The sequence below is a fragment of the Schistocerca nitens genome, chromosome 6, assembly GCF_023898315.1.
Source record: "Schistocerca nitens isolate TAMUIC-IGC-003100 chromosome 6, iqSchNite1.1, whole genome shotgun sequence".
NCBI classification, from domain to species: Eukaryota; Metazoa; Arthropoda; class Insecta; order Orthoptera; family Acrididae; genus Schistocerca; species Schistocerca nitens.
Window position 1 is genome coordinate 666,423,492 of NC_064619.1, and position 72,089 is coordinate 666,495,580.

Genomic DNA, 72,089 nt, shown 5'->3' on the forward strand with positions numbered 1-72,089 from the left:
ACCACAGTCACATCTACAAGCTTACTCTGGCTAGTTCACCAGAAGCGATACGCCATTATTTGTTGACCTTAAGACTTTCACAGTACTCCTTCCGGGAGCTCCTCGAGTTTGCCGTTGGAATTCGCCTGTTGACGAGGCATTTGGCTACCTTAAGAGAGTCATAGTTACTCCTGCCACTTGCTCCTCGTTTTACCACAGTCGCATCTACAAGCTTACTCTGGCCAGTTCACCAGAAGCGATACGCCATTATTTGTTGTCCTTAAGACTTTCACAGTACTCCTGCCGGGAGCTCCTCGAGTTTGCCGTTGGAATTCTCCTGTTGACGAGGCATTTGGCTACCTTAAGAGAGTCATAGTTACTCCTGCCACTTGCTCCCCATTTTACCACAGTCACATCTACAGAGCTTACTCTGGCTAGTTCACCAGAAGCGATACGCCATTATTTGTTGACCTTAAGACTTTCACAGTACTCCTGCTGGGAGCTCCTCGAGTTTGCCGTTGGAATTCGCCTGTTGACGAGGCATTTGGCTACCTTAAGAGAGTCATAGTTACTCCTGCCACTTGCTCCTCGTTTTACCACAGTCGCATCTACAAGCTTACTCTGGCCAGTTCACCAGAAGCGATACGCCATTATTTGTTGACCTTAAGACTTTCACAGTACTCCTGCCGGGAGCTCCTCGAGTTTGCCGTTGGAATTCGCCTGTTGACGAGGCATTTGGCTACCTTAAGAGAGTCATAGTTACTCCTGCCACTTGCTCCTCGTTTTACCACAGTCGCATCTACAAGCTTACTCTGGCTAGTTCACCAGAAGCGATACGCCATTATTTGTTGATCTTAAGACTTTCACAGTACACCTGCCGGGAGCTCCTCGAGTTTGCCGTTGGAATTCGCCTGTTGACGAGGCATTTGGCTACGTTAAGAGAGTCATAGTTACTCCTGCCACTTGCTCCTCGTTTTACCACAGTCGCATCTACAAGCTTACTCTGGCTAGTTCACCAGAAGCGATACGCCATTATTTGTTGATCTTAAGACTTTCACAGTACTCCTTCCGGGAGCTCCTCGAGTTTGCCGTTGGAATTCGCCTGTTGACGAGGCATTTGGCTACCTTAAGAGAGTCATAGTTACTCCTGCCACTTGCTCCTCGTTTTACCACAGTCGCATCTACAAGCTTACTCTGGCTAGTTCACCAGAAGCGATACGCCATTATTTGTTGATCTTAAGACTTTCACAGTACTCCTTCCGGGAGCTCCTCGGGTTTGCCGATGTAATTCGCCTTTTGACGAGTCATTTGGCTACCTTAAGAGAGTCATAGTTACTCCTGCCAGTTGCACCCCGTTTCACACAGTCACATCTACAAGCTTACTCTAGCCAGTTCACCAGGAGCGATACGCCATTATTTGTTGACCTTAAGGCTTTCACAGTACTCCTTCCGGGAGCTCCTCGAGTTTGCCGTTGGAATTCGCCTGTTGACGAGGCATTTGGCTACCTTAAGAGAGTCATAGTTACTCCTGCCACTTGCTCCTCGTTTTACCACAGTGGCATCTACAAGCTTACTCTGGCCAGTTCACCAGAAGCGATACGCCATTATTTGTTGTCCTTAAGACTTTCACAGTACTCCTGCCGGGAGCTCCTCGAGTTTGCCGTTGGAATTCTCCTGTTGACGAGGCATTTGGCTACCTTAAGAGAGTCATAGTTACTCCTGCCACTTGCTCCCCATTTTACCACAGTCACATCTACAAGCTTACTCTGGCTAGTTCACCAGAAGCGATACGCCATTATTTGTTGACCTTAAGACTTTCACAGTACTCCTTCCGGGAGCTCCTCGAGTTTGCCGTTGGAATTCGCCTGTTGACGAGGCATTTGGCTACCTTAAGAGAGTCATAGTTACTCCTGCCACTTGCTCCTCGTTTTACCACAGTCGCATCTACAAGCTTACTCTGGCCAGTTCACCAGAAGCGATACGCCATTATTTGTTGTCCTTAAGACTTTCACAGTACTCCTGCCGGGAGCTCCTCGAGTTTGCCGTTGGAATTCTCCTGTTGACGAGGCATTTGGCTACCTTAAGAGAGTCATAGTTACTCCTGCCACTTGCTCCCCATTTTACCACAGTCACATCTACAAGCTTACTCTGGCTAGTTCACCAGAAGCGATACGCCATTATTTGTTGACCTTAAGACTTTCACAGTACTCCTGCTGGGAGCTCCTCGAGTTTGCCGTTGGAATTCGCCTGTTGACGAGGCATTTGGCTACCTTAAGAGAGTCATAGTTACTCCTGCCACTTGCTCCTCGTTTTACCACAGTCGCATCTACAAGCTTACTCTGGCCAGTTCACCAGAAGCGATACGCCATTATTTGTTGACCTTAAGACTTTCACAGTACTCCTGCCGGGAGCTCCTCGAGTTTGCCGTTGGAATTCGCCTGTTGACGAGGCATTTGGCTACCTTAAGAGAGTCATAGTTACTCCTGCCACTTGCTCCTCGTTTTACCACAGTCGCATCTACAAGCTTACTCTGGCTAGTTCACCAGAAGCGATACGCCATTATTTGTTGATCTTAAGACTTTCACAGTACACCTGCCGGGAGCTCCTCGAGTTTGCCGTTGGAATTCGCCTGTTGACGAGGCATTTGGCTACGTTAAGAGAGTCATAGTTACTCCTGCCACTTGCTCCTCGTTTTACCACAGTCGCATCTACAAGCTTACTCTGGCTAGTTCACCAGAAGCGATACGCCATTATTTGTTGATCTTAAGACTTTCACAGTACTCCTTCCGGGAGCTCCTCGAGTTTGCCGTTGGAATTCGCCTGTTGACGAGGCATTTGGCTACCTTAAGAGAGTCATAGTTACTCCTGCCACTTGCTCCTCGTTTTACCACAGTCGCATCTACAAGCTTACTCTGGCTAGTTCACCAGAAGCGATACGCCATTATTTGTTGATCTTAAGACTTTCACAGTACTCCTTCCGGGAGCTCCTCGGGTTTGCCGATGTAATTCGCCTTTTGACGAGTCATTTGGCTACCTTAAGAGAGTCATAGTTACTCCTGCCAGTTGCACCCCGTTTCACACAGTCACATCTACAAGCTTACTCTAGCCAGTTCACCAGGAGCGATACGCCATTATTTGTTGACCTTAAGGCTTTCACAGTACTCCTTCCGGGAGCTCCTCGAGTTTGCCGTTGGAATTCGCCTGTTGACGAGGCATTTGGCTACCTTAAGAGAGTCATAGTTACTCCTGCCACTTGCTCCTCGTTTTACCACAGTCGCATCTACAAGCTTACTCTGGCCAGTTCACCAGAAGCGATACGCCATTATTTGTTGTCCTTAAGACTTTCACAGTACTCCTGCCGGGAGCTCCTCGAGTTTGCCGTTGGAATTCTCCTGTTGACGAGGCATTTGGCTACCTTAAGAGAGTCATAGTTACTCCTGCCACTTGCTCCCCATTTTACCACAGTCACATCTACAAGCTTACTCTGGCTAGTTCACCAGAAGCGATACGCCATTATTTGTTGACCTTAAGACTTTCACAGTACTCCTTCCGGGAGCTCCTCGAGTTTGCCGTTGGAATTCGCCTGTTGACGAGGCATTTGGCTACCTTAAGAGAGTCATAGTTACTCCTGCCACTTGCTCCTCGTTTTACCACAGTCGCATCTACAAGCTTACTCTGGCCAGTTCACCAGAAGCGATACGCCATTATTTGTTGTCCTTAAGACTTTCACAGTACTCCTGCCGGGAGCTCCTCGAGTTTGCCGTTGGAATTCTCCTGTTGACGAGGCATTTGGCTACCTTAAGAGAGTCATAGTTACTCCTGCCACTTGCTCCCCATTTTACCACAGTCACATCTACAAGCTTACTCTGGCTAGTTCACCAGAAGCGATACGCCATTATTTGTTGACCTTAAGACTTTCACAGTACTCCTGCTGGGAGCTCCTCGAGTTTGCCGTTGGAATTCGCCTGTTGACGAGGCATTTGGCTACCTTAAGAGAGTCATAGTTACTCCTGCCACTTGCTCCTCGTTTTACCACAGTCGCATCTACAAGCTTACTCTGGCTAGTTCACCAGAAGCGATACGCCATTATTTGTTGACCTTAAGACTTTCACAGTACTCCTGCTGGGAGCTCCTCGAGTTTGCCGTTGGAATTCGCCTGTTGACGAGGCATTTGGCTACCTTAAGAGAGTCATAGTAACTCCTGCCACTTGCTCCTCGTTTTACCACAGTCGCATCTACAAGCTTACTCTGGCTAGTTCACCAGAAGCGATACGCCATTATTTGTTGTCCTTAAGACTTTCACAGTACTCCTGCCGGGAGCTCCTCGAGTTTGCCGTTGGAATTCGCCTGTTGACGAGGCATTTGGCTACCTTAAGAGAGTCATAGTTACTCCTGCCACTTGCTCCTCGTTTTACCACAGTCGCATCTACAAGCTTACTCTGGCCAGTTCACCAGAAGCGATACGCCATTATTTGTTGACCTTAAGACTTTCACAGTACTCCTGCCGGGAGCTCCTCGAGTTTGCCGTTGGAATTCGCCTGTTGACGAGGCATTTGGCTACCTTAAGAGAGTCATAGTTACTCCTGCCACTTGCTCCTCGTTTTACCACAGTCGCATCTACAAGCTTACTCTGGCTAGTTCACCAGAAGCGATACGCCATTATTTGTTGATCTTAAGACTTTCACAGTACTCCTGCCGGGAGCTCCTCGAGTTTGCCGTTGGAATTCGCCTGTTGACGAGGCATTTGGCTACGTTAAGAGAGTCATAGTTACTCCTGCCACTTGCTCCTCGTTTTACCACAGTCGCATCTACAAGCTTACTCTGGCTAGTTCACCAGAAGCGATACGCCATTATTTGTTGATCTTAAGACTTTCACAGTACTCCTTCCGGGAGCTCCTCGAGTTTGCCGTTGGAATTCGCCTGTTGACGAGGCATTTGGCTACCTTAAGAGAGTCATAGTTACTCCTGCCACTTGCTCCTCGTTTTACCACAGTCGCATCTACAAGCTTACTCTGGCTAGTTCACCAGAAGCGATACGCCATTATTTGTTGACCTTAAGACTTTCACAGTACTCCTGCCGGGAGCTCCTCGAGTTTGCCGTTGGAATTCTCCTGTTGACGAGGCATTTGGCTACCTTAAGAGAGTCATAGTTACTCCTGCCACTTGCTCCCCATTTTACCACAGTCACATCTACAAGCTTACTCTGGCTAGTTCACCAGAAGCGATACGCCATTATTTGTTGTCCTTAAGACTTTCACAGTACTCCTGCCGGGAGCTCCTCGAGTTTGCCGTTGGAATTCTCCTGTTGACGAGGCATTTGGCTACCTTAAGAGAGTCATAGTTACTCCTGCCACTTGCTCCCCATTTTACCACAGTCACATCTACAAGCTTACTCTGGCTAGTTCACCAGAAGCGATACGCCATTATTTGTTGACCTTAAGACTTTCACAGTACTCCTGCTGGGAGCTCCTCGAGTTTGCCGTTGGAATTCGCCTGTTGACGAGGCATTTGGCTACCTTAAGAGAGTCATAGTTACTCCTGCCACTTGCTCCTCGTTTTACCACAGTCGCATCTACAAGCTTACTCTGGCTAGTTCACCAGAAGCGATACGCCATTATTTGTTGACCTTAAGACTTTCACAGTACTCCTGCTGGGAGCTCCTCGAGTTTGCCGTTGGAATTCGCCTGTTGACGAGGCATTTGGCTACCTTAAGAGAGTCATAGTAACTCCTGCCACTTGCTCCTCGTTTTACCACAGTCGCATCTACAAGCTTACTCTGGCTAGTTCACCAGAAGCGATACGCCATTATTTGTTGTCCTTAAGACTTTCACAGTACTCCTGCCGGGAGCTCCTCGAGTTTGCCGTTGGAATTCGCCTGTTGACGAGGCATTTGGCTACCTTAAGAGAGTCATAGTTACTCCTGCCACTTGCTCCTCGTTTTACCACAGTCGCATCTACAAGCTTACTCTGGCCAGTTCACCAGAAGCGATACGCCATTATTTGTTGACCTTAAGACTTTCACAGTACTCCTGCCGGGAGCTCCTCGAGTTTGCCGTTGGAATTCGCCTGTTGACGAGGCATTTGGCTACCTTAAGAGAGTCATAGTTACTCCTGCCACTTGCTCCTCGTTTTACCACAGTCGCATCTACAAGCTTACTCTGGCTAGTTCACCAGAAGCGATACGCCATTATTTGTTGACCTTAAGACTTTCACAGTACTCCTTCCGGGAGCTCCTCGACTTTGCCGTTGGAATTCGCCTGTTGACGAGGCATTTGGCTACCTTAAGAGAGTCATAGTTACTCCTGCCACTTGCTCCTCGTTTTACCACAGTCGCATCTACAAGCTTACTCTGGCCAGTTCACCAGAAGCGATACGCCATTATTTGTTGTCCTTAAGACTTTCACAGTACTCCTGCCGGGAGCTCCTCGAGTTTGCCGTTGGAATTCTCCTGTTGACGAGGCATTTGGCTACCTTAAGAGAGTCATAGTTACTCCTGCCACTTGCTCCCCATTTTACCACAGTCACATCTACAAGCTTACTCTGGCTAGTTCACCAGAAGCGATACGCCATTATTTGTTGACCTTAAGACTTTCACAGTACTCCTTCCGGGAGCTCCTCGAGTTTGCCGTTGGAATTCGCCTGTTGACGAGGCATTTGGCTACCTTAAGAGAGTCATAGTTACTCCTGCCACTTGCTCCTCGTTTTACCACAGTCGCATCTACAAGCTTACTCTGGCCAGTTCACCAGAAGCGATACGCCATTATTTGTTGTCCTTAAGACTTTCACAGTACTCCTGCCGGGAGCTCCTCGAGTTTGCCGTTGGAATTCTCCTGTTGACGAGGCATTTGGCTACCTTAAGAGAGTCATAGTTACTCCTGCCACTTGCTCCCCATTTTACCACAGTCACATCTACAAGCTTACTCTGGCTAGTTCACCAGAAGCGATACGCCATTATTTGTTGACCTTAAGACTTTCACAGTACTCCTGCTGGGAGCTCCTCGAGTTTGCCGTTGGAATTCGCCTGTTGACGAGGCATTTGGCTACCTTAAGAGAGTCATAGTTACTCCTGCCACTTGCTCCTCGTTTTACCACAGTCGCATCTACAAGCTTACTCTGGCTAGTTCACCAGAAGCGATACGCCATTATTTGTTGACCTTAAGACTTTCACAGTACTCCTGCTGGGAGCTCCTCGAGTTTGCCGTTGGAATTCGCCTGTTGACGAGGCATTTGGCTACCTTAAGAGAGTCATAGTAACTCCTGCCACTTGCTCCTCGTTTTACCACAGTCGCATCTACAAGATTACTCTGGCCAGTTCACCAGAAGCGATACGCCATTATTTGTTGACCTTAAGACTTTCACAGTACTCCTGCCGGGAGCTCCTCGAGTTTGCCGTTGGAATTCGCCTGTTGACGAGGCATTTGGCTACCTTAAGAGAGTCATAGTTACTCCTGCCACTTGCTCCTCGTTTTACCACAGTCGCATCTACAAGCTTACTCTGGCTAGTTCACCAGAAGCGATACGCCATTATTTGTTGTCCTTAAGACTTTCACAGTACTCCTGCCGGGAGCTCCTCGAGTTTGCCGTTGGAATTCTCCTGTTGACGAGGCATTTGGCTACCTTAAGAGAGTCATAGTTACTCCTGCCACTTGCTCCCCATTTTACCACAGTCACATCTACAAGCTTACTCTGGCTAGTTCACCAGAAGCGATACGCCATTATTTGTTGACCTTAAGACTTTCACAGTACTCCTGCTGGGAGCTCCTCGAGTTTGCCGTTGGAATTCGCCTGTTGACGAGGCATTTGGCTACCTTAAGAGAGTCATAGTTACTCCTGCCACTTGCTCCTCGTTTTACCACAGTCGCATCTACAAGCTTACTTTGGCTAGTTCACCAGAAGCGATACGCCATTATTTGTTGTCCTTAAGACTTTCACAGTACTCCTGCCGGGAGCTCCTCGAGTTTGCCGTTGGAATTCGCCTGTTGACGAGGCATTTGGCTACCTTAAGAGAGTCATAGTTACTCCTGCCACTTGCTCCTCGTTTTACCACAGTCGCATCTACAAGCTTACTCTGGCCAGTTCACCAGAAGCGATACGCCATTATTTGTTGACCTTAAGACTTTCACAGTACTCCTGCCGGGAGCTCCTCGAGTTTGCCGTTGGAATTCGCCTGTTGACGAGGCATTTGGCTACCTTAAGAGAGTCATAGTTACTCCTGCCACTTGCTCCTCGTTTTACCACAGTCGCATCTACAAGCTTACTCTGGCTAGTTCACCAGAAGCGATACGCCATTATTTGTTGATCTTAAGACTTTCACAGTACTCCTGCCGGGAGCTCCTCGAGTTTGCCGTTGGAATTCGCCTGTTGACGAGGCATTTGGCTACGTTAAGAGAGTCATAGTTACTCCTGCCACTTGCTCCTCGTTTTACCACAGTCGCATCTACAAGCTTACTCTGGCTAGTTCACCAGAAGCGATACGCCATTATTTGTTGATCTTAAGACTTTCACAGTACTCCTTCCGGGAGCTCCTCGAGTTTGCCGTTTGAATTCGCCTGTTGACGAGGCATTTGGCTACCTTAAGAGAGTCATAGTTACTCCTGCCACTTGCTCCTCGTTTTACCACAGTCGCATCTACAAGCTTACTCTGGCTAGTTCACCAGAAGCGATACGCCATTATTTGTTGATCTTAAGACTTTCACAGTACTCCTTCCGGGAGCTCCTCGGGTTTGCCGATGTAATTCGCCTTTTGACGAGTCATTTGGCTACCTTAAGAGAGTGATAGTTACTCCTGCCAGTTGCACCCCGTTTCACACAGTCACATCTACAAGCTTACTCTAGCCAGTTCACCAAGAGCGATACGCCATTATTTGTTGACCTTAAGGCTTTCACAGTACTCCTTCCGGGAGCTCCTCGAGTTTGCCGTTGGAATTCGCCTGTTGACGAGGCATTTGGCTACCTTAAGAGAGTCATAGTTACTCCTGCCACTTGCTCCTCGTTTTACCACAGTGGCATCTACAAGCTTACTCTGGCCAGTTCACCAGAAGCGATACGCCATTATTTGTTGTCCTTAAGACTTTCACAGTACTCCTGCCGGGAGCTCCTCGAGTTTGCCGTTGGAATTCTCCTGTTGACGAGGCATTTGGCTACCTTAAGAGAGTCATAGTTACTCCTGCCACTTGCTCCCCATTTTACCACAGTCACATCTACAAGCTTACTCTGGCTAGTTCACCAGAAGCGATACGCCATTATTTGTTGTCCTTAAGACTTTCACAGTACTCCTGCCGGGAGCTCCTCGAGTTTGCCGTTGGAATTCTCCTGTTGACGAGGCATTTGGCTACCTTAAGAGAGTCATAGTTACTCCTGCCACTTGCTCCCCATTTTACCACAGTCACATCTACAAGCTTACTCTGGCTAGTTCACCAGAAGCGATACGCCATTATTTGTTGACCTTAAGACTTTCACAGTACTCCTTCCGGGAGCTCCTCGAGTTTGCCGTTGGAATTCGCCTGTTGACGAGGCATTTGGCTACCTTAAGAGAGTCATAGTTACTCCTGCCACTTGCTCCTCGTTTTACCACAGTCGCATCTACAAGCTTACTCTGGCCAGTTCACCAGAAGCGATACGCCATTATTTGTTGTCCTTAAGACTTTCACAGTACTCCTGCCGGGAGCTCCTCGAGTTTGCCGTTGGAATTCTCCTGTTGACGAGGCATTTGGCTACCTTAAGAGAGTCATAGTTACTCCTGCCACTTGCTCCCCATTTTACCACAGTCACATCTACAAGCTTACTCTGGCTAGTTCACCAGAAGCGATACGCCATTATTTGTTGACCTTAAGACTTTCACAGTACTCCTGCTGGGAGCTCCTCGAGTTTGCCGTTGGAATTCGCCTGTTGACGAGGCATTTGGCTACCTTAAGAGAGTCATAGTTACTCCTGCCACTTGCTCCTCGTTTTACCACAGTCGCATCTACAAGCTTACTCTGGCCAGTTCACCAGAAGCGATACGCCATTATTTGTTGACCTTAAGACTTTCACAGTACTCCTGCCGGGAGCTCCTCGAGTTTGCCGTTGGAATTCGCCTGTTGACGAGGCATTTGGCTACCTTAAGAGAGTCATAGTTACTCCTGCCACTTGCTCCTCGTTTTACCACAGTCGCATCTACAAGCTTACTCTGGCTAGTTCACCAGAAGCGATACGCCATTATTTGTTGATCTTAAGACTTTCACAGTACACCTGCCGGGAGCTCCTCGAGTTTGCCGTTGGAATTCGCCTGTTGACGAGGCATTTGGCTACGTTAAGAGAGTCATAGTTACTCCTGCCACTTGCTCCTCGTTTTACCACAGTCGCATCTACAAGCTTACTCTGGCTAGTTCACCAGAAGCGATACGCCATTATTTGTTGATCTTAAGACTTTCACAGTACTCCTTCCGGGAGCTCCTCGAGTTTGCCGTTGGAATTCGCCTGTTGACGAGGCATTTGGCTACCTTAAGAGAGTCATAGTTACTCCTGCCACTTGCTCCTCGTTTTACCACAGTCGCATCTACAAGCTTACTCTGGCTAGTTCACCAGAAGCGATACGCCATTATTTGTTGATCTTAAGACTTTCACAGTACTCCTTCCGGGAGCTCCTCGGGTTTGCCGATGTAATTCGCCTTTTGACGAGTCATTTGGCTACCTTAAGAGAGTCATAGTTACTCCTGCCAGTTGCACCCCGTTTCACACAGTCACATCTACAAGCTTACTCTAGCCAGTTCACCAGGAGCGATACGCCATTATTTGTTGACCTTAAGGCTTTCACAGTACTCCTTCCGGGAGCTCCTCGAGTTTGCCGTTGGAATTCGCCTGTTGACGAGGCATTTGGCTACCTTAAGAGAGTCATAGTTACTCCTGCCACTTGCTCCTCGTTTTACCACAGTCGCATCTACAAGCTTACTCTGGCCAGTTCACCAGAAGCGATACGCCATTATTTGTTGTCCTTAAGACTTTCACAGTACTCCTGCCGGGAGCTCCTCGAGTTTGCCGTTGGAATTCTCCTGTTGACGAGGCATTTGGCTACCTTAAGAGAGTCATAGTTACTCCTGCCACTTGCTCCCCATTTTACCACAGTCACATCTACAAGCTTACTCTGGCTAGTTCACCAGAAGCGATACGCCATTATTTGTTGACCTTAAGACTTTCACAGTACTCCTTCCGGGAGCTCCTCGAGTTTGCCGTTGGAATTCGCCTGTTGACGAGGCATTTGGCTACCTTAAGAGAGTCATAGTTACTCCTGCCACTTGCTCCTCGTTTTACCACAGTCGCATCTACAAGCTTACTCTGGCCAGTTCACCAGAAGCGATACGCCATTATTTGTTGTCCTTAAGACTTTCACAGTACTCCTGCCGGGAGCTCCTCGAGTTTGCCGTTGGAATTCTCCTGTTGACGAGGCATTTGGCTACCTTAAGAGAGTCATAGTTACTCCTGCCACTTGCTCCCCATTTTACCACAGTCACATCTACAAGCTTACTCTGGCTAGTTCACCAGAAGCGATACGCCATTATTTGTTGACCTTAAGACTTTCACAGTACTCCTGCTGGGAGCTCCTCGAGTTTGCCGTTGGAATTCGCCTGTTGACGAGGCATTTGGCTACCTTAAGAGAGTCATAGTTACTCCTGCCACTTGCTCCTCGTTTTACCACAGTCGCATCTACAAGCTTACTCTGGCTAGTTCACCAGAAGCGATACGCCATTATTTGTTGACCTTAAGACTTTCACAGTACTCCTGCTGGGAGCTCCTCGAGTTTGCCGTTGGAATTCGCCTGTTGACGAGGCATTTGGCTACCTTAAGAGAGTCATAGTAACTCCTGCCACTTGCTCCTCGTTTTACCACAGTCGCATCTACAAGCTTACTCTGGCTAGTTCACCAGAAGCGATACGCCATTATTTGTTGTCCTTAAGACTTTCACAGTACTCCTGCCGGGAGCTCCTCGAGTTTGCCGTTGGAATTCGCCTGTTGACGAGGCATTTGGCTACCTTAAGAGAGTCATAGTTACTCCTGCCACTTGCTCCTCGTTTTACCACAGTCGCATCTACAAGTTTACTCTGGCCAGTTCACCAGAAGCGATACGCCATTATTTGTTGACCTTAAGACTTTCACAGTACTCCTGCCGGGAGCTCCTCGAGTTTGCCGTTGGAATTCGCCTGTTGACGAGGCATTTGGCTACCTTAAGAGAGTCATAGTTACTCCTGCCACTTGCTCCTCGTTTTACCACAGTCGCATCTACAAGCTTACTCTGGCTAGTTCACCAGAAGCGATACGCCATTATTTGTTGATCTTAAGACTTTCACAGTACTCCTGCCGGGAGCTCCTCGAGTTTGCCGTTGGAATTCGCCTGTTGACGAGGCATTTGGCTACGTTAAGAGAGTCATAGTTACTCCTGCCACTTGCTCCTCGTTTTACCACAGTCGCATCTACAAGCTTACTCTGGCTAGTTCACCAGAAGCGATACGCCATTATTTGTTGATCTTAAGACTTTCACAGTACTCCTTCCGGGAGCTCCTCGAGTTTGCCGTTGGAATTCGCCTGTTGACGAGGCATTTGGCTACCTTAAGAGAGTCATAGTTACTCCTGCCACTTGCTCCTCGTTTTACCACAGTCGCATCTACAAGCTTACTCTGGCTAGTTCACCAGAAGCGATACGCCATTATTTGTTGACCTTAAGACTTTCACAGTACTCCTGCCGGGAGCTCCTCGAGTTTGCCGTTGGAATTCTCCTGTTGACGAGGCATTTGGCTACCTTAAGAGAGTCATAGTTACTCCTGCCACTTGCTCCCCATTTTACCACAGTCACATCTACAAGCTTACTCTGGCTAGTTCACCAGAAGCGATACGCCATTATTTGTTGTCCTTAAGACTTTCACAGTACTCCTGCCGGGAGCTCCTCGAGTTTGCCGTTGGAATTCTCCTGTTGACGAGGCATTTGGCTACCTTAAGAGAGTCATAGTTACTCCTGCCACTTGCTCCCCATTTTACCACAGTCACATCTACAAGCTTACTCTGGCTAGTTCACCAGAAGCGATACGCCATTATTTGTTGACCTTAAGACTTTCACAGTACTCCTGCTGGGAGCTCCTCGAGTTTGCCGTTGGAATTCGCCTGTTGACGAGGCATTTGGCTACCTTAAGAGAGTCATAGTTACTCCTGCCACTTGCTCCTCGTTTTACCACAGTCGCATCTACAAGCTTACTCTGGCTAGTTCACCAGAAGCGATACGCCATTATTTGTTGTCCTTAAGACTTTCACAGTACTCCTGCCGGGAGCTCCTCGAGTTTGCCGTTGGAATTCTCCTGTTGACGAGGCATTTGGCTACCTTAAGAGAGTCATAGTTACTCCTGCCACTTGCTCCCCATTTTACCACAGTCACATCTACAAGCTTACTCTGGCTAGTTCACCAGAAGCGATACGCCATTATTTGTTGACCTTAAGACTTTCACAGTACTCCTGCTGGGAGCTCCTCGAGTTTGCCGTTGGAATTCGCCTGTTGACGAGGCATTTGGCTACCTTAAGAGAGTCATAGTTACTCCTGCCACTTGCTCCTCGTTTTACCACAGTCGCATCTACAAGCTTACTCTGGCTAGTTCACCAGAAGCGATACGCCATTATTTGTTGATCTTAAGACTTTCACAGTACTCCTGCCGGGAGCTCCTCGAGTTTGCCGTTGGAATTCGCCTGTTGACGAGGCATTTGGCTACGTTAAGAGAGTCATAGTTACTCCTGCCACTTGCTCCTCGTTTTACCACAGTCGCATCTACAAGCTTACTCTGGCTAGTTCACCAGAAGCGATACGCCATTATTTGTTGATCTTAAGACTTTCACAGTACTCCTTCCGGGAGCTCCTCGAGTTTGCCGTTGGAATTCGCCTGTTGACGAGGCATTTGGCTACCTTAAGAGAGTCATAGTTACTCCTGCCACTTGCTCCTCGTTTTACCACAGTCGCATCTACAAGCTTACTCTGGCTAGTTCACCAGAAGCGATACGCCATTATTTGTTGACCTTAAGACTTTCACAGTACTCCTGCCGGGAGCTCCTCGAGTTTGCCGTTGAAATTCTCCTGTTGACGAGGCATTTGGCTACCTTAAGAGAGTCATAGTTACTCCTGCCACTTGCTCCCCATTTTACCACAGTCACATCTACAAGCTTACTCTGGCTAGTTCACCAGAAGCGATACGCCATTATTTGTTGTCCTTAAGACTTTCACAGTACTCCTGCCGGGAGCTCCTCGAGTTTGCCGTTGGAATTCTCCTGTTGACGAGGCATTTGGCTACCTTAAGAGAGTCATAGTTACTCCTGCCACTTGCTCCCCATTTTACCACAGTCACATCTACAAGCTTACTCTGGCTAGTTCACCAGAAGCGATACGCCATTATTTGTTGACCTTAAGACTTTCACAGTACTCCTGCTGGGAGCTCCTCGAGTTTGCCGTTGGAATTCGCCTGTTGACGAGGCATTTGGCTACCTTAAGAGAGTCATAGTTACTCCTGCCACTTGCTCCTCGTTTTACCACAGTCGCATCTACAAGCTTACTCTGGCTAGTTCACCAGAAGCGATACGCCATTATTTGTTGACCTTAAGACTTTCACAGTACTCCTGCTGGGAGCTCCTCGAGTTTGCCGTTGGAATTCGCCTGTTGACGAGGCATCTGGCTACCTTAAGAGAGTCATAGTAACTCCTGCCACTTGCTCCTCGTTTTACCACAGTCGCATCTACAAGCTTACTCTGGCTAGTTCACCAGAAGCGATACGCCATTATTTGTTGTCCTTAAGACTTTCACAGTACTCCTGCCGGGAGCTCCTCGAGTTTGCCGTTGGAATTCGCCTGTTGACGAGGCATTTGGCTACCTTAAGAGAGTCATAGTTACTCCTGCCACTTGCTCCTCGTTTTACCACAGTCGCATCTACAAGCTTACTCTGGCCAGTTCACCAGAAGCGATACGCCATTATTTGTTGACCTTAAGACTTTCACAGTACTCCTGCCGGGAGCTCCTCGAGTTTGCCGTTGGAATTCGCCTGTTGACGAGGCATTTGGCTACCTTAAGAGAGTCATAGTTACTCCTGCCACTTGCTCCTCGTTTTACCACAGTCGCATCTACAAGCTTACTCTGGCTAGTTCACCAGAAGCGATACGCCATTATTTGTTGATCTTAAGACTTTCACAGTACTCCTGCCGGGAGCTCCTCGAGTTTGCCGTTGGAATTCGCCTGTTGACGAGGCATTTGGCTACGTTAAGAGAGTCATAGTTACTCCTGCCACTTGCTCCTCGTTTTACCACAGTCGCATCTACAAGCTTACTCTGGCTAGTTCACCAGAAGCGATACGCCATTATTTGTTGATCTTAAGACTTTCACAGTACTCCTTCCGGGAGCTCCTCGAGTTTGCCGTTGGAATTCGCCTGTTGACGAGGCATTTGGCTACCTTAAGAGAGTCATAGTTACTCCTGCCACTTGCTCCTCGTTTTACCACAGTCGCATCTACAAGCTTACTCTGGCTAGTTCACCAGAAGCGATACGCCATTATTTGTTGACCTTAAGACTTTCACAGTACTCCTGCCGGGAGCTCCTCGAGTTTGCCGTTGGAATTCTCCTGTTGACGAGGCATTTGGCTACCTTAAGAGAGTCATAGTTACTCCTGCCACTTGCTCCCCATTTTACCACAGTCACATCTACAAGCTTACTCTGGCTAGTTCACCAGAAGCGATACGCCATTATTTGTTGACCTTAAGACTTTCACAGTACTCCTTCCGGGAGCTCCTCGAGTTTGCCGTTGGAATTCGCCTGTTGACGAGGCATTTGGCTACCTTAAGAGAGTCATAGTTACTCCTGCCACTTGCTCCCCATTTTACCACAGTCACATCTACAAGCTTACTCTGGCTAGTTCACCAGAAGCGATACGCCATTATTTGTTGACCTTAAGACTTTCACAGTACTCCTGCTGGGAGCTCCTCGAGTTTGCCGTTGGAATTCGCCTGTTGACGAGGCATTTGGCTACCTTAAGAGAGTCATAGTTACTCCTGCCACTTGCTCCTCGTTTTACCACAGTCGCATCTACAAGCTTACTCTGGCTAGTTCACCAGAAGCGATACGCCATTATTTGTTGACCTTAAGACTTTCACAGTACTCCTGCTGGGAGCTCCTCGAGTTTGCCGTTGGAATTCGCCTGTTGACGAGGCATTTGGCTACCTTAAGAGAGTCATAGTTACTCCTGCCACTTGCTCCTCGTTTTACCACAGTCGCATCTACAAGCTTACTCTGGCTAGTTCACCAGAAGCGATACGCCATTATTTGTTGTCCTTAAGACTTTCACAGTACTCCTGCCGGGAGCTCCTCGAGTTTGCCGTTGGAATTCGCCTGTTGACGAGGCATTTGGCTACCTTAAGAGAGTCATAGTTACTCCTGCCACTTGCTCCTCGTTTTACCACAGTCGCATCTACAAGCTTACTCTGGCCAGTTCACCAGAAGCGATACGCCATTATTTGTTGACCTTAAGACTTTCACAGTACTCCTGCCGGGAGCTCCTCGAGTTTGCCGTTGGAATTCGCTTGTTGACGAGGCATTTGGCTACCTTAAGAGAGTCATAGTTACTCCTGCCACTTGCTCCTCGTTTTACCACAGTCGCATCTACAAGCTTACTCTGGCTAGTTCACCAGAAGCGATACGCCATTATTTGTTGATCTTAAGACTTTCACAGTACTCCTGCCGGGAGCTCCTCGAGTTTGCCGTTGGAATTCGCCTGTTGACGAGGCATTTGGCTACGTTAAGAGAGTCATAGTTACTCCTGCCACTTGCTCCTCGTTTTACCACAGTCGCATCTACAAGCTTACTCTGGCTAGTTCACCAGAAGCGATACGCCATTATTTGTTGATCTTAAGACTTTCACAGTACTCCTTCCGGGAGCTCCTCGAGTTTGCCGTTGGAATTCGCCTGTTGACGAGGCATTTGGCTACCTTAAGAGAGTCATAGTTACTCCTGCCACTTGCTCCTCGTTTTACCACAGTCGCATCTACAAGCTTACTCTGGCTAGTTCACCAGAAGCGATACGCCATTATTTGTTGATCTTAAGACTTTCACAGTACTCCTTCCGGGAGCTCCTCGGGTTTGCCGATGTAATTCGCCTTTTGACGAGTCATTTGGCTACCTTAAGAGAGTCATAGTTACTCCTGCCAGTTGCACCCCGTTTCACACAGTCACATCTACAAGCTTACTCTAGCCAGTTCACCAGGAGCGATACGCCATTATTTGTTGACCTTAAGGCTTTCACAGCACTCCTTCCGGGAGCTCCTCGAGTTTGCCGTTGGAATTCGCCTGTTGACGAGGCATTTGGCTACCTTAAGAGAGTCATAGTTACTCCTGCCACTTGCTCCTCGTTTTACCACAGTCGCATCTACAAGCTTACTCTGGCCAGTTCACCAGAAGCGATACGCCATTATTTGTTGTCCTTAAGACTTTCACAGTACTCCTGCCGGGAGCTCCTCGAGTTTGCCGTTGGAATTCTCCTGTTGACGAGGCATTTGGCTACCTTAAGAGAGTCATAGTTACTCCTGCCACTTGCTCCCCATTTTACCACAGTCACATCTACAAGCTTACTCTGGCTAGTTCACCAGAAGCGATACGCCATTATTTGTTGACCTTAAGACTTTCACAGTACTCCTTCCGGGAGCTCCTCGAGTTTGCCGTTGGAATTCGCCTGTTGACGAGGCATTTGGCTACCTTAAGAGAGTCATAGTTACTCCTGCCACTTGCTCCTCGTTTTACCACAGTCGCATCTACAAGCTTACTCTGGCCAGTTCACCAGAAGCGATACGCCATTATTTGTTGTCCTTAAGACTTTCACAGTACTCCTGCCGGGAGCTCCTCGAGTTTGCCGTTGGAATTCTCCTGTTGACGAGGCATTTGGCTACCTTAAGAGAGTCATAGTTACTCCTGCCACTTGCTCCCCATTTTACCACAGTCACATCTACAAGCTTACTCTGGCTAGTTCACCAGAAGCGATACGCCATTATTTGTTGTCCTTAAGACTTTCACAGTACTCCTGCTGGGAGCTCCTCGAGTTTGCCGTTGGAATTCGCCTGTTGACGAGGCATTTGGCTACCTTAAGAGAGTCATAGTTACTCCTGCCACTTGCTCCTCGTTTTACCACAGTCGCATCTACAAGCTTACTCTGGCTAGTTCACCAGAAGCGATACGCCATTATTTGTTGACCTTAAGACTTTCACAGTACTCCTGCTGGGAGCTCCTCGAGTTTGCCGTTGGAATTCGCCTGTTGACGAGGCATTTGGCTACCTTAAGAGAGTCATAGTTACTCCTGCCACTTGCTCCTCGTTTTACCACAGTCGCATCTACAAGCTTACTCTGGCTAGTTCACCAGAAGCGATACGCCATTATTTGTTGTCCTTAAGACTTTCACAGTACTCCTGCCGGGAGCTCCTCGAGTTTGCCGTTGGAATTCGCCTGTTGACGAGGCATTTGGCTACCTTAAGAGAGTCATAGTTACTCCTGCCACTTGCTCCTCGTTTTACCACAGTCGCATCTACAAGCTTACTCTGGCCAGTTCACCAGAAGCGATACGCCATTATTTGTTGACCTTAAGACTTTCACAGTACTCCTGCCGGGAGCTCCTCGAGTTTGCCGTTGGAATTCGCCTGTTGACGAGGCATTTGGCTACCTTAAGAGAGTCATAGTTACTCCTGCCACTTGCTCCTCGTTTTACCACAGTTGCATCTACAAGCTTACTCTGGCTAGTTCACCAGAAGCGATACGCCATTATTTGTTGATCTTAAGACTTTCACAGTACTCCTGCCGGGAGCTCCTCGAGTTTGCCGTTGGAATTCGCCTGTTGACGAGGCATTTGGCTACGTTAAGAGAGTCATAGTTACTCCTGCCACTTGCTCCTCGTTTTACCACAGTCGCATCTACAAGCTTACTCTGGCTAGTTCACCAGAAGCGATACGCCATTATTTGTTGATCTTAAGACTTTCACAGTACTCCTTCCGGGAGCTCCTCGAGTTTGCCGTTGGAATTCGCCTGTTGACGAGGCATTTGGCTACCTTAAGAGAGTCATAGTTACTCCTGCCACTTGCTCCTCGTTTTACCACAGTCGCATCTACAAGCTTACTCTGGCTAGTTCACCAGAAGCGATACGCCATTATTTGTTGATCTTAAGACTTTCACAGTACTCCTTCCGGGAGCTCCTCGGGTTTGCCGATGTAATTCGCCTTTTGACGAGTCATTTGGCTACCTTAAGAGAGTCATAGTTACTCCTGCCAGTTGCACCCCGTTTCACACAGTCACATCTACAAGCTTACTCTAGCCAGTTCACCAGGAGCGATACGCCATTATTTGTTGACCTTAAGGCTTTCACAGTACTCCTTCCGGGAGCTCCTCGAGTTTGCCGTTGGAATTCGCCTGTTGACGAGGCATTTGGCTACCTTAAGAGAGTCATAGTTACTCCTGCCACTTGCTCCTCGTTTTACCACAGTCGCATCTACAAGCTTACTCTGGCCAGTTCACCAGAAGCGATACGCCATTATTTGTTGTCCTTAAGACTTTCACAGTACTCCTGCCGGGAGCTCCTCGAGTTTGCCGTTGGAATTCTCCTGTTGACGAGGCATTTGGCTACCTTAAGAGAGTCATAGTTACTCCTGCCACTTGCTCCCCATTTTACCACAGTCACATCTACAAGCTTACTCTGGCTAGTTCACCAGAAGCGATACGCCATTATTTGTTGACCTTAAGACTTTCACAGTACTCCTTCCGGGAGCTCCTCGAGTTTGCCGTTGGAATTCGCCTGTTGACGAGGCATTTGGCTACCTTAAGAGAGTCATAGTTACTCCTGCCACTTGCTCCTCGTTTTACCACAGTCGCATCTACAAGCTTACTCTGGCTAGTTCACCAGAAGCGATACGCCATTATTTGTTGTCCTTAAGACTTTCACAGTACTCCTGCCGGGAGCTCCTCGAGTTTGCCGTTGGAATTCTCCTGTTGACGAGGCATTTGGCTACCTTAAGAGAGTCATAGTTACTCCTGCCACTTGCTCCCCATTTTACCACAGTCACATCTACAAGCTTACTCTGGCTAGTTCACCAGAAGCGATACGCCATTATTTGTTGACCTTAAGACTTTCACAGTACTCCTGCTGGGAGCTCCTCGAGTTTGCCGTTGGAATTCGCCTGTTGACGAGGCATTTGGCTACCTTAAGAGAGTCATAGTTACTCCTGCCACTTGCTCCTCGTTTTACCACAGTCGCATCTACAAGCTTACTCTGGCTAGTTCACCAGAAGCGATACGCCATTATTTGTTGACCTTAAGACTTTCACAGTACTCCTGCTGGGAGCTCCTCGAGTTTGCCGTTGGAATTCGCCTGTTGACGAGGCATTTGGCTACCTTAAGAGAGTCATAGTTACTCCTGCCACTTGCTCCTCGTTTTACCACAGTCGCATCTACAAGCTTACTCTGGCTAGTTCACCAGAAGCGATACGCCATTATTTGTTGTCCTTAAGACTTTCACAGTACTCCTGCCGGGAGCTCCTCGAGTTTGCCGTTGGAATTCGCCTGTTGACGAGGCATTTGGCTACCTTAAGAGAGTCATAGTTACTCCTGCCACTTGCTCCTCGTTTTACCACAGTCGCATCTACAAGCTTACTCTGGCCAGTTCACCAGAAGCGATACGCCATTATTTGTTGACCTTAAGACTTTCACAGTACTCCTGCCGGGAGCTCCTCGAGTTTGCCGTTGGAATTCGCCTGTTGACGAGGCATTTGGCTACCTTAAGAGAGTCATAGTTACTCCTGCCACTTGCTCCTCGTTTTACCACAGTCGCATCTACAAGCTTACTCTGGCTAGTTCACCAGAAGCGATACGCCATTATTTGTTGATCTTAAGACTTTCACAGTACTCCTGCCGGGAGCTCCTCGAGTTTGCCGTTGGAATTCGCCTGTTGACGAGGCATTTGGCTACGTTAAGAGAGTCGTAGTTACTCCTGCCACTTGCTCCTCGTTTTACCACAGTCGCATCTACAAGCTTACTCTGGCTAGTTCACCAGAAGCGATACGCCATTATTTGTTGATCTTAAGACTTTCACAGTACTCCTTCCGGGAGCTCCTCGAGTTTGCCGTTGGAATTCGCCTGTTGACGAGGCATTTGGCTACCTTAAGAGAGTCATAGTTACTCCTGCCACTTGCTCCTCGTTTTACCACAGTCGCATCTACAAGCTTACTCTGGCTAGTTCACCAGAAGCGATACGCCATTATTTGTTGATCTTAAGACTTTCACAGTACTCCTTCCGGGAGCTCCTCGGGTTTGCCGATGTAATTCGCCTTTTGACGAGTCATTTGGCTACCTTAAGAGAGTCATAGTTACTCCTGCCAGTTGCACCCCGTTTCACACAGTCACATCTACAAGCTTACTCTAGCCAGTTCACCAGGAGCGATACGCCATTATTTGTTGACCTTAAGGCTTTCACAGTACTCCTTCCGGGAGCTCCTCGAGTTTGCCGTTGGAATTCGCCTGTTGACGAGGCATTTGGCTACCTTAAGAGAGTCATAGTTACTCCTGCCACTTGCTCCTCGTTTTACCACAGTCGCATCTACAAGCTTACTCTGGCCAGTTCACCAGAAGCGATACGCCATTATTTGTTGTCCTTAAGACTTTCACAGTACTCCTGCCGGGAGCTCCTCGAGTTTGCCGTTGGAATTCACCTGTTGACGAGGCATTTGGCTACCTTAAGAGAGTCATAGTTACTCCTGCCACTTGCTCCCCATTTTACCACAGTCACATCTACAAGCTTACTCTGGCTAGTTCACCAGAAGCGATACGCCATTATTTGTTGACCTTAAGACTTTCACAGTACTCCTTCCGGGAGCTCCTCGAGTTTGCCGCTGGAATTCGCCTGTTGACGAGGCATTTGGCTACCTTAAGAGAGTCATAGTTACTCCTGCCACTTGCTCCTCGTTTTACCACAGTCGCATCTACAAGCTTACTCTGGCCAGTTCACCAGAAGCGATACGCCATTATTTGTTGTCCTTAAGACTTTCACAGTACTCCTGCCGGGAGCTCCTCGAGTTTGCCGTTGGAATTCTCCTGTTGACGAGGCATTTGGCTACCTTAAGAGAGTCATAGTTACTCCTGCCACTTGCTCCCCATTTTACCACAGTCACATCTACAAGCTTACTCTGGCTAGTTCACCAGAAGCGATACGCCATTATTTGTTGACCTTAAGACTTTCACAGTACTCCTGCTGGGAGCTCCTCGAGTTTGCCGTTGGAATTCGCCTGTTGACGAGGCATTTGGCTACCTTAAGAGAGTCATAGTTACTCCTGCCACTTGCTCCTCGTTTTACCACAGTCGCATCTACAAGCTTACTCTGGCCAGTTCACCAGAAGCGATACGCCATTATTTGTTGTCCTTAAGACTTTCACAGTACTCCTGCCGGGAGCTCCTCGAGTTTGCCGTTGGAATTCTCCTGTTGACGATGCATTTGGCTACCTTAAGAGAGTCATAGTTACTCCTGCCACTTGCTCCCCATTTTACCACAGTCACATCTACAAGCTTACTCTGGCTAGTTCACCAGAAGCGATACGCCATTATTTGTTGACCTTAAGACTTTCACAGTACTCCTGCTGGGAGCTCCTCGAGTTTGCCGTTGGAATTCGCCTGTTGACGAGGCATTTGGCTACCTTAAGAGAGTCATAGTTACTCCAGCCACTTGCTCCTCGTTTTACCACAGTCGCATCTACAAGCTTACTCTGGCTAGTTCACCAGAAGCGATACGCCATTATTTGTTGTCCTTAAGACTTTCACAGTACTCCTGCCGGGAGCTCCTCGAGTTTGCCGTTGGAATTCGCCTGTTGACGAGGCATTTGGCTACCTTAAGAGAGTCATAGTTACTCCTGCCACTTGCTCCTCGTTTTACCACAGTCGCATCTACAAGCTTACTCTGGCTAGTTCACCAGAAGCGATACGCCATTATTTGTTGTCCTTAAGACTTTCACAGTACTCCTTCCGGGAGCTCCTCGAGTTTGCCGCTGGAATTCTCCTGTTGACGAGGCATTTGGCTACCTTAAGAGAGTCATAGTTACTCCTGCCACTTGCTCCCCATTTTACCACAGTCACATCTACAAGCTTACTCTGGCTAGTTCACCAGAAGCGATACGCCATTATTTGTTGATCTTAAGACTTTCACAGTACTCCTTCCGGGAGCTCCTCGGGTTTGCCGATGTAATTCGCCTTTTGACGAGTCATTTGGCTACCTTAAGAGAGTCATAGTTACTCCTGCCAGTTGCACCCCGTTTCACACAGTCACATCTACAAGCTTACTCTAGCCAGTTCACCAGGAGCGATACGCCATTATTCGTTGACCTTAAGGCTTTCACAGTACTCCTTCCGGGAGCTCCTCGAGTTTGCCGTTGGAATTCGCCTGTTGACGAGGCATTTGGCTACCTTAAGAGAGTCATAGTTACTCCTGCCACTTGCTCCTCGTTTTACCACAGTCGCATCTACAAGCTTACTCTGGCCAGTTCACCAGAAGCGATACGCCATTATTTGTTGTCCTTAAGACTTTCACAGTACTCCTGCCGGGAGCTCCTCGAGTTTGCCGTTGGAATTCTCCTGTTGACGAGGCATTTGGCTACCTTAAGAGAGTCATAGTTACTCCTGCCACTTGCTCCCCATTTTACCACAGTCACATCTACAAGCTTACTCTGGCTAGTTCACCAGAAGCGATACGCCATTATTTGTTGACCTTAAGACTTTCACAGTACTCCTTCCGGGAGCTCCTCGAGTTTGCCGCTGGAATTCGCCTGTTGACGAGGCATTTGGCTACCTTAAGAGAGTCATAGTTACTCCTGCCACTTGCTCCTCGTTTTACCACAGTCGCATCTACAAGCTTACTCTGGCCAGTTCACCAGAAGCGATACGCCATTATTTGTTGTCCTTAAGACTTTCACAGTACTCCTGCCGGGAGCTCCTCGAGTTTGCCGTTGGAATTCTCCTGTTGACGAGGCATTTGGCTACCTTAAGAGAGTCATAGTTACTCCAGCCACTTGCTCCCCATTTTACCACAGTCACATCTACAAGCTTACTCTGGCTAGTTCACCAGAAGCGATACGCCATTATTTGTTGACCTTAAGACTTTCACAGTACTCCTGCTGGGAGCTCCTCGAGTTTGCCGTTGGAATTCGCCTGTTGACGAGGCATTTGGCTACCTTAAGAGAGTCATAGTTACTCCTGCCACTTGCTCCTCGTTTTACCACAGTCGCATCTACAAGCTTACTCTGGCCAGTTCACCAGAAGCGATACGCCATTATTTGTTGTCCTTAAGACTTTCACAGTACTCCTGCCGGGAGCTCCTCGAGTTTGCCGTTGGAATTCTCCTGTTGACGATGCATTTGGCTACCTTAAGAGAGTCATAGTTACTCCTGCCACTTGCTCCCCATTTTACCACAGTCACATCTACAAGCTTACTCTGGCTAGTTCACCAGAAGCGATACGCCATTATTTGTTGACCTTAAGACTTTCACAGTACTCCTGCTGGGAGCTCCTCGAGTTTGCCGTTGGAATTCGCCTGTTGACGAGGCATTTGGCTACCTTAAGAGAGTCATAGTTACTCCAGCCACTTGCTCCTCGTTTTACCACAGTCGCATCTACAAGCTTACTCTGGCTAGTTCACCAGAAGCGATACGCCATTATTTGTTGTCCTTAAGACTTTCACAGTACTCCTGCCGGGAGCTCCTCGAGTTTGCCGTTGGAATTCGCCTGTTGACGAGGCATTTGGCTACCTTAAGAGAGTCATAGTTACTCCTGCCACTTGCTCCTCGTTTTACCACAGTCGCATCTACAAGCTTACTCTGGCCAGTTCACCAGAAGCGATACGCCATTATTTGTTGACCTTAAGACTTTCACAGTACTCCTGCCGGGAGCTCCTCGAGTTTGCCGTTGGAATTCGCCTGTTGACGAGGCATTTGGCTACCTTAAGAGAGTCATAGTTACTCCTGCCACTTGCTCCTCGTTTTACCACAGTCGCATCTACAAGCTTACTCTGGCTAGTTCACCAGAAGCGATACGCCATTATTTGTTGTCCTTAAGACTTTCACAGTACTCCTGCCGGGAGCTCCTCGAGTTTGCCGTTGGAATTCTCCTGTTGACGATGCATTTGGCTACCTTAAGAGAGTCATAGTTACTCCTGCCACTTGCTCCCCATTTTACCACAGTCACATCTACAAGCTTACTCTGGCTAGTTCACCAGAAGCGATACGCCATTATTTGTTGACCTTAAGACTTTCACAGTACTCCTGCTGGGAGCTCCTCGAGTTTGCCGTTGGAATTCGCCTGTTGACGAGGCATTTGGCTACCTTAAGAGAGTCATAGTTACTCCTGCCACTTGCTCCTCGTTTTACCACAGTCGCATCTACAAGCTTACTCTGGCTAGTTCACCAGAAGCGATACGCCATTATTTGTTGTCCTTAAGACTTTCACAGTACTCCTGCCGGGAGCTCCTCGAGTTTGCCGTTGGAATTCGCCTGTTGACGAGGCATTTGGCTACCTTAAGAGAGTCATAGTTACTCCTGCCACTTGCTCCTCGTTTTACCACAGTCGCATCTACAAGCTTAATCTGGCCAGTTCACCAGAAGCGATACGCCATTATTTGTTGACCTTAAGACTTTCACAGTACTCCTGCCGGGAGCTCCTCGAGTTTGCCGTTGGAATTCGCCTGTTGACGAGGCATTTGGCTACCTTAAGAGAGTCATAGTTACTCCTGCCACTTGCTCCTCGTTTTACCACAGTCGCATCTACAAGCTTACTCTGGCTAGTTCACCAGAAGCGATACGCCATTATTTGTTGATCTTAAGACTTTCACAGTACTCCTGCCGGGAGCTCCTCGAGTTTGCCGTTGGAATTCTCCTGTTGACGAGGCATTTGGCTACCTTAAGAGAGTCATAGTTACTCCTGCCACTTGCTCCCCATTTTACCACAGTCACATCTACAAGCTTACTCTGGCTAGTTCACCAGAAGCGATACGCCATTATTTGTTGACCTTAAGACTTTCACAGTACTCCTTCCGGGAGCTCCTCGAGTTTGCCGCTGGAATTCGCCTGTTGACGAGGCATTTGGCTACCTTAAGAGAGTCATAGTTACTCCTGCCACTTGCTCCTCGTTTTACCACAGTCGCATCTACAAGCTTACTCTGGCCAGTTCACCAGAAGCGATACGCCATTATTTGTTGTCCTTAAGACTTTCACAGTACTCCTGCCGGGAGCTCCTCGAGTTTGCCGTTGGAATTCTCCTGTTGACGAGGCATTTGGCTACCTTAAGAGAGTCATAGTTACTCCAGCCACTTGCTCCCCATTTTACCACAGTCACATCTACAAGCTTACTCTGGCTAGTTCACCAGAAGCGATACGCCATTATTTGTTGACCTTAAGACTTTCACAGTACTCCTGCTGGGAGCTCCTCGAGTTTGCCGTTGGAATTCGCCTGTTGACGAGGCATTTGGCTACCTTAAGAGAGTCATAGTTACTCCTGCCACTTGCTCCTCGTTTTACCACAGTCGCATCTACAAGCTTACTCTGGCCAGTTCACCAGAAGCGATACGCCATTATTTGTTGTCCTTAAGACTTTCACAGTACTCCTGCCGGGAGCTCCTCGAGTTTGCCGTTGGAATTCTCCTGTTGACGATGCATTTGGCTACCTTAAGAGAGTCATAGTTACTCCTGCCACTTGCTCCCCATTTTACCACAGTCACATCTACAAGCTTACTCTGGCTAGTTCACCAGAAGCGATACGCCATTATTTGTTGACCTTAAGACTTTCACAGTACTCCTGCTGGGAGCTCCTCGAGTTTGCCGTTGGAATTCGCCTGTTGACGAGGCATTTGGCTACCTTAAGAGAGTCATAGTTACTCCAGCCACTTGCTCCTCGTTTTACCACAGTCGCATCTACAAGCTTACTCTGGCTAGTTCACCAGAAGCGATACGCCATTATTTGTTGTCCTTAAGACTTTCACAGTACTCCTGCCGGGAGCTCCTCGAGTTTGCCGTTGGAATTCTCCTGTTGACGAGGCATTTGGCTACCTTAAGAGAGTCATAGTTACTCCTGCCACTTGCTCCTCGTTTTACCACAGTCGCATCTACAAGCTTACTCTGGCCAGTTCACCAGAAGCGATACGCCATTATTTGTTGACCTTAAGACTTTCACAGTACTCCTGCCGGGAGCTCCTCGAGTTTGCCGTTGGAATTCGCCTGTTGACGAGGCATTTGGCTACCTTAAGAGAGTCATAGTTACTCCTGCCACTTGCTCCTCGTTTTACCACAGTCGCATCTACAAGCTTACTCTGGCTAGTTCACCAGAAGCGATACGCCATTATTTGTTGTCCTTAAGACTTTCACAGTACTCCTGCCGGGAGCTCCTCGAGTTTGCCGTTGGAATTCTCCTGTTGACGAGGCATTTGGCTACCTTAAGAGAGTCATAGTTACTCCTGCCACTTGCTCCCCATTTTACCACAGTCACATCTACAAGCTTACTCTGGCTAGTTCACCAGAAGCGATACGCCATTATTTGTTGACCTTAAGACTTTCACAGTACTCCTGCTGGGAGCTCCTCGAGTTTGCCGTTGGAATTCGCCTGTTGACGAGGCATTTGGCTACCTTAAGAGAGTCATAGTTACTCCTGCCACTTGCTCCTCGTTTTACCACAGTCGCATCTACAAGCTTACTCTGGCTAGTTCACCAGAAGCGATACGCCATTATTTGTTGTCCTTAAGACTTTCACAGTACTCCTGCCGGGAGCTCCTCGAGTTTGCCGTTGGAATTCGCCTGTTGACGAGGCATTTGGCTACCTTAAGAGAGTCATAGTTACTCCTGCCACTTGCTCCTCGTTTTACCACAGTCGCATCTACAAGCTTAATCTGGCCAGTTCACCAGAAGCGATACGCCATTATTTGTTGACCTTAAGACTTTCACAGTACTCCTGCCGGGAGCTCCTCGAGTTTGCCGTTGGAATTCTCCTGTTGACGAGGCATTTGGCTACCTTAAGAGAGTCATAGTTACTCCAGCCACTTGCTCCCCATTTTACCACAGTCACATCTACAAGCTTACTCTGGCTAGTTCACCAGAAGCGATACGCCATTATTTGTTGACCTTAAGACTTTCACAGTACTCCTGCTGGGAGCTCCTCGAGTTTGCCGTTGGAATTCGCCTGTTGACGAGGCATTTGGCTACCTTAAGAGAGTCATAGTTACTCCTGCCACTTGCTCCTCGTTTTACCACAGTCGCATCTACAAGCTTACTCTGGCCAGTTCACCAGAAGCGATACGCCATTATTTGTTGTCCTTAAGACTTTCACAGTACTCCTGCCGGGAGCTCCTCGAGTTTGCCGTTGGAATTCTCCTGTTGACGATGCATTTGGCTACCTTAAGAGAGTCATAGTTACTCCTGCCACTTGCTCCCCATTTTACCACAGTCACATCTACAAGCTTACTCTGGCTAGTTCACCAGAAGCGATACGCCATTATTTGTTGACCTTAAGACTTTCACAGTACTCCTGCTGGGAGCTCCTCGAGTTTGCCGTTGGAATTCGCCTGTTGACGAGGCATTTGGCTACCTTAAGAGAGTCATAGTTACTCCAGCCACTTGCTCCTCGTTTTACCACAGTCGCATCTACAAGCTTACTCTGGCTAGTTCACCAGAAGCGATACGCCATTATTTGTTGTCCTTAAGACTTTCACAGTACTCCTGCCGGGAGCTCCTCGAGTTTGCCGTTGGAATTCGCCTGTTGACGAGGCATTTGGCTACCTTAAGAGAGTCATAGTTACTCCTGCCACTTGCTCCTCGTTTTACCACAGTCGCATCTACAAGCTTACTCTGGCCAGTTCACCAGAAGCGATACGCCATTATTTGTTGACCTTAAGACTTTCACAGTACTCCTGCCGGGAGCTCCTCGAGTTTGCCGTTGGAATTCGCCTGTTGACGAGGCATTTGGCTACCTTAAGAGAGTCATAGTTACTCCTGCCACTTGCTCCTCGTTTTACCACAGTCGCATCTACAAGCTTACTCTGGCTAGTTCACCAGAAGCGATACGCCATTATTTGTTGTCCTTAAGACTTTCACAGTACTCCTGCCGGGAGCTCCTCGAGTTTGCCGTTGGAATTCTCCTGTTGACGAGGCATTTGGCTACCTTAAGAGAGTCATAGTTACTCCTGCCACTTGCTCCCCATTTTACCACAGTCACATCTACAAGCTTACTCTGGCTAGTTCACCAGAAGCGATACGCCATTATTTGTTGACCTTAAGACTTTCACAGTACTCCTGCTGGGAGCTCCTCGAGTTTGCCGTTGGAATTCGCCTGTTGACGAGGCATTTGGCTACCTTAAGAGAGTCATAGTTACTCCTGCCACTTGCTCCTCGTTTTACCACAGTCGCATCTACAAGCTTACTCTGGCTAGTTCACCAGAAGCGATACGCCATTATTTGTTGTCCTTAAGACTTTCACAGTACTCCTGCCGGGAGCTCCTCGAGTTTGCCGTTGGAATTCGCCTGTTGACGAGGCATTTGGCTACCTTAAGAGAGTCATAGTTACTCCTGCCACTTGCTCCTCGTTTTACCACAGTCGCATCTACAAGCTTAATCTGGCCAGTTCACCAGAAGCGATACGCCATTATTTGTTGACCTTAAGACTTTCACAGTACTCCTGCCGGGAGCTCCTCGAGTTTGCCGTTGGAATTCGCCTGTTGACGAGGCATTTGGCTACCTTAAGAGAGTCATAGTTACTCCTGCCACTTGCTCCTCGTTTTACCACAGTCGCATCTACAAGCTTACTCTGGCTAGTTCACCAGAAGCGATACGCCATTATTTGTTGATCTTAAGACTTTCACAGTACTCCTGCCGGGAGCTCCTCGAGTTTGCCGTTGGAATTCGCCTGTTGACGAGGCATTTGGCTACGTTAAGAGAGTCATAGTTACTCCTGCCACTTGCTCCTCGTTTTACCACAGTCGCATCTACAAGCTTACTCTGGCTAGTTCACCAGAAGCGATACGCCATTATTTGTTGATCTTAAGACTTTCACAGTACTCCTTCCGGGAGCTCCTCGAGTTTGCCGTTGGAATTCGCCTGTTGACGAGGCATTTGGCTACCTTAAGAGAGTCATAGTTACTCCTGCCACTTGCTCCTCGTTTTACCACAGTCGCATCTACAAGCTTACTCTGGCTAGTTCACCAGAAGCGATACGCCATTATTTGTTGATCTTAAGACTTTCACAGTACTCCTTCCGGGAGCTCCTCGGGTTTGCCGATGTAATTCGCCTTTTGACGAGTCATTTGGCTACCTTAAGAGAGTCATAGTTACTCCTGCCACTTGCTCCCCATTTTACCACAGTCACATCTACAAGCTTACTCTGGCTAGTTCACCAGAAGCGATACGCCATTATTTGTTGACCTTAAGACTTTCACAGTACTCCTGCTGGGAGCTCCTCGAGTTTGCCGTTGGAATTCGCCTGTTGACGAGGCATTTGGCTACCTTAAGAGAGTCATAGTTACTCCTGCCACTTGCTCCTCGTTTTACCACAGTCGCATCTACAAACTTACTCTGGCCAGTTCACCAGAAGCGATACGCCATTATTTGTTGTCCTTAAGACTTTCACAGTACTCCTGCCGGGAGCTCCTCGAGTTTGCCGTTGGAATTCTCCTGTTGACGATGCATTTGGCTACCTTAAGAGAGTCATAGTTACTCCTGCCACTTGCTCCCCATTTTACCACAGTCACATCTACAAGCTTACTCTGGCTAGTTCACCAGAAGCGATACGCCATTATTTGTTGACCTTAAGACTTTCACAGTACTCCTGCTGGGAGCTCCTCGAGTTTGCCGTTGGAATTCGCCTGTTGACGAGGCATTTGGCTACCTTAAGAGAGTCATAGTTACTCCTGCCACTTGCTCCTCGTTTTACCACAGTCGCATCTACAAGCTTACTCTGGCTAGTTCACCAGAAGCGATACGCCATTATTTGTTGTCCTTAAGACTTTCACAGTACTCCTGCCGGGAGCTCCTCGAGTTTGCCGTTGGAATTCTCCTGTTGACGAGGCATTTGGCTACCTTAAGAGAGTCATAGTTACTCCTGCCACTTGCTCCCCATTTTACCACAGTCACATCTACAAGCTTACTCTGGCTAGTTCACCAGAAGCGATACGCCATTATTTGTTGACCTTAAGACTTTCACAGTACTCCTGCTGGGAGCTCCTCGAGTTTGCCGTTGGAATTCGCCTGTTGACGAGGCATTTGGCTACCTTAAGAGAGTCATAGTTACTCCTGCCACTTGCTCCTCGTTTTACCACAGTCGCATCTACAAGCTTACTCTGGCTAGTTCACCAGAAGCGATACGCCATTATTTGTTGTCCTTAAGACTTTCACAGTACTCCTGCCGGGAGCTCCTCGAGTTTGCCGTTGGAATTCGCCTGTTGACGAGGCATTTGGCTACCTTAAGAGAGTCATAGTTACTCCTGCCACTTGCTCCTCGTTTTACCACAGTCGCATCTACAAGCTTAATCTGGCCAGTTCACCAGAAGCGATACGCCATTATTTGTTGACCTTAAGACTTTCACAGTACTCCTGCCGGGAGCTCCTCGAGTTTGCCGTTGGAATTCGCCTGTTGACGAGGCATTTGGCTACCTTAAGAGAGTCATAGTTACTCCTGCCACTTGCTCCTCGTTTTACCACAGTCGCATCTACAAGCTTACTCTGGCTAGTTCACCAGAAGCGATACGCCATTATTTGTTGATCTTAAGACTTTCACAGTACTCCTGCCGGGAGCTCCTCGAGTTTGCCGTTGGAATTCGCCTGTTGACGAGGCATTTGGCTACGTTAAGAGAGTCATAGTTACTCCTGCCACTTGCTCCTCGTTTTACCACAGTCGCATCTACAAGCTTACTCTGGCCAGTTCACCAGAAGCGATACGCCATTATTTGTTGATCTTAAGACTTTCACAGTACTCCTTCCGGGAGCTCCTCGAGTTTGCCGTTGGAATTCGCCTGTTGACGAGGCATTTGGCTACCTTAAGAGAGTCATAGTTACTCCTGCCACTTGCTCCTCGTTTTACCACAGTCGCATCTACAAGCTTACTCTGGCTAGTTCACCAGAAGCGATACGCCATTATTTGTTGATCTTAAGACTTTCACAGTACTCCTTCCGGGAGCTCCTCGGGTTTGCCGATGTAATTCGCCTTTTGACGAGTCATTTGGCTACCTTAAGAGAGTCATAGTTACTCCTGCCAGTTGCACCCCGTTTCACACAGTCACATCTACAAGCTTACTCTAGCCAGTTCACCAGGAGCGATACGCCATTATTTGTTGACCTTAAGACTTTCACAGTACTCCTGCCGGGAGCTCCTCGAGTTTGCCGTTGGAATTCTCCTGTTGACGAGGCATTTGGCTACCTTAAGAGAGTCATAGTTACTCCTGCCACTTGCTCCCCATTTTACCACAGTCACATCTACAAGCTTACTCTGGCTAGTTCACCAGAAGCGATACGCCATTATTTGTTGACCTTAAGACTTTCACAGTACTCCTTCCGGGAGCTCCTCGAGTTTGCCGTTGGAATTCGCCTGTTGACGAGGCATTTGGCTATATATAGCCGTCTTTATTCACGTGTGTGAATACACAGAAAAGAGAGTTACCCATACAATGGGCTTACAAATGACACAGACATAACAAACACTAGACAAACAGGAAATAAACACGTGAACAAATGGCATTTGTGCCTGTGATAGGCGCCAGGCAGCAGCGCAGAAAAACACAGATTGGACCCTCATCCAACCCCAGTCCGGTGCATCGTGCTCCTAGTGGCAGTCATCATATCGAAACGTCTCGCCGCCATCACAGTACCGACGAGGACCTGTGTTGCCATGGCCGCAAAATGGTGGTCCCTGAAGCCCAGCCTACGCAGATCACGTGCAGAATCCGGCGACCAAACTCCCCTCCACGAGATGGTCGCCGAGGTGGTCGTGATGCGCTGGACTGCTGGGTGGCGTCTTCTAATGGCCTGGTGGACGGCTTCCCTGTCGTAGACCGCGACTTTCTCCTTGTGGCAGTAGTCGACGTCCAGGTTAACACCAACTACTAGGGCATCGACAACATGGGCTGCATCGCCCCGAACCGCCACGATGTCCGGCTTCCTTAGGCCCTCAGATGTTGTGAGGTGAGGCTCGAGATGGATTTCGAAGCCTCGGCGACGGAGGCCTTGCGCAACATAAGCTGCCAAGGCATTGTGTCGCTTCATACGGGCGTCATGGCTCCTAAAACAATGCTGGACAACGTGGTTTGCGGTCTCTCGAGCGACGCAGCCTGCCCTGCAGTTGGTCTCACCTGAACGACCGCGCTGCAGCTTTGCCCGTGTTGGAAGGGCGTTAATCCTGGTTCGCAGGCAGGAGATAAAGTCGCGGCCACTGATAGGGTGCTGGGGGTTATCCACCCAGCTGTGTTGCCCTGGTGTTCGGGCAGACTTCCTCAGGGCAGCGCCATCCACCGACGAGTGCAGCCGCTCCGCCCACATCCGGCCAAGCTGGTTGCTTGTCCGTATGGCCCCGTCGTTCCACCGTAGCTGCTGCTCTAACCTCCCAATTTCACGCCCGAGAACGTCCTCTGTTGACCCGTCTGATAGGACTCCCAACCCTCGAATGTTGGCGAGTCGATTCCGCCGCAGCAGAGGCCCAAGCCAGCGAGCTGATGGCACTCCCAAACCCCCAGATGTAACTGGGGCGTGAAAGTACGCAACAGGGGTGTCCGCTGGCAGGCACAGCCAAGATCTCAAAGCCGTGCGGATGGCGATGTCCACTGCGGAGAGAGCACCAAGACGGGTCCTTGACAGAGCCAGGCCATGGTGGATTCCTGGCAAGACCACAGTTCTCAGGGCGTGAAGACGTTGTTGAGGCTTCAGTGGTGCCTTTGACAAGACGCTAAGCTGTCGCTCGACCTCCCGCCTCGGATGGAAGAGGCTACGTCCGCTGGTAGAGAACTCCAGGCCAAGATACCGGAAAGTGCTCTCTACTGCCAATGCTGGAAGGATGGTATATCCAGCCTTGAAGGTCGTGGTGCTGTCGACCTTAACCTTCTTTTCGCGACCAGAGGCCGCGAGAGCAAGGGTAAAGCACTTTCCGGGGTTGACCTGGAGACCAAGGTCCCCAAGAACTGATATAGATGTATCAATCAAGTCCTGGAGACCTCCCTTAGTCTCAGCGAACAGCAGGAGGTCGTCGGCGAAGGCGGCAGCATTCAAGCGTCGTCCCATTACACAGGCACCCACATGATCTGGGAGGCGAGCAAGCATAAGGTCCAGCGAAAGGTTAAACAGGATAGGGGAAAGAGGATCACCCTGCCGAACGCCCCTTGAAGGCCGCACTGGACCCAGCGACTTTCCCGAACCAGAGATCACCGTTGCTCCATCCTCATAGCATCCCAGTATGTATCCAATGAACTCGTCTGGCAGACCATGAGCCCTCAGGGCAGGCCTCAGGGCAGCATGGTCCAGAGAGTCGAATGCCTTGGACACATCCAGGGACGCGACATAGAGGGAGAGTCATAGTTACTCCTGCCACTTGCTCCTCGTTTTACCACAGTCGCATCTACAAGCTTACTCTGGCCAGTTCACCAGAAGCGATACGCCATTATTTGTTGTCCTTAAGACTTTCACAGTACTCCTGCCGGGAGCTCCTCGAGTTTGCCGTTGGAATTCTCCTGTTGACGATGCATTTGGCTACCTTAAGAGAGTCATAGTTACTCCTGCCACTTGCTCCCCATTTTACCACAGTCACATCTACAAGCTTACTCTGGCTAGTTCACCAGAAGCGATACGCCATTATTTGTTGACCTTAAGACTTTCACAGTACTCCTGCTGGGAGCTCCTCGAGTTTGCCGTTGGAATTCGCCTGTTGACGAGGCATTTGGCTACCTTAAGAGAGTCATAGTTACTCCTGCCACTTGCTCCTCGTTTTACCACAGTCGCATCTACAAGCTTACTCTGGCTAGTTCACCAGAAGCGATACGCCATTATTTGTTGTCCTTAAGACTTTCACAGTACTCCTGCCGGGAGCTCCTCGAGTTTGCCGTTGGAATTCGCCTGTTGACGAGGCATTTGGCTACCTTAAGAGAGTCATAGTTACTCCTGCCACTTGCTCCTCGTTTTACCACAGTCGCATCTACAAGCTTACTCTGGCCAGTTCACCAGAAGCGATACGCCATTATTTGTTGACCTTAAGACTTTCACAGTACTCCTGCCGGGAGCTCCTCGAGTTTGCCGTTGGAATTCGCCTGTTGACGAGGAATTTGGCTACCTTAAGAGAGTCATAGTTACTCCTGCCACTTGCTCCTCGTTTTACCACAGTCGCATCTACAAGCTTACTCTGGCTAGTTCACCAGAAGCGATACGCCATTATTTGTTGTCCTTAAGACTTTCACAGTACTCCTGCCGGGAGCTCCTCGAGTTTGCCGTTGGAATTCGCCTGTTGACGAGGCATTTGGCTACCTTAAGAGAGTCATAGTTACTCCTGCCACTTGCTCCTCGTTTTACCACAGTCGCATCTACAAGCTTACTCTGGCCAGTTCACCAGAAGCGATACGCCATTATTTGTTGACCTTAAGACTTTCACAGTACTCCTGCCGGGAGCTCCTCGAGTTTGCCGTTGGAATTCGCCTGTTGACGAGGCATTTGGCTACCTTAAGAGAGTCATAATTACTCCTGCCACTTGCTCCTCGTTTTACCACAGTCGCATCTACAAGCTTACTCTGGCTAGTTCACCAGAAGCGATACGCCATTATTTGTTGTCCTTAAGACTTTCACAGTACTCCTGCCGGGAGCTCCTCGAGTTTGCCGTTGGAATTCTCCTGTTGACGAGGCATTTGGGTACCTTAAGAGAGTCATAGTTACTCCTGCCACTTGCTCCCCATTTTACCACAGTCACATCTACAAGCTTACTCTGGCTAGTTCACCAGAAGCGATACGCCATTATTTGTTGACCTTAAGACTTTCACAGTACTCCTGCTGGGAGCTCCTCGAGTTTGCCGTTGGAATTCGCCTGTTGACGAGGCATTTGGCTACCTTAAGAGAGTCATAGTTACTCCTGCCACTTGCTCCTCGTTTTACCACAGTCGCATCTACAAGCTTACTCTGGCTAGTTCACCAGAAGCGATACGCCATTATTTGTTGTCCTTAAGACTTTCACAGTACTCCTGCCGGGAGCTCCTCGAGTTTGCCGTTGGAATTCGCCTGTTGACGAGGCATTTGGCTACCTTAAGAGAGTCATAGTTACTCCTGCCACTTGCTCCTCGTTTTACCACAGTCGCATCTACAAGCTTAATCTGGCCAGTTCACCAGAAGCGATACGCCATTATTTGTTGACCTTAAGACTTTCACAGTACTCCTGCCGGGAGCTCCTCGAGTTTGCCGTTGGAATTCGCCTGTTGACGAGGCATTTGGCTACCTTAAGAGAGTCATAGTTACTCCTGCCACTTGCTCCTCGTTTTACCACAGTCGCATCTACAAGCTTACTCTGGCTAGTTCACCAGAAGCGATACGCCATTATTTGTTGATCTTAAGACTTTCACAGTACTCCTGCCGGGAGCTCCTCGAGTTTGCCGTTGGAATTCGCCTGTTGACGAGGCATTTGGCTACGTTAAGAGAGTCATAGTTACTCCTGCCACTTGCTCCTCGTTTTACCACAGTCGCATCTACAAGCTTACTCTGGCTAGTTCACCAGAAGCGATACGCCATTATTTGTTGATCTTAAGACTTTCACAGTACTCCTTCCGGGAGCTCCTCGGGTTTGCCGATGTAATTCGCCTTTTGACGAGTCATTTGGCTACCTTAAGAGAGTCATAGTTACTCCTGCCAGTTGCACCCCGTTTCACACAGTCACATCTACAAGCTTACTCTAGCCAGTTCACCAGGAGCGATACGCCATTATTTGTTGACCTTAAGGCTTTCACAGTACTCCTTCCGGGAGCTCCTCGAGTTTGCCGTTGGAATTCTCCTGTTGACGAGGCATTTGGCTACCTTAAGAGAGTCATAGTTACTCCTGCCACTTGCTCCCCATTTTACCACAGTCACATCTACAAGCTTACTCTGGCTAGTTCACCAGAAGCGATACGCCATTATTTGTTGACCTTAAGACTTTCACAGTACTCCTTCCGGGAGCTCCTCGAGTTTGCCGTTGGAATTCGCCTGTTGACGAGGCATTTGGCTACCTTAAGAGAGTCATAGTTACTCCTGCCACTTGCTCCTCGTTTTACCACAGTCGCATCTACAAGCTTACTCTGGCTAGTTCACCAGAAGCGATACGCCATTATTTGTTGTCCTTAAGACTTTCACAGTACTCCTGCCGGGAGCTCCTCGAGTTTGCCGTTGGAATTCTCCTGTTGACGAGGCATTTGGCTACCTTAAGAGAGTCATAGTTACTCCTGCCACTTGCTCCCCATTTTACCACAGTCACATCTACAAGCTTACTCTGGCTAGTTCACCAGAAGCGATACGCCATTATTTGTTGACCTTAAGACTTTCACAGTACTCCTGCTGGGAGCTCCTCGAGTTTGCCGTTGGAATTCGCCTGTTGACGAGGCATTTGGCTACCTTAAGAGAGTCATAGTTACTCCTGCCACTTGCTCCTCGTTTTACCACAGTCGCATCTACAAGCTTACTCTGGCTAGTTCACCAGAAGCGATACGCCATTATTTGTTGACCTTAAGACTTTCACAGTACTCCTGCTGGGAGCTCCTCGAGTTTGCCGTTGGAATTCGCCTGTTGACGAGGCATTTGGCTACCTTAAGAGAGTCATAGTTACTCCTGCCACTTGCTCCTCGTTTTACCACAGTCGCATCTACAAGCTTACTCTGGCTAGTTCACCAGAAGCGATACGCCATTATTTGTTGTCCTTAAGACTTTCACAGTACTCCTGCCGGGAGCTCCTCGAGTTTGCCGTTGGAATTCGCCTGTTGACGAGGCATTTGGCTACCTTAAGAGAGTCATAGTTACTCCTGCCACTTGCTCCTCGTTTTACCACAGTCGCATCTACAAGCTTACTCTGGCCAGTTCACCAGAAGCGATACGCCATTATTTGTTGACCTTAAGACTTTCACAGTACTCCTGCCGGGAGCTCCTCGAGTTTGCCGTTGGAATTCGCCTGTTGACGAGGCATTTGGCTACCTTAAGAGAGTCATAGTTACTCCTGCCACTTGCTCCTCGTTTTACCACAGTCGCATCTACAAGCTTACTCTGGCTAGTTCACCAGAAGCGATACGCCATTATTTGTTGATCTTAAGACTTTCACAGTACTCCTGCCGGGAGCTCCTCGAGTTTGCCTTTGGAATTCGCCTGTTGACGAGGCATTTGGCTACGTTAAGAGAGTCATAGTTACTCCTGCCACTTGCTCCTCGTTTTACCACAGTCGCATCTACAAGCTTACTCTGGCTAGTTCACCAGAAGCGATACGCCATTATTTGTTGATCTTAAGACTTTCACAGTACTCCTTCCGGGAGCTCCTCGAGTTTGCCGTTGGAATTCGCCTGTTGACGAGGCATTTGGCTACCTTAAGAGAGTCATAGTTACTCCTGCCACTTGCTCCTCGTTTTACCACAGTCGCATCTACAAGCTTACTCTGGCTAGTTCACCAGAAGCGATACGCCATTATTTGTTGATCTTAAGACTTTCACAGTACTCCTTCCGGGAGCTCCTCGGGTTTGCCGATGTAATTCGCCTTTTGACGAGTCATTTGGCTACCTTAAGAGAGTCATAGTTACTCCTGCCAGTTGCACCCCGTTTCACACAGTCACATCTACAAGCTTACTCTAGCCAGTTCACCAGGAGCGATACGCCATTATTTGTTGACCTTAAGGCTTTCACAGTACTCCTTCCGGGAGCTCCTCGAGTTTGCCGTTGGAATTCTCCTGTTGACGAGGCATTTGGCTACCTTAAGAGAGTCATAGTTACTCCTGCCACTTGCTCCCCATTTTACCACAGTCACATCTACAAGCTTACTCTGGCTAGTTCACCAGAAGCGATACGCCATTATTTGTTGACCTTAAGACTTTCACAGTACTCCTTCCGGGAGCTCCTCGAGTTTGCCGTTGGAATTCGCCTGTTGACGAGGCATTTGGCTACCTTAAGAGAGTCATAGTTACTCCTGCCACTTGCTCCTCGTTTTACCACAGTCGCATCTACAAGCTTACTCTGGCTAGTTCACCAGAAGCGATACGCCATTATTTGTTGTCCTTAAGACTTTCACAGTACTCCTGCCGGGAGCTCCTCGAGTTTGCCGTTGGAATTCTCCTGTTGACGAGGCATTTGGCTACCTTAAGAGAGTCATAGTTACTCCTGCCACTTGCTCCCCATTTTACCACAGTCACATCTACAAGCTTACTCTGGCTAGTTCACCAGAAGCGATACGCCATTATTTGTTGACCTTAAGACTTTCACAGTACTCCTGCTGGGAGCTCCTCGAGTTTGCCGTTGGAATTCGCCTGTTGACGAGGCATTTGGCTACCTTAAGAGAGTCATAGTTACTCCTGCCACTTGCTCCTCGTTTTACCACAGTCGCATCTACAAGCTTACTCTGGCTAGTTCACCAGAAGCGATACGCCATTATTTGTTGACCTTAAGACTTTCACAGTACTCCTGCTGGGAGCTCCTCGAGTTTGCCGTTGGAATTCGCCTGTTGACGAGGCATTTGGCTACCTTAAGAGAGTCATAGTTACTCCTGCCACTTGCTCCTCGTTTTACCACAGTCGCATCTACAAGCTTACTCTGGCTAGTTCACCAGAAGCGATACGCCATTATTTGTTGTCCTTAAGACTTTCACAGTACTCCTGCCGGGAGCTCCTCGAGTTTGCCGTTGGAATTCGCCTGTTGACGAGGCATTTGGCTACCTTAAGAGAGTCATAGTTACTCCTGCCACTTGCTCCTCGTTTTACCACAGTCGCATCTACAAGCTTACTCTGGCCAGTTCACCAGAAGCGATACGCCATTATTTGTTGACCTTAAGACTTTCACAGTACTCCTGCCGGGAGCTCCTCGAGTTTGCCGTTGGAATTCGCCTGTTGACGAGGCATTTGGCTACCTTAAGAGAGTCATAGTTACTCCTGCCACTTGCTCCTCGTTTTACCACAGTCGCATCTACAAGCTTACTCTGGCTAGTTCACCAGAAGCGATACGCCATTATTTGTTGATCTTAAGACTTTCACAGTACTCCTGCCGGGAGCTCCTCGAGTTTGCCTTTGGAATTCGCCTGTTGACGAGGCATTTGGCTACGTTAAGAGAGTCATAGTTACTCCTGCCACTTGCTCCTCGTTTTACCACAGTCGCATCTACAAGCTTACTCTGGCTAGTTCACCAGAAGCGATACGCCATTATTTGTTGACCTTAAGACTTTCACAGTACTCCTGCTGGGAGCTCCTCGAGTTTGCCGTTGGAATTCGCCTGTTGACGAGGCATTTGGCTACCTTAAGAGAGTCATAGTTACTCCTGCCACTTGCTCCTCGTTTTACCACAGTCGCATCTACAAGCTTACTCTGGCTAGTTCACCAGAAGCGATACGCCATTATTTGTTGATCTTAAGACTTTCACAGTACTCCTTCCGGGAGCTCCTCGGGTTTGCCGATGTAATTCGCCTTTTGACGAGTCATTTGGCTACCTTAAGAGAGTCATAGTTACTCCTGCCAGTTGCACCCCGTTTCACACAGTCACATCTACAAGCTTACTCTAGCCAGTTCACCAGGAGCGATACGCCATTATTTGTTGACCTTAAGGCTTTCACAGTACTCCTTCCGGGAGCTCCTCGAGTTTGCCGTTGGAATTCGCCTGTTGACGAGGCATTTGGCTACCTTAAGAGAGTCATAGTTACTCCTGCCACTTGCTCCTCGTTTTACCACAGTCGCATCTACAAGCTTACTCTGGCCAGTTCACCAGAAGCGATACGCCATTATTTGTTGTCCTTAAGACTTTCACAGTACTCCTGCCGGGAGCTCCTCGAGTTTGCCGTTGGAATTCTCCTGTTGACGAGGCATTTGGCTACCTTAAGAGAGTCATAGTTACTCCTGCCACTTGCTCCCCATTTTACCACAGTCACATCTACAAGCTTACTCTGGCTAGTTCACCAGAAGCGATACGCCATTATTTGTTGACCTTAAGACTTTCACAGTACTCCTGCCGGGAGCTCCTCGAGTTTGCCGTTGGAATTCTCCTGTTGACGAGGCATTTGGCTACCTTAAGAGAGTCATAGTTACTCCTGCCACTTGCTCCCCATTTTACCACAGTCACATCTACAAGCTTACTCTGGCTAGTTCACCAGAAGCGATACGCCATTATTTGTTGACCTTAAGACTTTCACAGTACTCCTTCCGGGAGCTCCTCGAGTTTGCCGTTGGAATTCGCCTGTTGACGAGGCATTTGGCTACCTTAAGAGAGTCATAGTTACTCCTGCCACTTGCTCCTCGTTTTACCACAGTCGCATCTACAAGCTTACTCTGGCCAGTTCACCAGAAGCGATACGCCATTATTTGTTGTCCTTAAGACTTTCACAGTACTCCTGCCGGGAGCTCCTCGAGTTTGCCGTTGGAATTCTCCTGTTGACGAGGCATTTGGCTACCTTAAGAGAGTCATAGTTACTCCTGCCACTTGCTCCCCATTTTACCACAGTCACATCTACAAGCTTACTCTGGCTAGTTCACCAGAAGCGATACGCCATTATTTGTTGATCTTAAGACTTTCACAGTACTCCTTCCGGGAGCTCCTCGAGTTTGCCGTTGGAATTCGCCTGTTGACGAGGCATTTGGCTACCTTAAGAGAGTCATAGTTACTCCTGCCACTTGCTCCTCGTTTTACCACAGTCGCATCTACAAGCTTACTCTGGCCAGTTCACCAGAAGCGATACGCCATTATTTGTTGTCCTTAAGACTTTCACAGTACTCCTGCCGGGAGCTCCTCGAGTTTGCCGTTGGAATTCTCCTGTTGACGATGCATTTGGCTACCTTAAGAGAGTCATAGTTACTCCTGCCACTTGCTCCCCATTTTACCACAGTCACATCTACAAGCTTACTCTGGCTAGTTCACCAGAAGCGATACGCCATTATTTGTTGACCTTAAGACTTTCACAGTACTCCTGCTGGGAGCTCCTCGAGTTTGCCGTTGGAATTCGCCTGTTGACGAGGCATTTGGCTACCTTAAGAGAGTCATAGTTACTCCAGCCACTTGCTCCTCGTTTTACCACAGTCGCATCTACAAGCTTACTCTGGCTAGTTCACCAGAAGCGATACGCCATTATTTGTTGTCCTTAAGACTTTCACAGTACTCCTGCCGGGAGCTCCTCGAGTTTGCCGTTGGAATTCGCCTGTTGACGAGGCATTTGGCTACCTTAAGAGAGTCATAGTTACTCCTGCCACTTGCTCCTCGTTTTACCACAGTCGCATCTACAAGCTTACTCTGGCCAGTTCACCAGAAGCGATACGCCATTATTTGTTGACCTTAAGACTTTCACAGTACTCCTGCCGGGAGCTCCTCGAGTTTGCCGTTGGAATTCGCCTGTTGACGAGGCATTTGGCTACCTTAAGAGAGTCATAGTTACTCCTGCCACTTGCTCCGCGTTTTACCACAGTCGCATCTACAAGCTTACTCTGGCTAGTTCACCAGAAGCGATACGCCATTATTTGTTGTCCTTAAGACTTTCACAGTACTCCTGCCGGGAGCTCCTCGAGTTTGCCGTTGGAATTCTCCTGTTGACGAGGCATTTGGCTACCTTAAGAGAGTCATAGTTACTCCTGCCACTTGCTCCCCATTTTACCACAGTCACATCTACAAGCTTACTCTGGCTAGTTCACCAGAAGCGATACGCCATTATTTGTTGACCTTAAGACTTTCACAGTACTCCTGCCGGGAGCTCCTCGAGTTTGCCGTTGGAATTCGCCTGTTGACGAGGCATTTGGCTACCTTAAGAGAGTCATAGTTACTCCTGCCACTTGCTCCTCGTTTTACCACAGTCGCATCTACAAGCTTACTCTGGCTAGTTCACCAGAAGCGATACGCCATTATTTGTTGATCTTAAGACTTTCACAGTACTCCTGCCGGGAGCTCCTCGAGTTTGCCGTTGGAATTCGCCTGTTGACGAGGCATTTGGCTACGTTAAGAGAGTCATAGTTACTCCTGCCACTTGCTCCTCGTTTTACCACAGTCGCATCTACAAGCTTACTCTGGCTAGTTCACCAGAAGCGATACGCCATTATTTGTTGATCTTAAGACTTTCACAGTACTCCTTCCGGGAGCTCCTCGAGTTTGCCGTTGGAATTCGCCTGTTGACGAGGCATTTGGCTACCTTAAGAGAGTCATAGTTACTCCTGCCACTTGCTCCTCGTTTTACCATAGTCGCATCTACAAGCTTACTCTGGCTAGTTCACCAGAAGCGATACGCCATTATTTGTTGATCTTAAGACTTTCACAGTACTCCTTCCGGGAGCTCCTCGGGTTTGCCGATGTAATTCGCCTTTTGACGAGTCATTTGGCTACCTTAAGAGAGTCATAGTTACTCCTGCCAGTTGCACCCCGTTTCACACAGTCACATCTACAAGCTTACTCTAGCCAGTTCACCAGAAGCGATACGCCATTATTTGTTGACCTTAAGACTTTCACAGTACTCCTGCCGGGAGCTCCTCGAGTTTGCCGTTGGAATTCTCCTGTTGACGAGGCATTTGGCTACCTTAAGAGAGTCATAGTTACTCCTGCCACTTGCTCCCCATTTTACCACAGTCACATCTACAAGCTTATTCTGGCTAGTTCACCAGAAGCGATACGCCATTATTTGTTGACCTTAAGACTTTCACAGTACTCCTTCCGGGAGCTCCTCGAGTTTGCCGTTGGAATTCGCCTGTTGACGAGGCATTTGGCTACCTTAAGAGAGTCATAGTTACTCCTGCCACTTGCTCCTCGTTTTACCACAGTCGCATCTACAAGCTTACTCTGGCCAGTTCACCAGAAGCGATACGCCATTATTTGTTGTCCTTAAGACTTTCACAGTACTCCTGCCGGGAGCTCCTCGAGTTTGCCGTTGGAATTCTCCTGTTGACGATGCATTTGGCTACCTTAAGAGAGTCATAGTTACTCCTGCCACTTGCTCCCCATTTTACCACAGTCACATCTACAAGCTTACTCTGGCTAGTTCACCAGAAGCGATACGCCATTATTTGTTGACCTTAAGACTTTCACAGTACTCCTGCTGGGAGCTCCTCGAGTTTGCCGTTGGAATTCGCCTGTTGACGAGGCATTTGGCTACCTTAAGAGAGTCATAGTTACTCCTGCCACTTGCTCCTCGTTTTACCACAGTCGCATCTACAAGCTTACTCTGGCCAGTTCACCAGAAGCGATACGCCATTATTTGTTGACCTTAAGACTTTCACAGTACTCCTGCCGGGAGCTCCTCGAGTTTGCCGTTGGAATTCGCCTGTTGACGAGGCATTTGGCTACCTTAAGAGAGTCATAGTTACTCCTGCCACTTGCTCCTCGTTTTACCACAGTCGCATCTACAAGCTTACTCTGGCTAGTTCACCAGAAGCGATACGCCATTATTTGTTGATCTTAAGACTTTCACAGTACTCCTGCCGGGAGCTCCTCGAGTTTGCCGTTGGAATTCGCCTGTTGACGAGGCATTTGGCTACGTTAAGAGAGTCATAGTTACTCCTGCCACTTGCTCCCCATTTTACCACAGTCACATCTACAAGCTTACTCTGGCTAGTTCACCAGAAGCGATACGCCATTATTTGTTGACCTTAAGACTTTCACAGTACTCCTGCTGGGAGCTCCTCGAGTTTGCCGTTGGAATTCGCCTGTTGACGAGGCATTTGGCTACCTTAAGAGAGTCATAGTTACTCCTGCCACTTGCTCCTCGTTTTACCACAGTCGCATCTACAAGCTTACTCTGGCTAGTTCACCAGAAGCGATACGCCATTATTTGTTGTCCTTAAGACTTTCACAGTACTCCTGCCGGGAGCTCCTCGAGTTTGCCGTTGGAATTCGCCTGTTGACGAGGCATTTGGCTACCTTAAGAGAGTCATAGTTACTCCTGCCACTTGCTCCTCGTTTTACCACAGTCGCATCTACAAGCTTACTCTGGCCAGTTCACCAGAAGCGATACGCCATTATTTGTTGACCTTAAGACTTTCACAGTACTCCTGCCGGGAGCTCCTCGAGTTTGCCGTTGGAATTCGCCTGTTGACGAGGCATTTGGCTACCTTAAGAGAGTCATAGTTACTCCTGCCACTTGCTCCTCGTTTTACCACAGTCGCATCTACAAGCTTACTCTGGCTAGTTCACCAGAAGCGATACGCCATTATTTGTTGTCCTTAAGACTTTCACAGTACTCCTGCCGGGAGCTCCTCGAGTTTGCCGTTGGAATTCTCCTGTTGACGAGGCATTTGGCTACCTTAAGAGAGTCATAGTTACTCCTGCCACTTGCTCCCCATTTTACCACAGTCACATCTACAAGCTTACTCTGGCTAGTTCACCAGAAGCGATACGCCATTATTTGTTGACCTTAAGACTTTCACAGTACTCCTGCTGGGAGCTCCTCGAGTTTGCCGTTGGAATTCGCCTGTTGACGAGGCATTTGGCTACCTTAAGAGAGTCATAGTTACTCCTGCCACTTGCTCCTCGTTTTACCACAGTCGCATCTACAAGCTTACTCTGGCTAGTTCACCAGAAGCGATACGCCATTATTTGTTGTCCTTAAGACTTTCACAGTACTCCTGCCGGGAGCTCCTCGAGTTTGCCGTTGGAATTCGCCTGTTGACGAGGCATTTGGCTACCTTAAGAGAGTCATAGTTACTCCTGCCACTTGCTCCTCGTTTTACCACAGTCGCATCTACAAGCTTACTCTGGCCAGTTCACCAGAAGCGATACGCCATTATTTGTTGACCTTAAGACTTTCACAGTACTCCTGCCGGGAGCTCCTCGAGTTTGCCGTTGGAATTCGCCTGTTGACGAGGCATTTGGCTACGTTAAGAGAGTCATAGTTACTCCTGCCACTTGCTCCCCATTTTACCACAGTCACATCTACAAGCTTACTCTGGCTAGTTCACCAGAAGCGATACGCCATTATTTGTTGACCTTAAGACTTTCACAGTACTCCTGCTGGGAGCTCCTCGAGTTTGCCGTTGGAATTCGCCTGTTGACGAGGCATTTGGCTACCTTAAGAGAGTCATAGTTACTCCTGCCACTTGCTCCTCGTTTTACCACAGTCGCATCTACAAGCTTACTCTGGCTAGTTCACCAGAAGCGATACGCCATTATTTGTTGTCCTTAAGACTTTCACAGTACTCCTGCCGGGAGCTCCTCGAGTTTGCCGTTGGAATTCGCCTGTTGACGAGGCATTTGGCTACCTTAAGAGAGTCATAGTTACTCCTGCCACTTGCTCCTCGTTTTACCACAGTCGCATCTACAAGCTTACTCTGGCCAGTTCACCAGAAGCGATACGCCATTATTTGTTGACCTTAAGACTTTCACAGTACTCCTGCCGGGAGCTCCTCGAGTTTGCCGTTGGAATTCGCCTGTTGACGAGGCATTTGGCTACCTTAAGAGAGTCATAGTTACTCCTGCCACTTGCTCCTCGTTTTACCACAGTCGCATCTACAAGCTTACTCTGGCTAGTTCACCAGAAGCGATACGCCATTATTTGTTGTCCTTAAGACTTTCACAGTACTCCTGCCGGGAGCTCCTCGAGTTTGCCGTTGGAATTCTCCTGTTGACGAGGCATTTGGCTACCTTAAGAGAGTCATAGTTACTCCTGCCACTTGCTCCCCATTTTACCACAGTCACATCTACAAGCTTACTCTGGCTAGTTCACCAGAAGCGATACGCCATTATTTGTTGACCTTAAGACTTTCACAGTACTCCTGCTGGGAGCTCCTCGAGTTTGCCGTTGGAATTCGCCTGTTGACGAGGCATTTGGCTACCTTAAGAGAGTCATAGTTACTCCTGCCACTTGCTCCTCGTTTTACCACAGTCGCATCTACAAGCTTACTCTGGCTAGTTCACCAGAAGCGATACGCCATTATTTGTTGTCCTTAAGACTTTCACAGTACTCCTGCCGGGAGCTCCTCGAGTTTGCCGTTGGAATTCGCCTGTTGACGAGGCATTTGGCTACCTTAAGAGAGTCATAGTTACTCCTGCCACTTGCTCCTCGTTTTACCACAGTCGCATCTACAAGCTTACTCTGGCCAGTTCACCAGAAGCGATACGCCATTATTTGTTGACCTTAAGACTTTCACAGTACTCCTGCCGGGAGCTCCTCGAGTTTGCCGTTGGAATTCGCCTGTTGACGAGGCATTTGGCTACCTTAAGAGAGTCATAGTTACTCCTGCCACTTGCTCCTCGTTTTACCACAGTCGCATCTACAAGCTTACTCTGGCTAGTTCACCAGAAGCGATACGCCATTATTTGTTGATCTTAAGACTTTCACAGTACTCCTGCCGGGAGCTCCTCGAGTTTGCCGTTGGAATTCGCCTGTTGACGAGGCATTTGGCTACGTTAAGAGAGTCATAGTTACTCCTGCCACTTGCTCCTCGTTTTACCACAGTCGCATCTACAAGCTTACTCTGGCTAGTTCACCAGAAGCGATACGCCATTATTTGTTGATCTTAAGACTTTCACAGTACTCCTTCCGGGAGCTCCTCGAGTTTGCCGTTGGAATTCGCCTGTTGACGAGGCATTTGGCTACCTTAAGAGAGTCATAGTTACTCCTGCCACTTGCTCCTCGTTTTACCACATTCGCATCTACAAGCTTACTCTGGCTAGTTCACCAGAAGCGATACGCCATTATTTGTTGATCTTAAGACTTTCACAGTACTCCTTCCGGGAGCTCCTCGGGTTTGCCGATGTAATTCGCCTTTTGACGAGTCATTTGGCTACCTTAAGAGAGTCATAGTTACTCCTGCCAGTTGCACCCCGTTTCACACAGTCACATCTACAAGCTCACTCTAGCCAGTTCACCAGGAGCGATACGCCATTATTTGTTGACCTTAAGACTTTCACAGTACTCCTGCCGGGAGCTCCTCGAGTTTGCCGTTGGAATTCTCCTGTTGACGAGGCATTTGGCTACCTTAAGAGAGTCATAGTTACTCCTGCCACTTGCTCCCCATTTTACCACAGTCACATCTACAAGCTTACTCTGGCTAGTTCACCAGAAGCGATACGCCATTATTTGTTGACCTTAAGACTTTCACAGTACTCCTTCCGGGAGCTCCTCGAGTTTGCCGTTGGAATTCGCCTGTTGACGAGGCATTTGGCTACCTTAAGAGAGTCATAGTTACTCCTGCCACTTGCTCCTCGTTTTACCACAGTCGCATCTACAAGCTTACTCTGGCCAGTTCACCAGAAGCGATACGCCATTATTTGTTGTCCTTAAGACTTTCACAGTACTCCTGCCGGGAGCTCCTCGAGTTTGCCGTTGGAATTCTCCTGTTGACGATGCATTTGGCTACCTTAAGAGAGTCATAGTTACTCCTGCCACTTGCTCCCCATTTTACCACAGTCACATCTACAAGCTTACTCTGGCTAGTTCACCAGAAGCGATACGCCATTATTTGTTGACCTTAAGACTTTCTCAGTACTCCTGCTGGGAGCTCCTCGAGTTTGCCGTTGGAATTCGCCTGTTGACGAGGCATTTGGCTACCTTAAGAGAGTCATAGTTACTCCTGCCACTTGCTCCTCGTTTTACCACAGTCGCATCTACAAGCTTACTCTGGCTAGTTCACCAGAAGCGATACGCCATTATTTGTTGTCCTTAAGACTTTCACAGTACTCCTGCCGGGAGCTCCTCGAGTTTGCCGTTGGAATTCGCCTGTTGACGAGGCATTTGGCTACCTTAAGAGAGTCATAGTTACTCCTGCCACTTGCTCCTCGTTTTACCACAGTCGCATCTACAAGCTTACTCTGGCCAGTTCACCAGAAGCGATACGCCATTATTTGTTGACCTTAAGACTTTCACAGTACTCCTGCCGGGAGCTCCTCGAGTTTGCCGTTGGATTTCGCCTGTTGACGAGGAATTTGGCTACCTTAAGAGAGTCATAGTTACTCCTGCCACTTGCTCCTCGTTTTACCACAGTCGCATCTACAAGCTTACTCTGGCTAGTTCACCAGAAGCGATACGCCATTATTTGTTGTCCTTAAGACTTTCACAGTACTCCTGCCGGGAGCTCCTCGAGTTTGCCGTTGGAATTCGCCTGTTTCGAGGCATTTGGCTACCTTAAGAGAGTCATAGTTACTCCTGCCACTTGCTCCTCGTTTTACCACAGTCGCATCTACAAGCTTACTCTGGCCAGTTCACCAGAAGCGATACGCCATTATTTGTTGACCTTAAGACTTTCACAGTACTCCTGCCGGGAGCTCCTCGAGTTTGCCGTTGGAATTCGCCTGTTGACGAGGCATTTGGCTACCTTAAGAGAGTCATAGTTACTCCTGCCACTTGCTCCTCGTTTTACCACAGTCGCATCTACAAGCTTACTCTGGCTAGTTCACCAGAAGCGATACGCCATTATTTGTTGTCCTTAAGACTTTCACAGTACTCCTGCCGGGAGCTCCTCGAGTTTGCCGTTGGAATTCTCCTGTTGACGAGGCATTTGGCTACCTTAAGAGAGTCATAGTTACTCCTGCCACTTGCTCCCCATTTTACCACAGTCACATCTACAAGCTTACTCTGGCTAGTTCACCAGAAGCGATACGCCATTATTTGTTGACCTTAAGACTTTCACAGTACTCCTGCTGGGAGCTCCTCGAGTTTGCCGTTGGAATTCGCCTGTTGACGAGGCATTTGGCTACCTTAAGAGAGTCATAGTTACTCCTGCCACTTGCTCCTCGTTTTACCACAGTCGCATCTACAAGCTTACTCTGGCTAGTTCACCAGAAGCGATACGCCATTATTTGTTGTCCTTAAGACTTTCACAGTACTCCTGCCGGGAGCTCCTCGAGTTTGCCGTTGGAATTCGCCTGTTGACGAGGCATTTGGCTACCTTAAGAGAGTCATAGTTACTCCTGCCACTTGCTCCTCGTTTTACCACAGTCGCATCTACAAGCTTACTCTGGCTAGTTCACCAGAAGCGATACGCCATTATTTGTTGATCTTAAGACTTTCACAGTACTCCTGCCGGGAGCTCCTCGAGTTTGCCGTTGGAATTCGCCTGTTGACGAGGCATTTGGCTACGTTAAGAGAGTCATAGTTACTCCTGCCACTTGCTCCTCGTTTTACCACAGTCGCATCTACAAGCTTACTCTGGCTAGTTCACCAGAAGCGATACGCCATTATTTGTTGATCTTAAGACTTTCACAGTACTCCTTCCGGGAGCTCCTCGAGTTTGCCGTTGGAATTCGCCTGTTGACGAGGCATTTGGCTACCTTAAGAGAGTCATAGTTACTCCTGCCACTTGCTCCTCGTTTTACCACATTCGCATCTACAAGCTTACTCTGGCTAGTTCACCAGAAGCGATACGCCATTATTTGTTGATCTTAAGACTTTCACAGTACTCCTTCCGGGAGCTCCTCGGGTTTGCCGATGTAATTCGCCTTTTGACGAGTCATTTGGCTACCTTAAGAGAGTCATAGTTACTCCTGCCAGTTGCACCCCGTTTCACACAGTCACATCTACAAGCTCACTCTAGCCAGTTCACCAGGAGCGATACGCCATTATTTGTTGACCTTAAGACTTTCACAGTACTCCTGCCGGGAGCTCCTCGAGTTTGCCGTTGGAATTCTCCTGTTGACGAGGCATTTGGCTACCTTAAGAGAGTCATAGTTACTCCTGCCACTTGCTCCCCATTTTACCACAGTCACATCTACAAGCTTACTCTGGCTAGTTCACCAGAAGCGATACGCCATTATTTGTTGACCTTAAGACTTTCACAGTACTCCTTCCGGGAGCTCCTCGAGTTTGCCGTTGGAATTCGCCTGTTGACGAGGCATTTGGCTACCTTAAGAGAGTCATAGTTACTCCTGCCACTTGCTCCTCGTTTTACCACAGTCGCATCTACAAGCTTACTCTGGCCAGTTCACCAGAAGCGATACGCCATTATTTGTTGTCCTTAAGACTTTCACAGTACTCCTGCCGGGAGCTCCTCGAGTTTGCCGTTGGAATTCTCCTGTTGACGATGCATTTGGCTACCTTAAGAGAGTCATAGTTACTCCTGCCACTTGCTCCCCATTTTACCACAGTCACATCTACAAGCTTACTCTGGCTAGTTCACCAGAAGCGATACGCCATTATTTGTTGACCTTAAGACTTTCTCAGTACTCCTGCTGGGAGCTCCTCGAGTTTGCCGTTGGAATTCGCCTGTTGACGAGGCATTTGGCTACCTTAAGAGAGTCATAGTTACTCCTGCCACTTGCTCCTCGTTTTACCACAGTCGCATCTACAAGCTTACTCTGGCTAGTTCACCAGAAGCGATACGCCATTATTTGTTGTCCTTAAGACTTTCACAGTACTCCTGCCGGGAGCTCCTCGAGTTTGCCGTTGGAATTCGCCTGTTGACGAGGCATTTGGCTACCTTAAGAGAGTCATAGTTACTCCTGCCACTTGCTCCTCGTTTTACCACAGTCGCATCTACAAGCTTACTCTGGCCAGTTCACCAGAAGCGATACGCCATTATTTGTTGACCTTAAGACTTTCACAGTACTCCTGCCGGGAGCTCCTCGAGTTTGCCGTTGGATTTCGCCTGTTGACGAGGAATTTGGCTACCTTAAGAGAGTCATAGTTACTCCTGCCACTTGCTCCTCGTTTTACCACAGTCGCATCTACAAGCTTACTCTGGCTAGTTCACCAGAAGCAATACGCCATTATTTGTTGTCCTTAAGACTTTCACAGTACTCCTGCCGGGAGCTCCTCGAGTTTGCCGTTGGAATTCGCCTGTTGACGAGGCATTTGGCTACCTTAAGAGAGTCATAGTTACTCCTGCCACTTGCTCCTCGTTTTACCACAGTCGCATCTACAAGCTTACTCTGGCCAGTTCACCAGAAGCGATACGCCATTATTTGTTGACCTTAAGACTTTCACAGTACTCCTGCCGGGAGCTCCTCGAGTTTGCCGTTGGAATTCGCCTGTTGACGAGGCATTTGGCTACCTTAAGAGAGTCATAGTTACTCCTGCCACTTGCTCCTCGTTTTACCACAGTCGCATCTACAAGCTTACTCTGGCTAGTTCACCAGAAGCGATACGCCATTATTTGTTGTCCTTAAGACTTTCACAGTACTCCTGCCGGGAGCTCCTCGAGTTTGCCGTTGGAATTCTCCTGTTGACGAGGCATTTGGCTACCTTAAGAGAGTCATAGTTACTCCTGCCACTTGCTCCCCATTTTACCACAGTCACATCTACAAGCTTACTCTGGCTAGTTCACCAGAAGCGATACGCCATTATTTGTTGACCTTAAGACTTTCACAGTACTCCTGCTGGGAGCTCCTCGAGTTTGCCGTTGGAATTCGCCTGTTGACGAGGCATTTGGCTACCTTAAGAGAGTCATAGTTACTCCTGCCACTTGCTCCTCGTTTTACCACAGTCGCATCTACAAGCTTACTCTGGCTAGTTCACCAGAAGCGATACGCCATTATTTGTTGTCCTTAAGACTTTCACAGTACTCCTGCCGGGAGCTCCTCGAGTTTGCCGTTGGAATTCGCCTGTTGACGAGGCATTTGGCTACCTTAAGAGAGTCATAGTTACTCCTGCCACTTGCTCCTCGTTTTACCACAGTCGCATCTACAAGCTTACTCTGGCCAGTTCACCAGAAGCGATACGCCATTATTTGTTGACCTTAAGACTTTCACAGTACTCCTGCCGGGAGCTCCTCGAGTTTGCCGTTGGAATTCGCCTGTTGACGAGGCATTTGGCTACCTTAAGAGAGTCATAGTTACTCCTGCCACTTGCTCCTCGTTTTACCACAGTCGCATCTACAAGCTTACTCTGGCTAGTTCACCAGAAGCGATACGCCATTATTTGTTGATCTTAAGACTTTCACAGTACTCCTGCCGGGAGCTCCTCGAGTTTGCCGTTGGAATTCGCCTGTTGACGAGGCATTTGGCTACGTTAAGAGAGTCATAGTTACTCCTGCCACTTGCTCCTCGTTTTACCACAGTCGCATCTACAAGCTTACTCTGGCTAGTTCACCAGAAGCGATACGCCATTATTTGTTGATCTTAAGACTTTCACAGTACTCCTTCCGGGAGCTCCTCGAGTTTGCCGTTGGAATTCGCCTGTTGACGAGGCATTTGGCTACCTTAAGAGAGTCATAGTTACTCCTGCCACTTGCTCCTCGTTTTACCACAGTCGCATCTACAAGCTTACTCTGGCTAGTTCACCAGAAGCGATACGCCATTATTTGTTGATCTTAAGACTTTCACAGTACTCCTTCCGGGAGCTCCTCGGGTTTGCCGATGTAATTCGCCTTTTGACGAGTCATTTGGCTACCTTAAGAGAGTCATAGTTACTCCTGCCAGTTGCACCCCGTTTCACACAGTCACATCTACAAGCTTACTCTAGCCAGTTCACCAGGAGCGATACGCCATTATTTGTTGACCTTAAGGCTTTCACAGTACTCCTTCCGGGAGCTCCTCGAGTTTGCCGTTGGAATTCGCCTGTTGACGAGGCATTTGGCTACCTTAAGAGAGTCATAGTTACTCCTGCCACTTGCTCCCCATTTTACCACAGTCACATCTACAAGCTTACTCTGGCTAGTTCACCAGAAGCGATACGCCATTATTTGTTGACCTTAAGACTTTCACAGTACTCCTGCCGGGAGCTCCTCGAGTTTGCCGTTGGAATTCGCCTGTTGACGATGCATTTGGCTACCTTAAGAGAGTCATAGTTACTCCTGCCACTTGCTCCTCGTTTTACCACAGTCGCATCTACAAGCTTACTCTGGCTAGTTCACCAGAAGCGATACGCCATTATTTGTTGTCCTTAAGACTTTCACAGTACTCCTGCCGGGAGCTCCTCGAGTTTGCCGTTGGAATTCGCCTGTTGACGAGGCATTTGGCTACCTTAAGAGAGTCATAGTTACTCCTGCCACTTGCTCCTCGTTTTACCACAGTCGCATCTACAAGCTTACTCTGGCCAGTTCACCAGAAGCGATACGCCATTATTTGTTGACCTTAAGACTTTCACAGTACTCCTGCCGGGAGCTCCTCGAGTTTGCCGTTGGAATTCGCCTGTTGACGAGGCATTTGGCTACCTTAAGAGAGTCATAGTTACTCCTGCCACTTGCTCCTCGTTTTACCACAGTCGCATCTACAAGCTTACTCTGGCTAGTTCACCAGAAGCGATACGCCATTATTTGTTGATCTTAAGACTTTCACAGTACTCCTTCCGGGAGCTCCTCGAGTTTGCCGTTGGAATTCGCCTGTTGACGAGGCATTTGGCTACCTTAAGAGAGTCATAGTTACTCCTGCCACTTGCTCCTCGTTTTACCACAGTCGCATCTACAAGCTTACTCTGGCTAGTTCACCAGAAGCGATACGCCATTATTTGTTGATCTTAAGACTTTCACAGTACTCCTTCCGGGAGCTCCTCGGGTTTGCCGATGTAATTCGCCTTTTGACGAGTCATTTGGCTACCTTAAGAGAGTCATAGTTACTCCTGCCAGTTGCACCCCGTTTCACACAGTCACATCTACAAGCTTACTCTAGCCAGTTCACCAGGAGCGATACGCCATTATTTGTTGACCTTAAGGCTTTCACAGTACTCCTTCCGGGAGCTCCTCGAGTTTGCCGTTGGAATTCGCGTGTTGACGAGGCATTTGGCTACCTTAAGAGAGTCATAGTTACTCCTGCCACTTGCTCCCCATTTTACCACAGTCACATCTACAAGCTTACTCTGGCTAGTTCACCAGAAGCGATACGCCATTATTTGTTGACCTTAAGACTTTCACAGTACTCCTGCCGGGAGCTCCTCGAGTTTGCCGTTGGAATTCGCCTGTTGACGATGCATTTGGCTACCTTAAGAGAGTCATAGTTACTCCTGCCACTTGCTCCTCGTTTTACCACAGTCGCATCTACAAGCTTACTCTGGCTAGTTCACCAGAAGCGATACGCCATTATTTGTTGTCCTTAAGACTTTCACAGTACTCCTGCCGGGAGCTCCTCGAGTTTGCCGTTGGAATTCGCCTGTTGACGAGGCATTTGGCTACCTTAAGAGAGTCATAGTTACTCCTGCCACTTGCTCCTCGTTTTACCACAGTCGCATCTACAAGCTTACTCTGGCCAGTTCACCAGAAGCGATACGCCATTATTTGTTGACCTTAAGACTTTCACAGTACTCCTGCCGGGAGCTCCTCGAGTTTGCCGTTGGAATTCGCCTGTTGACGAGGCATTTGGCTACCTTAAGAGAGTCATAGTTACTCCTGCCACTTGCTCCTCGTTTTACCACAGGCGCATCTACAAGCTTACTCTGGCTAGTTCACCAGAAGCGATACGCCATTATTTGTTGTCCTTAAGACTTTCACAGTACTCCTGCCGGGAGCTCCTCGAGTTTGCCGTTGGAATTCTCCTGTTGACGAGGCATTTGGCTACCTTAAGAGAGTCATAGTTACTCCTGCCACTTGCTCCCCATTTTACCACAGTCACATCTACAAGCTTACTCTGGCTAGTTCACCAGAAGCGATACGCCATTATTTGTTGACCTTAAGACTTTCACAGTACTCCTGCTGGGAGCTCCTCGAGTTTGCCGTTGGAATTCGCCTGTTGACGAGGCATTTGGCTACCTTAAGAGAGTCATAGTTACTCCTGCCACTTGCTCCTCGTTTTACCACAGTCGCATCTACAAGCTTACTCTGGCTAGTTCACCAGAAGCGATACGCCATTATTTGTTGTCCTTAAGACTTTCACAGTACTCCTTCCGGGAGCTCCTCGAGTTTGCCGTTGGAATTCGCCTGTTGACGAGGCATTTGGCTACCTTAAGAGAGTCATAGTTACTCCTGCCACTTGCTCCTCGTTTTACCACAGTCGCATCTACAAGCTTACTCTGGCCAGTTCACCAGAAGCGATACGCCATTATTTGTTGTCCTTAAGACTTTCACAGTACTCCTGCCGGGAGCTCCTCGAGTTTGCCGTTGGAATTCTCCTGTTGACGAGGCATTTGGCTACCTTAAGAGAGTCATAGTTACTCCTGCCACTTGCTCCCCATTTTACCACAGTCACATCTACAAGCTTACTCTGGCTAGTTCACCAGAAGCGATACGCCATTATTTGTTGACCTTAAGACTTTCACAGTACTCCTGCCGGGAGCTCCTCGAGTTTGCCGTTGGAATTCTCCTGTTGACGAGGCATTTGGCTACCTTAAGAGAGTCATAGTTACTCCTGCCACTTGCTCCCCATTTTACCACAGTCACATCTACAAGCTTACTCTGGCTAGTTCACCAGAAGCGATACGCCATTATTTGTTGACCTTAAGACTTTCACAGTACTCCTGCTGGGAGCTCCTCGAGTTTGCCGTTGGAATTCGCCTGTTGACGAGGCATTTGGCTACCTTAAGAGAGTCATAGTTACTCCTGCCACTTGCTCCTCGTTTTACCACAGTCGCATCTACAAGCTTACTCTGGCTAGTTCACCAGAAGCGATACGCCATTATTTGTTGTCCTTAAGACTTTCACAGTACTCCTGCCGGGAGCTCCTCGAGTTTGCCGTTGGAATTCGCCTGTTGACGAGGCATTTGGCTACCTTAAGAGAGTCATAGTTACTCCTGCCACTTGCTCCTCGTTTTACCACAGTCGCATCTACAAGCTTACTCTGGCCAGTTCACCAGAAGCGATACGCCATTATTTGTTGACCTTAAGACTTTCACAGTACTCCTGCCGGGAGCTCCTCGAGTTTGCCGTTGGAATTCGCCTGTTGACGAGGCATTTGGCTACCTTAAGAGAGTCATAGTTACTCCTGCCACTTGCTCCTCGTTTTACCACAGTCGCATCTACAAGCTTACTCTGGCTAGTTCACCAGAAGCGATACGCCATTATTTGTTGTCCTTAAGACTTTCACAGTACTCCTGCCGGGAGCTCCTCGAGTTTGCCGTTGGAATTCTCCTGTTGACGAGGCATTTGGCTACCTTAAGAGAGTCATAGTTACTCCTGCCACTTGCTCCCCATTTTACCACAGTCACATCTACAAGCTTACTCTGGCTAGTTCACCAGAAGCGATACGCCATTATTTGTTGACCTTAAGACTTTCACAGTACTCCTGCTGGGAGCTCCTCGAGTTTGCCGTTGGAATTCGCCTGTTGACGAGGCATTTGGCTACCTTAAGAGAGTCATAGTTACTCCTGCCACTTGCTCCTCGTTTTACCACAGTCGCATCTACAAGCTTACTCTGGCTAGTTCACCAGAAGCGATACGCCATTATTTGTTGTCCTTAAGACTTTCACAGTACTCCTGCCGGGAGCTCCTCGAGTTTGCCGTTGGAATTCGCCTGTTGACGAGGCATTTGGCTACCTTAAGAGAGTCATAGTTACTCCTGCCACTTGCTCCTCGTTTTACCACAGTCGCATCTACAAGCTTACTCTGGCCAGTTCACCAGAAGCGATACGCCATTATTTGTTGACCTTAAGACTTTCACAGTACTCCTGCCGGGAGCTCCTCGAGTTTGCCGTTGGAATTCGCCTGTTGACGAGGCATTTGGCTACCTTAAGAGAGTCATAGTTACTCCTGCCACTTGCTCCTCGTTTTACCACAGTCGCATCTACAAGCTTACTCTGGCTAGTTCACCAGAAGCGATACGCCATTATTTGTTGATCTTAAGACTTTCACAGTACTCCTGCCGGGAGCTCCTCGAGTTTGCCGTTGGAATTCGCCTGTTGACGAGGCATTTGGCTACGTTAAGAGAGTCATAGTTACTCCTGCCACTTGCTCCTCGTTTTACCACAGTCGCATCTACAAGCTTACTCTGGCTAGTTCACCAGAAGCGATACGCCATTATTTGTTGATCTTAAGACTTTCACAGTACTCCTTCCGGGAGCTCCTCGAGTTTGCCGTTGGAATTCGCCTGTTGACGAAGGCATTTGGCTACCTTAAGAGAGTCATAGTTACTCCTGCCACTTGCTCCTCGTTTTACAACAGTCGCATCTACAAGCTTACTCTGGCTAGTTCACCAGAAGCGATACGCCATTATTTGTTGATCTTAAGACTTTCACAGTACTCCTTCCGGGAGCTCCTCGGGTTTGCCGATGTAATTCGCCTTTTGACGAGTCATTTGGCTACCTTAAGAGAGTCATAGTTACTCCTGCCAGTTGCACCCCGTTTCACACAGTCACATCTACAAGCTTACTCTAGCCAGTTCACCAGGAGCGATACGCCATTATTTGTTGACCTTAAGGCTTTCACAGTACTCCTTCCGGGAGCTCCTCGAGTTTGCCGTTGGAATTCGCCTGTTGACGAGGCATTTGGCTACCTTAAGAGAGTCATAGTTACTCCTGCCACTTGCTCCTCGTTTTACCACAGTCGCATCTACAAGCTTACTCTGGCCAGTTCACCAGAAGCGATACGCCATTATTTGTTGTCCTTAAGACTTTCACAGTACTCCTGCCGGGAGCTCCTCGAGTTTGCCGTTGGAATTCTCCTGTTGACGAGGCATTTGGCTACCTTAAGAGAGTCATAGTTACTCCTGCCACTTGCTCCCCATTTTACCACAGTCACATCTACAAGCTTACTCTGGCTAGTTCACCAGAAGCGATACGCCATTATTTGTTGACCTTAAGACTTTCACAGTACTCCTGCTGGGAGCTCCTCGAGTTTGCCGTTGGAATTCGCCTGTTGACGAGGCATTTGGCTACCTTAAGAGAGTCATAGTTACTCCTGCCACTTGCTCCTCGTTTTACCACAGTCGCATCTACAAGCTTACTCTGGCCAGTTCACCAGAAGCGATACGCCATTATTTGTTGTCCTTAAGACTTTCACAGTACTCCTGCCGGGAGCTCCTCGAGTTTGCCGTTGGAATTCTCCTGTTGACGAGGCATTTGGCTACCTTAAGAGAGTCATAGTTACTCCTGCCACTTGCTCCCCATTTTACCACAGTCACATCTACAAGCTTACTCTGGCTAGTTCACCAGAAGCGATACGCCATTATTTGTTGACCTTAAGACTTTCACAGTACTCCTGCTGGGAGCTCCTCGAGTTTGCCGTTGGAATTCGCCTGTTGACGAGGCATTTGGCTACCTTAAGAGAGTCATAGTTACTCCTGCCACTTGCTCCTCGTTTTACCACAGTCGCATCTACAAGCTTACTCTGGCTAGTTCACCAGAAGCGATACGCCATTATTTGTTGTCCTTAAGACTTTCACAGTACTCCTGCCGGGAGCTCCTCGAGTTTGCCGTTGGAATTCGCCTGTTGACGAGGCATTTGGCTACCTTAAGAGAGTCATAGTTACTCCTGCCACTTGCTCCTCGTTTTACCACAGTCGCATCTACAAGCTTACTCTGGCCAGTTCACCAGAAGCGATACGCCATTATTTGTTGACCTTAAGACTTTCACAGTACTCCTGCCGGGAGCTCCTCGAGTTTGCCGTTGGAATTCGCCTGTTGACGAGGCATTTGGCTACCTTAAGAGAGTCATAGTTACTCCTGCCACTTGCTCCTCGTTTTACCACAGTCGCATCTACAAGCTTACTCTGGCTAGTTCACCAGAAGCGATACGCCATTATTTGTTGATCTTAAGACTTTCACAGTACTCCTGCCGGGAGCTCCTCGAGTTTGCCGTTGGAATTCGCCTGTTGACGAGGCATTTGGCTACGTTAAGAGAGTCATAGTTACTCCTGCCACTTGCTCCTCGTTTTACCACAGTCGCATCTACAAGCTTACTCTGGCTAGTTCACCAGAAGCGATACGCCATTATTTGTTGATCTTAAGACTTTCACAGTACTCCTTCCGGGAGCTCCTCGGGTTTGCCGATGTAATTCGCCTTTTGACGAGTCATTTGGCTACCTTAAGAGAGTCATAGTTACTCCTGCCAGTTGCACCCCGTTTCACACAGTCACATCTACAAGCTTACTCTAGCCAGTTCACCAGGAGCGATACGCCATTATTTGTTGACCTTAAGGCTTTCACAGTACTCCTTCCGGGAGCTCCTCGAGTTTGCCGTTGGAATTCGCCTGTTGACGAGGCATTTGGCTACCTTAAGAGAGTCATAGTTACTCCTGCCACTTGCTCCTCGTTTTACCACAGTCGCATCTACAAGCTTACTCTGGCCAGTTCACCAGAAGCGATACGCCATTATTTGTTGTCCTTAAGACTTTCACAGTACTCCTTCCGGGAGCTCCTCGGGTTTGCCGATGTAATTCGCCTTTTGACGAGTCATTTGGCTACCTTAAGAGAGTCATAGTTACTCCTGCCAGTTGCACCCCGTTTCACACAGTCACATCTACAAGCTTACTCTAGCCAGTTCACCAGGAGCGATACGCCATTATTTGTTGACCTTAAGGCTTTCACAGTACTCCTTCCGGGAGCTCCTCGAGTTTGCCGTTGGAATTCGCCTGTTGACGAGGCATTTGGCTACCTTAAGAGAGTCATAGTTACTCCTGCCACTTGCTCCTCGTTTTACCACAGTCGCATCTACAAGCTTACTCTGGCCAGTTCACCAGAAGCGATACGCCATTATTTGTTGTCCTTAAGACTTTCACAGTACTCCTGCCGGGAGCTCCTCGAGTTTGCCGTTGGAATTCTCCTGTTGACGAGGCATTTGGCTACCTTAAGAGAGTCATAGTTACTCCTGCCACTTGCTCCCCATTTTACCACAGTCACATCTACAAGCTTACTCTGGCTAGTTCACCAGAAGCGATACGCCATTATTTGTTGACCTTAAGACTTTCACAGTACTCCTGCTGGGAGCTCCTCGAGTTTGCCGTTGGAATTCGCCTGTTGACGAGGCATTTGGCTACCTTAAGAGAGTCATAGTTACTCCTGCCACTTGCTCCTCGTTTTACCACAGTCGCATCTACAAGCTTACTCTGGCCAGTTCACCAGAAGCGATACGCCATTATTTGTTGTCCTTAAGACTTTCACAGTACTCCTGCCGGGAGCTCCTCGAGTTTGCCGTTGGAATTCTCCTGTTGACGAGGCATTTGGCTACCTTAAGAGAGTCATAGTTACTCCTGCCACTTGCTCCCCATTTTACCACAGTCACATCTACAAGCTTACTCTGGCTAGTTCACCAGAAGCGATACGCCATTATTTGTTGACCTTAAGACTTTCACAGTACTCCTGCTGGGAGCTCCTCGAGTTTGCCGTTGGAATTCGCCTGTTGACGAGGCATTTGGCTACCTTAAGAGAGTCATAGTTACTCCTGCCACTTGCTCCTCGTTTTACCACAGTCGCATCTACAAGCTTACTCTGGCTAGTTCACCAGAAGCGATACGCCATTATTTGTTGTCCTTAAGACTTTCACAGTACTCCTGCCGGGAGCTCCTCGAGTTTGCCGTTGGAATTCGCCTGTTGACGAGGCATTTGGCTACCTTAAGAGAGTCATAGTTACTCCTGCCACTTGCTCCTCGTTTTACCACAGTCGCATCTACAAGCTTACTCTGGCCAGTTCACCAGAAGCGATACGCCATTATTTGTTGACCTTAAGACTTTCACAGTACTCCTGCCGGGAGCTCCTCGAGTTTGCCGTTGGAATTCGCCTGTTGACGAGGCATTTGGCTACCTTAAGAGAGTCATAGTTACTCCTGCCACTTGCTCCTCGTTTTACCACAGTCGCATCTACAAGCTTACTCTGGCTAGTTCACCAGAAGCGATACGCCATTATTTGTTGATCTTAAGACTTTCACAGTACTCCTGCCGGGAGCTCCTCGAGTTTGCCGTTGGAATTCGCCTGTTGACGAGGCATTTGGCTACGTTAAGAGAGTCATAGTTACTCCTGCCACTTGCTCCTCGTTTTACCACAGTCGCATCTACAAGCTTACTCTGGCTAGTTCACCAGAAGCGATACGCCATTATTTGTTGATCTTAAGACTTTCACAGTACTCCTTCCGGGAGCTCCTCGAGTTTGCCGTTGGAATTCGCCTGTTGACGAGGCATTTGGCTACCTTAAGAGAGTCATAGTTACTCCTGCCACTTGCTCCTCGTTTTACAACAGTCGCATCTACAAGCTTACTCTGGCTAGTTCACCAGAAGCGATACGCCATTATTTGTTGATCTTAAGACTTTCACAGTACTCCTTCCGGGAGCTCCTCGGGTTTGCCGATGTAATTCGCCTTTTGACGAGTCATTTGGCTACCTTAAGAGAGTCATAGTTACTCCTGCCAGTTGCACCCCGTTTCACACAGTCACATCTACAAGCTTACTCTAGCCAGTTCACCAGGAGCGATACGCCATTATTTGTTGTTCTTAAGGCTTTCACAGTACTCCTTCCGGGAGCTCCTCGAGTTTGCCGTTGGAATTCGCCTGTTGACGAGGCATTTGGCTACCTTAAGAGAGTCATAGTTACTCCTGCCACTTGCTCCTCGTTTTACCACAGTCGCATCTACAAGCTTACTCTGGCCAGTTCACCAGAAGCGATACGCCATTATTTGTTGTCCTTAAGACTTTCACAGTACTCCTGCCGGGAGCTCCTCGAGTTTGCCGTTGGAATTCTCCTGTTGACGAGGCATTTGGCTACCTTAAGAGAGTCATAGTTACTCCTGCCACTTGCTCCCCATTTTACCACAGTCACATCTACAAGCTTACTCTGGCTAGTTCACCAGAAGCGATACGCCATTATTTGTTGACCTTAAGACTTTCACAGTACTCCTGCTGGGAGCTCCTCGAGTTTGCCGTTGGAATTCGCCAGTTGACGAGGCATTTGGCTACCTTAAGAGAGTCATAGTTACTCCTGCCACTTGCTCCTCGTTTTACCACAGTCGCATCTACAAGCTTACTCTGGCCAGTTCACCAGAAGCGATACGCCATTATTTGTTGTCCTTAAGACTTTCACAGTACTCCTGCCGGGAGCTCCTCGAGTTTGCCGTTGGAATTCTCCTGTTGACGAGGCATTTGGCTACCTTAAGAGAGTCATTGTTACTCCTGCCACTTGCTCCCCATTTTACCACAGTCACATCTACAAGCTTACTCTGGCTAGTTCACCAGAAGCGATACGCCATTATTTGTTGACCTTAAGACTTTCACAGTACTCCTGCTGGGAGCTCCTCGAGTTTGCCGTTGGAATTCGCCTGTTGACGAGGCATTTGGCTACCTTAAGAGAGTCATAGTTACTCCTGCCACTTGCTCCTCGTTTTACCACAGTCGCATCTACAAGCTTACTCTGGCTAGTTCACCAGAAGCGATACGCCATTATTTGTTGTCCTTAAGACTTTCACAGTACTCCTGCCGGGAGCTCCTCGAGTTTGCCGTTGGAATTCGCCTGTTGACGAGGCATTTGGCTACCTTAAGAGAGTCATAGTTACTCCTGCCACTTGCTCCTCGTTTTACCACAGTCGCATCTACAAGCTTACTCTGGCCAGTTCACCAGAAGCGATACGCCATTATTTGTTGACCTTAAGACTTTCACAGTACTCCTGCCGGGAGCTCCTCGAGTTTGCCGTTGGAATTCGCCTGTTGACGAGGCATTTGGCTACCTTAAGAGAGTCATAGTTACTCCTGCCACTTGCTCCTCGTTTTACCACAGTCGCATCTACAAGCTTACTCTGGCTAGTTCACCAGAAGCGATACGCCATTATTTGTTGTCCTTAAGACTTTCACAGTACTCCTGCCGGGAGCTCCTCGAGTTTGCCGTTGGAATTCTCCTGTTGACGAGGCATTTGGCTACCTTAAGAGAGTCATAGTTACTCCTGCCACTTGCTCCCCATTTTACCACAGTCACATCTACAAGCTTACTCTGGCTAGTTCACCAGAAGCGATACGCCATTATTTGTTGACCTTAAGACTTTCACAGTACTCCTGCTGGGAGCTCCTCGAGTTTGCCGTTGGAATTCGCCTGTTGACGAGGCATTTGGCTACCTTAAGAGAGTCATAGTTACTCCTGCCACTTGCTCCTCGTTTTACCACAGTCGCATCTACAAGCTTACTCTGGCTAGTTCACCAGAAGCGATACGCCATTATTTGTTGTCCTTAAGACTTTCACAGTACTCCTGCCGGGAGCTCCTCGAGTTTGCCGTTGGAATTCGCCTGTTGACGAGGCATTTGGCTACCTTAAGAGAGTCATAGTTACTCCTGCCACTTGCTCCTCGTTTTACCACAGTCGCATCTACAAGCTTACTCTGGCCAGTTCACCAGAAGCGATACGCCATTATTTGTTGACCTTAAGACTTTCACAGTACTCCTGCCGGGAGCTCCTCGAGTTTGCCGTTGGAATTCGCCTGTTGACGAGGCATTTGGCTACCTTAAGAGAGTCATAGTTACTCCTGCCACTTGCTCCTCGTTTTACCACAGTCGCATCTACAAGCTTACTCTGGCTAGTTCACCAGAAGCGATACGCCATTATTTGTTGATCTTAAGACTTTCACAGTACTCCTGCCGGGAGCTCCTCGAGTTTGCCGTTGGAATTCGCCTGTTGACGAGGCATTTGGCTACGTTAAGAGAGTCATAGTTACTCCTGCCACTTGCTCCTCGTTTTACCACAGTCGCATCTACAAGCTTACTCTGGCTAGTTCACCAGAAGCGATACGCCATTATTTGTTGATCTTAAGACTTTCACAGTACTCCTTCCGGGAGCTCCTCGAGTTTGCCGTTGGAATTCGCCTGTTGACGAGGCATTTGGCTACCTTAAGAGAGTCATAGTTACTCCTGCCACTTGCTCCTCGTTTTACCACAGTCGCATCTACAAGCTTACTCTGGCTAGTTCACCAGAAGCGATACGCCATTATTTGTTGATCTTAAGACTTTCACAGTACTCCTTCCGGGAGCTCCTCGGGTTTGCCGATGTAATTCGCCTTTTGACGAGTCATTTGGCTACCTTAAGAGAGTCATAGTTACTCCTGCCAGTTGCACCCCGTTTCACACAGTCACATCTACAAGCTTACTCTAGCCAGTTCACCAGGAGCGATACGCCATTATTTGTTGACCTTAAGGCTTTCACAGTACTCCTTCCGGGAGCTCCTCGAGTTTGCCGTTGGAATTCGCCTGTTGACGAGGCATTTGGCTACCTTAAGAGAGTCATAGTTACTCCTGCCACTTGCTCCTCGTTTTACCACAGTCGCATCTACAAGCTTACTCTGGCCAGTTCACCAGAAGCGATACGCCATTATTTGTTGTCCTTAAGACTTTCACAGTACTCCTGCCGGGAGCTCCTCGAGTTTGCCGTTGGAATTCTCCTGTTGACGAGGCATTTGGCTACCTTAAGAGAGTCATAGTTACTCCTGCCACTTGCTCCCCATTTTACCACAGTCACATCTACAAGCTTACTCTGGCTAGTTCACCAGAAGCGATACGCCATTATTTGTTGACCTTAAGACTTTCACAGTACTCCTGCTGGGAGCTCCTCGAGTTTGCCGTTGGAATTCGCCTGTTGACGAGGCATTTGGCTACCTTAAGAGAGTCATAGTTACTCCTGCCACTTGCTCCTCGTTTTACCACAGTCGCATCTACAAGCTTACTCTGGCCAGTTCACCAGAAGCGATACGCCATTATTTGTTGTCCTTAAGACTTTCACAGTACTCCTGCCGGGAGCTCCTCGAGTTTGCCGTTGGAATTCTCCTCTTGACGAGGCATTTGGCTACCTTAAGAGAGTCATAGTTACTCCTGCCACTTGCTCCCCATTTTACCACAGTCACATCTACAAGCTTACTCTGGCTAGTTCACCAGAAGCGATACGCCATTATTTGTTGACCTTAAGACTTTCACAGTACTCCTGCTGGGAGCTCCTCGAGTTTGCCGTTGGAATTCGCCTGTTGACGAGGCATTTGGCTACCTTAAGAGAGTCATAGTTACTCCTGCCACTTGCTCCTCGTTTTACCACAGTCGCATCTACAAGCTTACTCTGGCTAGTTCACCAGAAGCGATACGCCATTATGTGTTGTCCTTAAGACTTTCACAGTACTCCTGCCGGGAGCTCCTCGAGTTTGCCGTTGGAATTCGCCTGTTGACGAGGCATTTGGCTACCTTAAGAGAGTCATAGTTACTCCTGCCACTTGCTCCTCGTTTTACCACAGTCGCATCTACAAGCTTACTCTGGCCAGTTCACCAGAAGCGATACGCCATTATTTGTTGACCTTAAGACTTTCACAGTACTCCTGCCGGGAGCTCCTCGAGTTTGCCGTTGGAATTCGCCTGTTGACGAGGCATTTGGCTACCTTAAGAGAGTCATAGTTACTCCTGCCACTTGCTCCTCGTTTTACCACAGTCGCATCTACAAGCTTACTCTGGCTAGTTCACCAGAAGCGATACGCCATTATTTGTTGTCCTTAAGACTTTCACAGTACTCCTGCCGGGAGCTCCTCGAGTTTGCCGTTGGAATTCTCCTGTTGACGAGGCATTTGGCTACCTTAAGAGAGTCATAGTTACTCCTGCCACTTGCTCCCCATTTTACCACAGTCACATCTACAAGCTTACTCTGGCTAGTTCACCAGAAGCGATACGCCATTATTTGTTGACCTTAAGACTTTCACAGTACTCCTGCTGGGAGCTCCTCGAGTTTGCCGTTGGAATTCGCCTGTTGACGAGGCATTTGGCTACCTTAAGAGAGTCATAGTTACTCCTGCCACTTGCTCCTCGTTTTACCACAGTCGCATCTACAAGCTTACTCTGGCTAGTTCACCAGAAGCGATACGCCATTATTTGTTGTCCTTAAGACTTTCACAGTACTCCTGCCGGGAGCTCCTCGAGTTTGCCGTTGGAATTCGCCTGTTGACGAGGCATTTGGCTACCTTAAGAGAGTCATAGTTACTCCTGCCACTTGCTCCTCGTTTTACCACAGTCGCATCTACAAGCTTACTCTGGCCAGTTCACCAGAAGCGATACGCCATTATTTGTTGACCTTAAGACTTTCACAGTACTCCTGCCGGGAGCTCCTCGAGTTTGCCGTTGGAATTCGCCTGTTGACGAGGCATTTGGCTACCTTAAGAGAGTCATAGTTACTCCTGCCACTTGCTCCTCGTTTTACCACAGTCGCATCTACAAGCTTACTCTGGCTAGTTCACCAGAAGCGATACGCCATTATTTGTTGATCTTAAGACTTTCACAGTACTCCTGCCGGGAGCTCCTCGAGTTTGCCGTTGGAATTCGCCTGTTGACGAGGCATTTGGCTACGTTAAGAGAGTCATAGTTACTCCTGCCACTTGCTCCTCGTTTTACCACAGTCGCATCTACAAGCTTACTCTGGCTAGTTCACCAGAAGCGATACGCCATTATTTGTTGATCTTAAGACTTTCACAGTACTCCTTCCGGGAGCTCCTCGAGTTTGCCGTTGGAATTCGCCTGTTGACGAGGCATTTGGCTACCTTAAGAGAGTCATAGTTACTCCTGCCACTTGCTCCTCGTTTTACCACAGTCGCATCTACAAGCTTACTCTGGCTAGTTCACCAGAAGCGATACGCCATTATTTGTTGATCTTAAGACTTTCACAGTACTCCTTCCGGGAGCTCCTCGGGTTTGCCGATGTAATTCGCCTTTTGACGAGTCATTTGGCTACCTTAAGAGAGTCATAGTTACTCCTGCCAGTTGCACCCCGTTTCACACAGTCACATCTACAAGCTTACTCTAGCCAGTTCACCAGGAGCGATACGCCATTATTTGTTGACCTTAAGGCTTTCACAGTACTCCTTCCGGGAGCTCCTCGAGTTTGCCGTTGGAATTCGCCTGTTGACGAGGCATTTGGCTACCTTAAGAGAGTCATAGTTACTCCTGCCACTTGCTCCTCGTTTTACCACAGTCGCATCTACAAGCTTACTCTGGCCAGTTCACCAGAAGCGATACGCCATTATTTGTTGTCCTTAAGACTTTCACAGTACTCCTGCCGGGAGCTCCTCGAGTTTGCCGTTGGAATTCTCCTGTTGACGAGGCATTTGGCTACCTTAAGAGAGTCATAGTTACTCCTGCCACTTGCTCCCCATTTTACCACAGTCACATCTACAAGCTTACTCTGGCTAGTTCACCAGAAGCGATACGCCATTATTTGTTGACCTTAAGACTTTCACAGTACTCCTGCTGGGAGCTCCTCGAGTTTGCCGTTGGAATTCGCCTGTAGACGAGGCATTTGGCTACCTTAAGAGAGTCATAGTTACTCCTGCCACTTGCTCCTCGTTTTACCACAGTCGCATCTACAAGCTTACTCTGGCCAGTTCACCAGAAGCGATACGCCATTATTTGTTGTCCTTAAGACTTTCACAGTACTCCTGCCGGGAGCTCCTCGAGTTTGCCGTTGGAATTCTCCTGTTGACGAGGCATTTGGCTACCTTAAGAGAGTCATAGTTACTCCTGCCACTTGCTCCCCATTTTACCACAGTCACATCTACAAGCTTACTCTGGCTAGTTCACCAGAAGCGATACGCCATTATTTGTTGACCTTAAGACTTTCACAGTACTCCTGCTGGGAGCTCCTCGAGTTTGCCGTTGGAATTCGCCTGTTGACGAGGCATTTGGCTACCTTAAGAGAGTCATAGTTACTCCTGCCACTTGCTCCTCGTATTACCACAGTCGCATCTACAAGCTTACTCTGGCTAGTTCACCAGAAGCGATACGCCATTATTTGTTGATCTTAAGACTTTCACAGTACTCCTTCCGGGAGCTCCTCGAGTTTGCCGTTGGAATTCGCCTGTTGACGAGGCATTTGGCTACCTTAAGAGAGTCATAGTTACTCCTGCCACTTGCTCCTCGTTTTACCACAGTCGCATCTACAAGCTTACTCTGGCTAGTTCACCAGAAGCGATACGCCATTATTTGTTGATCTTAAGACTTTCACAGTACTCCTTCCGGGAGCTCCTCGGGTTTGCCGATGTAATTCGCCTTTTGACGAGTCATTTGGCTATTTCAGCCGTCTTTATTCACGTCGTGAACATACAAACAGAGATAAATACCCACAATGTGGGTTTACAAATGACAAAATACAATACATACATTAGACGGACAGGAAGAGACATGAACAAAGAAGGGTTTATGCCTGTTGACAGACGCCAGGCAGCAGCGTAGACAACATAGAATTGGGCCATCACCCAACACCAGTCCGGGGCATCGTGCGTCTTATGGCAGTCATGGTGTCAAACCGCCGTGCCGCCATCACAGTCCCAATGAGTACCTGCGTCGACATCGCCGCGAAATGGTGGTTCCTAAACCCAAGCTGTCGCAGGTCCTGTGCAGATGTGTGTGACCACACCCACCTCCATGAGATGGTGGCTGAAGTCGTGGTGATATTCTTAGCTGCTGGGGTCTTACTCCTAATCGCCTGGTGGACGGCTTCCCTATTGTAAACCGCGACTTTCTGCTGGTGACACTCTTCGATGTCGAGATTGACACCAACCACCTGGGCATCGATGATATGGGCTGCATCGCCCCGAACTGCCACGATGTCCGGCTTCCTAAGTCCCTCGGATGTCCTGAGGTGGGGCTCCAGATGGACGTCGAAGCCCCTGCGACGAAGTCCCTGCGCGATGTAGGACGCTAGGGCGTTGTGTCGCTTCACTCGAGCGTCGTGACTTCGGAAGCAGTGCTGGACAACGTGATTTGCAGTTTCCTTAGCGATGCAGCCAGCCCGGCAGTTAGTGTCACCAGCACGACCTCGCTGCAACCGTGCCCGGGTTGGGAGGGCATTAATCCTAGTGCGGATGCAGGAGATGAAGTCGCGGCCTGTGATCGCTGGTCGAGGATTGTCGACCCAGCTATGCTGCCCTGGTGTTCGGGCAGACTTCTTAAGGGCGGCGCCGTCCACCGACAGATGCAGCCGTTCAGCCCACATCCGGCCCATTTGGTTCGTCGTCCGTATGACCATATTGTTACCCCGTAATTGCTGCTCAAGCCTCCCAATCTCACGCCCCAGAACGTCGTCTGCTGCCCCGTCAGATAGGACACCCAATGCCCGCATCTTTGCGAGCCGGTTCCGCCGCAGAAGAGGCCCGAGCCAGCGCGCTGATGGCACTCCCAGCCCCCCAGATGACACAGGGGCATGGAAGTAGCCAACAGGGACGTCCGCTGGCAGGCACAGCCAAGATCTAATGGCTGCGCGGATGGTGGTATCCATTGCTGACAGGGCTCCTAGGCGGGTCCTCGAAAGGGCCAAGCCATGGTGTATTCCTGGCAAGACGACGGTTCTGAGGGCATATAACGCAGTTGTGGTTTCAATGGTGCCCTGGATAGGACGGTCAGCTGTCGCTCGACCTCCCGCCTCGGATGAAAGAGGCTGCGTCCGCTCGTGGAGAACTCCAGGCCAAGATACCGGAAAGTGCTCTCGATCGCAAGGGCTGGGAGAATGGTATATCCAGCCCTGAAGGTCGCGGTGTCATCGACCTTTATCTTCTTCTCACGGCCAGACGCCGTGAGGGCGAGAGTAAAGCACTTTCCGGGGTTGACTTGGAGACCAAGGTCCCCAAGGGCAGATGTTGCTGCATCAATAAGGTCCTGGAGCCCTCCTGGAGTCTCGGCGAACAGCAGGAGGTCGTCAGCGAAAGCAGCAGCGTTGAGACGCCGTCCCATCACGTTGGCACCAATGTAGTCTGGGAGGCGAGCAAGCATGAGGTCTAGGGAAAGGTTGAAAAGGATAGGAGAAAGTGGGTCACCCTGCCTGACACCCCTTGAAGACCGCACTGGACCCAGCGACATCCCAGAACCAGAGATCATCGTCACCCCTTCCTCATAGCATCCCAGGATGTATCCAATGAACTCGTCAGGCAGACCATGTGCCCTCAGGGCGGGCCTCAGGGCACCATGGTCTAGAGAGTCGAATGCCTTGGACACATCCAGGGACGCAACATAGAGGGAGCGACAGTTCACCCTGGCCTGAGTCATCGCCAAGTCCAACAAGAACGTATTGTGCAGCATCCCATCCTGAGGAAGGAATGCCCGCTGACGCCCGTCCAGCACACAGGTCCGCATCAGACGGCCCGCCAGGATCTTATGGAAGACCCTAGCGAGGACTGAGCAAACCGTGATCGGACGGAAGTCAGCGGGGGATGCTGGGGCGGCCTTCTTGGGCAACAGGGATGTACGGGCTAGGAGAAGTCGGGATGGGAGGCGACGGGTCAAGAGGAAGAGGTTAAGGATTTTTAGGAGGACCTCACGGGGTAAACGGCGAATCTGGGCCGGTGTCAGTCGGTCTGGGCCTGCAGCAGAGCGACGAGGGGGGAGCGCTGAAGCAACTTCCTCCATCGTAATTGGCGCCCACAGCTGTTCGAAGGGAACCTCGATGGAGGAAGGCAACAACCGACCTTCCAGACGGTCAACCCGGCCAGATGGTCGCCGGGTGAAAAGATCCTTCCAAAACTCCACCAACCCAGGAATAGGGGCTGGTGGGTGAAGGAGCGTTCCATCCAGAAGGCCGCTGATGCAGCGAGCAGCGCTCTTTGAGAAGGCCCGCTGACAGAGGGCGTACTCCCTCCTCCGCAGGGCCCGCTTCGTCCCTCGTGGCTCTGACATCCGGCGGGAGGCAACAGGACTTTGTGATGGCTCCCTGCTACCGATGGCGTCAAGGGCAGCCGACAGCATGCCCATTATGACGGAGGCCGATGTAGGTGGCCCAAGCGCCAGGATGTCATCGACTGCTCTGTACTTAGGCCCAGACGACGGGAGGGCTGCCAGAGCCGACCAGATAGCCTGGTCGACAGTATCGACAGCTGCAGACGGGGAGGGGGGTGCTGCACAGGAACCGGCAGGCTCCACAGCTGCAACTGATGGAGGTTTCCCCACCCCAACAGCAGAGAGGGCAGCAACAAACTCGGCGACCTGGTTCCTATAGGCAGTTCCACGACGCTGTCCTTTAATTGACTCAAGAGAACGATTCGGGAACGCCTTTACAAGTTCTTGGTTTAGGAACCGGGTGCCCTTGAGCGTGAGTGCTGCCTCAGAGTGGGCCAGGCGTAGCAGCTCTTCACTAGACCACCTGGCCTTCACCCTCTCAGTGGTCACCTCTGCGTTGGCTGCGACAGGATGGGCACGGCGGCGATGTACACCAAGACCAGTCTTCGTGGTGAAGGTCCGGTGGCACTCGGGACATGTG